Here is a 72,089-nt window from a genome sequence, read left to right on the forward strand (position 1 = left end):
TTTAATTATTTTATTTGGTAACCTTGTTCCTGAAGTTGATTGCTGAAACCCTAATTCTCATGAAACCTCTCTTCACGAAACCTTGCTTCTTTCTTTTTTTTGAGTGTTTCTTCATCTGGTGGTCGCCGGCCTCTGGCCGAAACTTTGAGCTTTTGACGGAACTTTGTTTCTTGGCTGGCGGTCTCCTATTTTTTTTTTTTGTTTTTTTTTTTTTTTAGTTTCATAATAAAATTAGTGCCGATTTAGCCACCAGCCCTTCAAGGAAGTTGCAGTAGTTCCAAATATCTAAAGCTTAAGGATTCCGTCAAATCTAGATAAAGAAGTTGTTTGATTCCCATGGATCCGTAAAATAAAGTTCAAGAGGTGTACTGCTGCTTCTCTTTTCTTTTGTTCTGCTTTTTTCTGTGTTTTTCTCTCGTTTGTTTTCCTCTCGTTTCTTTTGGCGAGTTCTTTTCTTCATAAGTGTGAAACATATAAGTTGGTCATGGCGTGTGTTAACTTCATCCTGGGTGACAAAGATGACAATGTAAAAGAACATCTGCATCTCAGCTCGATAGATATATTGTCAATGAACGACGGATGAAAAATATATACTCAGGTGGTGTGCAAGACTTTCCAACCAAAGTTAGTTTTGACTATGTTTGACCAATTCTTCAATGATATTAAAGAAGCGTTGAATTCATTTAACGAATTCAGCTACAAATTTGTGAAACAGTCTGCGATTCAAGTTCTTTATAGCATTGCTAGGGAAGTTGTTTCTATGTCTGTCTGTAAGGAATGGTATACCGTTCCATCTATCCTATTTGTAATCGCTTCAGTTTATGATTAAATGAATGAACTTCTTTATTTTCAAAAAACCTTTTGGTTTCCGGTGGATTGGAGCGAAAACCAGTATTTATTGGTTTTCGGCGAAAATCAGACTTATTTTGGCGAAAATTGTGATTTTGGCGGAAGGTTTTGCTTGGTTGTGGTTGTTGGAAGGTTTGTGGAAAATGACTTCCGCAAAATTTTGACGAAAGTCATTTTCCACCAAAACAACCCTATTTTTCTAAGTCAATAAAAATGATTTCCATTGATTCGATTTTCTAGACACATCCAAACACTAGAAACTCGAAAAATGATTTTCAAATATCATTTTTCGGGTTTCCAAACACACCCTAAATGTGTTCCTATACGCAACAATCATTATTCCATGTACCATGGTCCACACAATTAATTTACTTTAGTATATTAAATCAATGGTCCATAGAAATTTTTATATCTATATCTATATTAGTTTTATTACATGTACTCCAAAATTCTACTCCTTCACTTTTATTCCATAATGTGGCAAATAAAGATTTGATATTTTCATAATATGAGTCCCATGAAAAATGTCTACATCAAAAATTTGTGAGAGAGATCAGAGAAAAATTTGGGAGTAGAAGAGTCTATGTAGTATTTTCGTGTGTGTGCGTGCGTTCGTGCGTGTCCATTAGCACACAAAATCAGCACAAACTTTTGGTATAAAATACCAAGAAAACAAATACTGTCTAATAAAGTTCAATACCCTCTTTATATAAACAAATTAAAACTTCAGCCTTCCAAACCACATTCCAACCAAACATCGTATTATTGTTTCGATCTATGTTTCTCTCTCTGATCCCTGGCTTCCATCGCTACTCATTTCTCAATCTTCTTCCTCTTATTGCTTCCATCCCCATTCCATCTCCGTGCAAGAGACATCCAGTTTTTCAACAAAATGTCCAACAACAACAACAACGTTATTAACAAAATCTAGACAATTTTCATGAAATTCAAGTTCTGAAATTTCATTCTAGTTTAACTAGAATGTTTCACTGGAATTTGGTTAGTAATTCGATTCTAATTCTTTCGTAATAATTCGTTTAGTAAACTAACATTTCATTATTATTTTAATAATAATTCTTATTATTGTTTTATTACTTTATCTTGTTTTTTTTTTCTTTTGTTTTGTTGTACAGAGATCCGCAAATCAGCAAATCAAAATGACAATGTCATGATATTGATCCTGATGATGGATGAACAACTGAACAAGATATGACTTTTGAATTTAGATTGCTATGTTGATTGCGTTTGAATTGTTATATTGGTATCTAATATTTAGATATGGGTTATGTGATGTTTCATGTTTACAATCTTTGAACATTGGATTTAAACTATGTGATGCTTCATGTTTCATGTTTGTAATGTTTCAACATGAGATTTGAATTATGTGATGCTTGGTAATTAGTAGTATGTTTGAACTTGGAATTGCTATTTTGTTATATAATGTTAAGATTTTGGATATAGATTATGTGAATATGTATTGTTTAATAGTATATTCGGAAAATTAAGAAATGTTGAAATTTGAGAATCTTATACGGACCGGAATACTGAACCGAACTCTAATGTTAAACTGAATGGTTTAATTTTTTTAAAACCGAAAAATCGAAATCAAAACTGAAAAAAATCGAACCGCCCACCCCTAGAATAAGATTTTCATTTACTTATATGTGAAAATGTAATACTTTTACATTTTGATTTAAAAATATTACATTTTTATCAAAAGTATTAGAGTTTTTACCCATTTTGGTCCCTTGAATATGACTCATTCTCAATTTTGCATTTCGACTTTCAATTGCACCCAATGTGGTCCCTTGACTTTTAAAAATTACTCCAAATTGGTCCTACGTTAGGTTTTGCGTCAACTGACGGATAAATGTGGGGGTATTTCAGTCAATTCACCCCAATATTAATGTTATTGTGAAATTTTCCCAATTTCATCGCCACCGAAGGAATCCAACCGCCGCCGACGGTCAGCTCACTGGAAAAACTGAAGATCTCCGACATGCACCACAGCCTCACCAACCACATCCACCGCCGCAACTACCGTGACCTCTACCTCCGTCACTGCCATCATAAAAAAGACATCATAACAGGCAAAATTGATGAAATTATAAAGAAGCTTAGAAAGAAAAAGGCAAAATTGATGAAATTATAAAGAAGCTCAAAAAGAAAAAAGGCAAAATTGATGAAATTATAAAGAATCTCAGAAAGAAAAAAAGGCAAAATTGATGAAATTATAAAGAAGCTTAGAAAGAAAAAGGTAAAATTGATGAAATTATAAAGAAGCTCAGAAAGAAAAGACATCAAACAGGCAAAATTGATGGAATTATAAAGAAGCTCAGAAAGAATGGCGAGCAACCACCGTCATCCCCGCTGCTGCCTCGCCGGCGATTGGTATGGATTGATTCCTCCGCCGTGACTGCCGCTGCTTCGAACCCTATCAGGAATCTCAGACCCAGTCGCGACTGCCGTCTCTCGCTATCTCCTTAGCGCGATGACCGCCGTCAGCCCGGGCGAAGAACCCAACCAGGCGATCCGGATTGGATTTCTAGACGTTGAATGCGATATTGGGGTCGACATCGTCGTCGTAGACGAGGACGGCGCGGGTCGAGATCAATTTCTGCGAGTAGAACCGGAGGTTGAGGCTCGTAGATGGCCGCCGAATCACTGAGATTGAGGCGATCCGGATAGATGTGAGGTTTTGCGAGAGCTCGGCTAGGGTTTGGCATGAAGTGGAGGGGTTGCTCCAGAGAATAATCACGGCAGAGACGGAGTCTGTGACTGTGGAGTATGTTGCACCGATGGAATGGAGTAGTGGAATCCGATGCTCAGAGTAGCCGTTGATCAGAAAAGTCGCCCACAAAGCCCTAGAATAGTCATTTAGTGTGAATTGACTAAAATACCCCCACATTTAACAGTCAGTTGACGCAAAATCTAACGGAGGACCAATTTGGGATAATTTTTAAAAGTCAAGGGACCACATTGAGTGCAATTGAAAGTCGAAATGCAAAATTGAGAATGAGTCATAGTCAAGGGACCAAAATGGGTAAAAACTCAAAGTATTATATTTTCTCTAATAAGTAACAAACACTTACCACCTTACTTTAATACTTTTGATGGGAAATATAAGTATGGCATTTGCATGTTGATCTGATCCGGCCCGTCTCACGGATAACGAGGTGAAACGGTTTCACACAAGTGTGACCCTTGTTAAAACTAAGAGATTGAAAAACTTAGCAAGTGACAAATAGTCACCACTCGTAATAGGTGAAACGGTTTCACACAAGTGTTACCCTTATTAAAATTATAAGAGATTGAAAAACTTAACAAGTGACAAATAGTCACCACCTGAAAACAAAATAGGTGAGAAAAAAAAAAACAAAACAAAAAAACAAAAACAAAAACAAAAACAAAACAAACAAACAAACAAAACAAAACAAAAAAAAAAAGGTGGAGAAAATAGAGAGAATATATTATAATTTATAATAAAACATTACAATAAATTACGAGAGTATCTATTTGTGTGTCTGTATATTGAAAATCCTAATATTTATAGTAACATTGAGAAATTAAGCCTACTAAGAATATGACTAGTGTTTCCAATTATTCAAACACATCATCCCACCTCATACAACATTTATACCCAAAGAAACCTTATCACATAGTTCACAAAAGAAGCACACGCGACTTCCAAACTATTGAAACATGAATAAATGCTATTCTGCTGGCCATTGACCAGAAAAATGTTACTATTGGTACATAAAAAGTAAATTATATCTTTTTATGCTTCAGTTATTGAACTACCAGGGAATCACTAAGCAAAATAATGAAAAACTGACAGTGAGAAGCTTTAATATGGCTGTCTCACTTGATGCAACTTCAACAACGTTTAATCTATATTTAACACTAATTACCAGTTTCTGCAAATCCTTGCCGCCACCGTTGAAATGGAAGAATTTATACGGCTCCCATAAAATAGAAACTCTGAAAACAAGATGCTTTTCAGCGAAAAAAAAAAAAAAAAAAAAAAAAAACCTTGATTTGCAAGGAAAACTGATAAGCTACAAAACAGTGAAGGAAATGCTCGTCTATGTCTAAAATCAGCGATATATAAACTAGTCGATATATAATTTAGTATATAATATGGCCGAGTCATTGCTAGTCGGGCGGCTGGGGGCGCCTAGCACCGCCTAGGCGGCCGTGTTAGGCGCCGACTCGACCTAGTTGGCCAGCCAACTAAAAGGTGCCTAGGGGTGAAATCCCCTCGGCCTAGGAGGGCTTAGGCCACCGCCTAGGTCGATTTTTACAACACTGGCCCTCTTTTCTAAATAATACTGTATTCTTCACCAAGGTTCCAAAAAAAAAAAAAAAAGTCCATGTAGAGAGTAAACAAACAGAGGGAGTTATGCCATATCAAGATGGATAATTGGATATATACCAGTGCATTCCACAAAATTCACTGAGGATCAGATGATTGAATTCCATGGCGCTTGAAAAACTCTCTAAATCCATATGCACTGAGATCATAGTTGAACTGGAAAATTGAAAAGGGGAAATTAGACAACAAGAAAATAAGTGTTATCAGAACAATAGCATTAGTAACCCAAAATATAGAATCACATAAAACCTTAACCCACTAAACTCTTCTAAAGTCATGCATTTGATTGTCACATACTGACCACAAAACGAAATGAGTAATAACACATTAGGAAGAAGGAAATATGCTGCACACTAATGAAACATAATAAAGTTATGAGAACAGACAAATGCAGAACTACTACAATCATGGAACAGATATCTAAATAATTTGGAAAAACATCCAACTTCCTATGCAAGTACGCTACAGGGAAGGTTTGAAAAATCCTACAAGTGCAAGAAGAATCCTCTCTAGAGCTCACTTATTGGGTAAATAATAAAGAATATTTGGTTCTGCATATATTATGTTTAGGCTTTTTCGTTTTTGGTGCATAATAGGACTGATGAAGCTAGAATACATGTAGCAATACCAACTACATAGGGAATAAACTTAGTTGATCTCAGTAGTATCCTGCAATTTGGGTTGGGGGAATTTTAGTCAGTTCACTAACAGGCATTCATGTTTTGTTAGCAGCAAAGTAGTTTGGCACACAAAGCATAATACTGCAAAGCATCTAGTTATACTAAACCCTAAACGAACATTAAAACTTACCGGTAAAACTTTTACAGAGTATCTTGTTATATTTGGATCTGCAGCCTTACCCTGATTAAGTGCCTGGCACGCACACGCACACACGCACACACACACACACACAAAAAAAAAAAAAAAAGTATTATCAACTAGATGGCTTGGTATCTTATAAATCAAATGAAAGGCATAGAATCTAAGATACAAAACGAAGTAAGAAGTGTTAAACCTAACAGACATGTAATGGATAGATGTTCACATCAGTAAAATGCATCCATGCCTCTTCACAACAACAGAGATAAATGGAACTATTATACAGAGCACTGATTGTCAGATAATGGAGAACAACTTGTAGCAATAATTAACATTAGGTAGCAAGTAATGAGTATGATGACAGATTGCCAGCAGTAAAAAACTCATGAAAATATAGCATCCAAACCTTCCACCTGGCATATACACGTATACACTATATAACCAAGTAAGAAAATAAAAACTAGAAGGGCCACTATTACATTTTAATCCTCATTTTTCAAGTGCATATTATTCATAAAGGAAGAGATCTTAAAAGAGTGAAACCTCATAGATGCCTCTGTGCAACAAAGTCTGTTCTTTTTAGGTAAAGGAATCATGAAAATGTAGCATTGACTAAAAACAAATGATCTATTCAATTTAAGTCTGATATTTTTGTAACAAAAATGGCAATAGTGGTACCTAGGCATTGCTAACTATTACCACTCTATTAAAACCTAAAAAAAATAACTTAATCAATTACTGCACCTTAGCCAATGCTATTATTCACAGATGCAAGTATGCAACCATCTTCAAGGTCAAGTTCTTTTGCTTATTGTTGAAAGATATAAACCCTAGACCCATTCCTAATAGGAATGGGATTGACTCAATGTTTATATAAATATAAGACCTCCATAGAGTTCAATTCACTGAAATAAAATAAATCCTTATCCTTTCACATGGTATCAAAGCCTACGAAATACCTAGACTTCACTTATTTTTCCAATAGGAAATAATCCAGATCCGCCACTCTACTTAGGCGTGAACAATGGCCTCGATTGCCATTCTTGGAATCCAACATCTCTGGTGATCTTCTATCTCTACCAAAACCATCCCTCTTGAAATCACAGCAACTATACGCCAAGCACCCAACGCTGGCCACCGCTGTACGCGCTCTCATGCACTACCAACAGCCAATGGTGACATGAACTTTTTTGGCCTAGTCTCTAGGTCTCCGTTAACATCATCGTTGGTCCCATTGAACTCGTCTCGACTAGACGAGTCTTGCAGTACATTTTCCTCTCTTCGTCACTGACGGACATTATCACTGTAAGCAATTTTGTATTCTTTGCTGATCATTCTCATGGGATCGTCTACTATTACTTTCACCTCTTTTCCGACCATCCCTACAGATAAATTAATTAGGAGCAATATGCATGTTGTGTAGCATAAACTAAACCTTGGTTTAAAGGTCAAGGTATGTCTAGCCACTTAGAAATAAGCTCGAGGATATCAAAGATAACAAGGGGAATTGGTGAAATTAGATGCACTGTTGTGCAATATGTTACGGCAATCAATTGATTCCAAACTCCACATCATCTATAAGGCTTACGAGACATGTTATGACGTGGCACAAGGCAAAGTCCCTTTATATGAATGATATTCAATGCCTCTACTCCCTTATCTCCAATATGCTTAAATTTTGGTATCCAATAGATATGGATATACCAGAGTTCCCTGGCCAAGTAGAAGCATTGCAACACAAATATAATAATCTATTGCCATATAAAATAAAATATTTATATATTAAAAAAAAAAAAAAAAAAACTATAGATGACTGTGTGAAGGAGTGTGACAAGTTTTTTATGGTGTGAATCTTAGCTACCTAGATTTGGTTCATGTTTGGGATCAAATTTTGGCAAGTCCTAGTATCCACCCTTTGACGGAAGCTATTGCGAGATTGCTTTGAATCAACTATGCTTCATTAATTAAACCTACAAGAGATTCTTATGCCAAAAACAAAGCACCATTTGGTAGTGGTACTCGTTATGGCAACAGACCTCGGAGTGATTATTAGCACAAGTTAGGACATACCAAGGATCATTGCTACAAGTTGCATGGCAAACCTCCTCACTCTGTCAATGTGGCGGCTACTACCTACTGGTTTCAGGACTCGAGATTCTAGTTCTACCATGTTAGTGATGACCCCAACTGAATACGAAGGGTATCTTCAATTTAAGGCCTCCAAACCTTCCACTTCTATAGCAAATACTAGTACTTCATCTCTAGCTTGTGTCTCTCATACTAGTACCTCAGGTACTTGGATTCTTGACTAAGGTACCTCAAATCATATTTCTAGTAATTCGTATCTCATGTCTAATATATCAAAGTCCAAGTTGTTGCCATGCCTAGCACATAGTCATCAGACACCAACTACTAGTGTTGGTCAAGCTTTACCTGTGTCTTCTTTACCAGTAGAATCATGTTTTATATGTTCCTAATAATCCTTTAACCTTGTCTCTGTGAGCAAAATTACTCATTCCCTTTACTGTTCCATACTTCCATAACCTTACCTTTTGTGCAAACTCAGTTGTGTGCAGGATTGTAGCATAGGGAAGAGGATTGGCACCAAGCATGAGTCACGGGGCCTCTATTAGCTTCATGGCAATGTTCTAGTTCAGTTTGTGTTAGCTTAGTCTCCCATGCATCTTCATCATCGTCTAGGCCATCCTAGTCTCTCTAAACTTCAACAAATGGCTCCAGGTCTTTCTATTTTGTCTTTAGATTGCAAGTCATGTCACTATGGAAAGCAATCTAGTAGGTCCTTTCCACGTAGGGTCAATAGTTGAGCTATATCCCTTTTTTATTTAGTTCATAATGATGTTTGGGGTTCATGTTAAGCCACTTCTACTTTGGGTTTTCATTACTTTGTTACCTTTAGCGGTGATTGGAGCAATTCTGAGTGTATAAGTGACTTTAGTAAATTAGCAAATATCTTGACCTCGCCTTGAAAGTCTCCTTAATAGGAGACGCCCGAGCTCACCTCACCCATTTCAGGCGAGGTGAGCTTGTTAGGTGCCCAGTCTCCACCGACCAGATGCCTAGGCGACGCCTTAACAACACTGATACGCTCCAGCTTAAGAGAGAGTGTTGAATAATAGAAACCCAAGAGTCCAAGACCTATTCCTATACAAATGAGATTGGCTCAATGCCTGTATAAATATAGAACCTTTGTATAGTTCAATTCAATACATAAATATAATAGATCTTTATTCTTTCACACCTATTATCAGCTTATGTTAACAATACATATTGAATGTTTAACCTAAGGGTCAATTTGCTTTGTTAGGAAGATTCTATGCAATTACTACACTTTCGTCAAAGCTTGTGACTCTTTCATTTGCAATTGTCACTTTCATTTGACCATATCATGTCTGTTGCTTATTATTGCATGATCCTTGTGTAACTCTAAAGGTTTCCAAAGCAGGTATACAACTTGGAATTCATTAGTACAAGTTTTTTCTGTATCTTAGATTTCTACTACGCAACCATCCAATCCACATATGTCAACAAGCTAGAAATGTTTGATGAATCCACAAACCGCAATCACTACTAATGTCATCTTATATATACATATATAGCAAGGAAAATAAAGTAATTTTCATCAAATTGTGACGAAGTATCCAACAAAGAATGTCAAGTCAAACGTACTTGTTCTGGGCTATGAAATATCTCTACAAAAGGATATTCCTTCCTTTGCCGTGTTATGCAAAACCCAGGATACTTTGGGCACTCAACCTAAATTCCAACAAAAGACCAAAATGTTAAGAAATTCAACAAAGTTAAGGCATGCTAGAAAACTTGAGTACTAATGCTAATGTTTTAAATATTAGACATGAGAAGTCAGAGATTAGAGGAGTAGTGGCAGGCTGAATAAAAAATGAAAAATATGAAATTAAATGTTGGAAAGAAAATTTTTAGATGAACAAGAATCATATATACAGTTGTTGCCTGTTGGACGTCATCATTGTAAAAAAAACAAAAACATTTCTACTTAAAGGTCTGCAGGAAGATCAAGTGAATTAAGGGGGCGATAGGTCACACCCATGTGGGAGGAGAGAAGGAGAGAGAGAGCAAATAGTTGCAGTGCTATGGATATGAATGTCTCTAGCCTCCCATTGCTTATTGTTAGAGAAAATCAAGAGGAAATTAGAGGATGTTTTTCCTGGCCTTGGGTTTTAATTTTTGAATCTTGTTGTTGCATTTCCTAGCTAGTGCGTATAAATTGGACCTTGTACAGCTTCATTCAATATATAGAAAAACATGAGTTCATCTGTTTTACACTTATAAAAGGTAAAAACCCACTTACACGTAAAAAATTTACATTCGGATAAAACTCAGCTGCAGCTTCCTCCAATACTTTGTCAAGATGTCTTGTATAGTTACCCCTATGAAAAAAAAAAAATGTATATATAAACACACACATTATTTAAAATTTCGAAAAAAAAAATATAAGATTTGGATTTAGCAATAACAATGATAAATTAGAGAAAAGAAAGGGATGGGAAGAATCAACTTGGAATTACTTGACAGTGAATGCAACAACCACAGGATGTCCTCGATGAAGAAGCTGGACAAACTCCCGCTCTGAGGTAAAGTGAATAACCTTTGATGGTCCAAGATCCTTCGGGTAGCCAGTGTAGTACCTTTAATTTAATAAATACATTTAAGTTACTTAGGACTAATTAATTGGACTGCGACGTCATAATGAAATATGAATACACAGTCAGTATAAACTTTCCAATTCATATTAATTCCAGTGAAGTTGACAAATTATAAGCAAATTAACTCCCTAGGCCATGCTTATCACATTAAAACTGCTACCAATAGAAAGTTAATACAACCAAGTTTTTTATACTAGACTAGAAAAGAATGAAAATCCAATGCACACAAGATAGAACATGCTGAGTCAGAAGATAAAATGAAAAAAAATCTGCATTTTGCAAATACAGAATGAATGCTATACTTCTTGTTTATATGCCCATAAGCTAATATTTTAGACTAAAATGTTTCTAGGGCAACTTCACATGAAGCTTCACTAGGAATATATTCTCTCTCTCTCTCTCTCTCTCTCTCTCTCTCTCTCTCTCTCTCTCTCTCTATATATATATATATATATATATATATATATATATATATATATTGTGTGTGTGTGTGTGTGTGTGTTGTATGTGTGGGTATACATGTATGCACATCAAGATTGAAGAAAAAAAAAACAGCAGGTAATGTAATTCGAATCTGAGAGGCATACTCACTTGCAAGTAGCACGAAGATTTATCATCAATTTACTGAAAAGGGTTTGCTCCTCCATTACACTGAAAGTAAAAGGCAAACAGAAATAGAGAAGAAACATATGAAAAGAAAGCACATAATTACTTGAATCATAAAATGACAAAAAACAGGCTGCAGCAGTTGGTTTCGCATTGCATGGTTGACCACATATAACAACTAATGCCACGCACAATCAGAAATACAATCTTTTAAGTCTATTCTTTTCTGCTTGAAGATATAGAAAGATACACTTACTCTAGAGATTATTCATGAAACACAATTCACTTGCAAAGAAGTAAAAAACAATTAACTATGTAAGTGTGAGCACAGTGCTAATTGATGTACATCCTAACACCTTACTTTGCAAGAGATGAATGAGGTGGTCAGCGACATAGGAACACACACTCTATACTCGGTTAAAAGATTACTTCCATAGTTACACTGTATTTTTTACATAATACAGCCAGTTTCTGCACCCACGTAGATGCTCAAACTGAATCCTTTTAAATTTAAAAATTTTCACCACTATTAAGCTACATTAAAGTTCTTAATTTTGATATTTAGATAGTAAAAATTGCAACATGAAAACACCTTAGATCTCCAAGCAAAAGAATAATAGAGATAAATCAAAAGGCTTCATTTAAGTATGAAAGAATCATATCAGAAAGGAATTGAAATTTTGACCTCTAAGTCAATTCATGCATTTGGTATGCCCATTTCAGGCCCTTCCTTTTTCTTTTATTTATTTATTTATTTATTTATTTATTCTATACTAAATGGAATGAATATTTACTTGATAGAATAACAAATTCAGACTATATTTCGTCAAATTAACTTGAACATATTTAATAAAAAAATATCAGTTCATTTCCAAGTTTCTTGCCTTTCCACCTTACCATACATTAATACATACCTAGGATCATTATTTTTCTTGAAAAGAAAATAATCTCAACACCATTATTAACTTTAAGCATCCCAACAAATAATGTCAGACAATCAGTACAGATTGCGGAACTCCCTTAACCCTCCAACACTCCAATTTCCTTTTTCCTTTGTTTTTCCTTCAATGAACGTGCAGCTCTATATAATTGCCACTTCCTCCCCTACTCTATCTCTCTTTACCCGTTAGTTTGTGAATCCAAGTCTTTAATCGAACAGTTGGTGGGCACAAAATAACTGCAGATTATACAATATCCAAAATGTGTGGGCACAAGAAACTGGATTACTTACCTGAGAGTAACAGAACGCGGCAGATTTTGCTTCACAATAACGCAGCCAAACCGGGAAGCGAGGCGAAAACGAGAAAGGAAAATTAGAGAAAAAGCTTATTCTAGTTCTAAGCACAATATGGGCTCTCGGAAACGCAGGGGTTTTGACAGAAATGGAATATTTCAGGCATGTCGACAAAAATGGCCGTTTGTTAATAGAAAAATAGTTGAAATTGAATTGAATTTGAATTATGGGCAAAGGAAAATATTTTGGAATACAAAAATATTTGCAAAATTATTTGTATTATAATAATTTATAATATTGTTAATTCAATAATAAGTAAATGTTCTAATAATGAAATAATTTATAATATTTTTAATTCAATAAAAAAAATGGTAGTAATGTGAATTGAATTCATAACGATTGAATTATAAAATTAAAAAAAAAATGATTTAACATATCATAAAGAAAAAAATACAAAAGCCCTACTATGGGATTTAAAAAAAAAAAAAAAATTGACAATTTCCTCAACGATGACGATGTCTCATATAGTCCATTTCATTTTGAAACCTACTCTTTTGTTGTTGTCCTTTATGACTTTTGCGGCACACATTTGAGGGTGGTAGAATAATTACCCTACTGTTTCGATGATATTTTTGAGTTGTCACTAGATAAAGATCACTAGCATGACACATTCTATAATAGTTTAAAGTAAACACTACAAGCACAAAGGGGTCTGGAACATTTCTCTAAAAATGACATGTTTCTAAGATATGCGCACAAGGCAAGCTGTCTACCGCCCATTCACCGCATGTGCGTGTCTTCTGATTCAAATTAAGTTCATGAAATATTACATTGGGCCAAGAAATGCACGGTCTATCAAGAGCAACCTCGTAAAGCCCAATCTGGTGATTATATGGTTTAACGGTAGTAATGTACTTGAATTGTTCCCTTGCTGACATCTCTTTAGACATATTCTTCAGCCAACGCAAGCCGGCTTGTAGCATTAAATCCCCGACAACATGCTTGTTTAAAAACATAACAACTAACTTAGCTTGTTGAACGTTAACCGAGCTATAGCAGTTACAGACAACATTCGACATGGGTGGAGATGTCACTAACGAGGTGGAAATGTCACTAACTTCATTCTTCCCTGTTTCTCTTTTTTTTTTTTTTTTATACAACTAAAAAAAATAAAAAAAATAAAAAAAAGAAGCCAGGCTAGCTACTTTAAAACTACTGAAAGAACAGCTTGAATTTGTAATATATATAAAAGAGAGCTCATATGTGGTCATGTCATTAGGTGTGGCGATGTGGTCGTATCTGTATCATTGAATTAGTTTAATCTAACGGCAGTGACTAATTATAAGGATTTTAGTGCGTTTTGGTAAGTGGGGGTGTTATGGTAATTACAGTGGCCATTTATAGCAGCCGGGTTCCAAAAATACACCAACAGTGTTGACAACATGCACCAATAGTGTAATAAAACACACCACAGTGAAACACACCAATAGTGTATTCCCGAACACTGTATGGTGTATTTATTCATATCTAATTGCGCGTTTTTGGTGATGCAAACCTAATTCATGTATGTTTTTTGGTGTGCATTTCATAACATGGATGATGTATATTTATATAACGTACAATTGGTGCGGTCGCATTGACCACACAGGAAGGCGTTGCCGCACCTGAACTTGGCACCAATGGGAATCTACAAATACACCAGGGTAAGGCTAATAATGCACCAATTACACAAATAAAACACACAACAATGTGATTTTTCCTATTCTGGTGCCCTATGACGAGTTTACCCTTGCAGTTCGCTGGGTAGGAGAACGTGAGCGAAAATACTGAAAGAATCTTGATTAATGTGATTCATTAGATCTATCTAATCTAATGACATGTAATTGACCATATGACCGCACCTAACAATATGACTGCACTTGATCTCCCCCCTCTCTCTTTCTGTGTGTGTGAAACCATTCCAGCCAGGCTAGAAAAAAACAGCCAGCCAGGTTCTCCTAAATATGTTTTTACTAAAACTAAAATTCCTAAACATCATCTTTTTTTTTTTTTTTTAATACTAAAACTATAATACCATATATATCATAAACGTTACGTTTTTTTACTAAAACTATAATACATTAATACCATTACTGTTTTTACTTATTTCACAATAATAATGCATGCATTTAGTCTAAAACTACATTATTATTACCGTTTCATTTTTAATTCAACAAATATGTAGTTTTACACTACTAACTTTTTTATAAATAGTGTTCCGCACATGATTAATATATAAAATTACTAAAAACTTAGTTCAGCATGCAATACAAAACTATATAATATAAATTAACTAAAGGGAAAATGGCACTTCTTCCCCCTAAGTTATATACTTATAGCACTTTCTCCCCTTGAATTATTCAAGTGACTGTTTTTTTCCCTGAAATGTTAAATGGACATATTTACCCTTAAAATAAATATTTAAAATAAATATTTCATTTATTTTCCTTCTCCAACAAATTATGACAATAATTTGGTTCAAACCAAACAAACACTATAGCAACCAAACTGAAATATTCCAATTACAATTTAGAATCGAAACTCGATATTTAGAGTTTATTAAAATCGCGAACCGGAACGGACGATTCATGTACCGAACTGAAAAAATAAAATATATTTATTGTTGAATTTAGACTATTTAAAATAAAAAATAAAATTTTAAAATAAAGACGGTTCAAAATTGCGAACCGGATCCAGAACCGCCGATTCACGGTTCAACATCCAATTTTTTTATTCATAATTTTAATAAATTGAAATCCAAATATTAGGTTCTAGATCTGAATCATAACCGAAAACTTTTAATTCAATTGCTATAGTGTCTGGTTCAGTTTGATCTGAACCGTGGTCATCCCTACATATACGCGATAATTTGTTGGAGAAGTAAAATAAATAAAATGTTTACTTTAAGGGTAGAAATGTCAATTTAATATATCAGGGAGGAAAAATCACCACTTTTAGAATAATTGAGGGGGCTAATGTGCTTACCTAAATAATTAAGGAGAAAAAATGGCTATAAATATATAACTTAGGGGGAAAAAGTGTCATTTTCCCTTAACTAAAATATAAATACCTCGCCAAAGTTTGCCTAAAAATGCAATGTTGGAAAAGTATTGTGTGCTACCACCATCGAAATGCCGTTACAAAAATTAACATGTCTCCGCCGCGCCGTACGTAAAATGTATTACCGCTAAAAAAATGTTTGGTCGCCGGAAAATTTGTCACTCGCCTAAAAATGATACTACGTGAGTTATTTGCTTCTTGAGGGGTTGTGAGAAAACTAAGGAAGAGAGTGCAAATTTGAGAAAATAAAATTAAAGGAAAAGAGTTTAAGGAGTAAAAATGGTGAAGAAGAAGAAGAAGAAGAGATGTATATATATAAGCTGTACGAGAAGGGAAGGAATTTGCAGTTGTGTACTAGCTCTATATGTATATATTGGTAAATGGTAATAAAGCTTTGTACTGTATATGTAATGCAACTTTGTACTGTATATGCAATGCGCTTTGTACTGTATATGTATAGCTTTAGCTTTTGTAATTATTCAGCTGAGAAAACGGTAAATGTATTATTACTTTCTTTATTTTTATCCAATTTTTTTAAAATCCATATTTTTGTCCATTGCATCAAGTTTCTCGGCAACCAAAGGATCAGCCCCAATTTCCCCGGCCACCTCTGTGCCTGAAGACTACGTCACGTGTAAAATTTTCCCAAATAATATATATATTAAGGCCTTAATTGAGGGGTGCAAGTGAGCTAGATTTATTGAGTGGTCTGGTTGGACTGAATAACTAGAAGTTATTATTCAATTGTCTAATATAAACCTGGATTGATTGGATATAGAATATAATATTCAGCACATTCAGCGACAAAAAACCGGAATCTCAACAAAGTCTTCTTTGAATAATTTGACTTGTCTCAATGTTATAACGTATATATCCAAACATTGTCCGGATCTTTCTTATGCTGGCCCCATCTTAGGTCAATGTCATTCTCTACTTAGTTCTTTTGAGAATGTTATTTGTAGTTTTTACCTCGTTCAGCAAACCGATTGGCCCACACTCTAGGCAGAGACTTCGACTCTCAGTCTATACGTCTCACTGGGAGATAAATCCGACCCCCTAAATTGCCTCGCTCAGTTTTTATAGTAATCTTATGATTTTTCTGTTTTCATTAAAAAGAAAAAACACAAGCACAACATAACATGCTAAACAATTAAATAAATGGAAGTCGATTTAACCAATTCATCTTTTTAAATTATATACAGGGTTGTAAAAATCAATCTAGGCGCCCGCCTAGGTCCCGTCTAGGCGCTAGGCGCCTCTAGACCGTGGCGATTTTCCCCCTAGGCGCCCGCCTAGCGCTTAACTTGGCCGATTTGGCCGCCTAGCTTCTAAGTTAGTCGAGTTAACTCGTCCATTTCGGTCGAGTTAACCTGATCGGCTCGGTCTATTTTTTTTTATTATATATATGTGTGTTTGCGTGTGTGTGTATGCGCGCATATATATATAATATGACATATATACACTCGTAAACTAGTTTGATACTTTCAATCTTTGGATGATTGAAGTATTTGAGTATTTCATATTTGAGTATTTTTAATTTTTAATATTGTTTTAATATTTTTTTTTTTTGAAAACCATTGTTTTGATGTTATGACATATGAATTATCATTAATTCATTTATTTGGATGTGTTATTTGATTAAATGTTGAAAACAACCTCATAAAAATTAACAAACTGCAAGTCTACCACTGTTTTTTTGGCGCCTGTCTAGCGCTGCCTAGACCGCCTAGGCGCTAGGCACTGTCCAGGCGCCCGACTAGCGCCTAGCGCCGACTGCAACCATGATTATATATATAGAAAATTAATTTAATGGCGGAATAAATTATGTATCACTTAAAGGATAATTAGAGCTGAGAATATACTACATCAACCTAAGAAAAGTCGAAGCAATTTTTTTGGTCCAACTACTCCACATGAAAATATGCAATAAGTCAAGTCATGGCTGGCTTGGCTGCTACAATAACTATGAGAATTTTCCATACATGCATGCATGCACTTTGGAAATTAAAAGAGGATGAAAAGAAATTCTTATATGATCTTATCCACAAAAAATCGATCTGAACAAAACTAGCAATAAAATGTAAACGAAATATATTATTATATTCTTTTTGTTTAATTTTAAACTTATTTTAACCTTCTTATTTACTCCTCACTAATTTATTTATCAATTTGACTAAACTTCAAAGTAAAATTTGAAAATGTTAAGTTTAACCTAATTTTCGAAAGAGTTAATTCCCAAAATTAAATGATCCTCCGACTATGATATTTTCTCAAATTGGTTCCTCGATTTTTAATTGCACTCAAAGTGGTCCTTCAACTATTGAATTTTAAGCTAAAATGGTCCTCTGTTAGTTTTGGTGTTAAGTGAGTGTTAAAATGAGGGATAAAACTGGTAATTTAGGATTTTCACTATTAAAAGTCAAAGGATCTGAGAAAAGACCATAGTCGTAGGACTATTTTAGAAATTTTCTCTTTATAGTTCAAACATGATTTGTACTCATTTTGATTAAAAGGGGTTGATCTTGTACTTATTTCATTTTCTAAATAAACAATCTTTTTACTTTAATTGTTAGCTAGAAAATTATTATTTTTAAAAAGAACTTAGAATAATAATTTTGATTATTAGCATAGTACTTATATATAGTTGTGCAAACTAACATTAACTTTGGATTAACTCTTTATTATTCAGGAATGCTTGACATATATTATATATTTGGATTTTGATTTTCTATGATCATAAATAGGCATACATATAATGACAAAACTATTGTGAAAAATTACAACTAAATGGACAACAGACATAAACCATAGCTTATTAAAAAAAAAAAGAAAAAAAAAGAGACAACAGTTAAATACAAACAGATAAGAAAGATAAAAAAAAAAAAAGAAAAAAAAAAGAAAGATCATTGTCTATTACAAAATACAATATTGGTTTATAGGAGTAGAACCAAAAATGTTGGTCAGTGGAGGCGAAAAATAAAATAAAAAACTTCAAAACGTGATAAAAGAATATTTATAATAAAATATGAAATGGTTGTAATAAATTGTATATCATCCCTATTAATATTATATTCATAAATACTTTTTAATTTAATTAGATCAACTCTAAGTATTTTATATTAATTTAAATACGATAATACACAATTGAAACTTTTAGATTATATTAACTAGATAGTTCATAAAAATGAAAATTTCTTTTAAAATATTAACTAGATAGTTCAAATTGGTCCTTTGACTTTTAATTGCACCTAGTCATTTGACTATAGTGAAAACTTTAATTAAATTATCAATTTTAGCCCTCATTTTAACACCCACTTAACAACAAAATTAACGGAGGACCACTTTGGGTGCAATTAAAAGTCAAGGAACCAATTTGAGAAAAGACCATAGTCGGAGGACCATTTTAGGAATTAACTCTTTTCAAAATTAAAAGTCAAATATTAACAAATGAGACTTTAATATAATAAGCATTATTTGTACCAAGGGTCTTGTGGTCCATTGGTACTAAGTTGCTCCCCTATGTGGGAGGTGATGAGTTTGAGTCTCTGTGAAAAATGATTTTTTTTTAAAGCTACTTTGAGCAGTTTTATGAACTTTTGCATTTTGAAACAATAATCTGTTACAAAAAAACTAATTAATCTACCACTTATATTGAATATTTTTGCATTTTGAAACAATAATCTGTTACAAAAAAACTAATTAATCTACCACTTATATTGAATATTTAACAAAGTCAAACAACTAATAATAGTCAAATAAATTAAAGTTGACTGATAAGATAACTATGTTACCAAACATGGCCCATTATATTAAATTATTTTCATTATCGTACATTATTTAATTTCAATGTAAAAGAGACGTATTGTCTATTATTCTAGACTAGAAATGCATGTAATTCCATAAATTGCATTTCAATGTAAAAGCTAAGGCACGTATTGTCTATTATATTCTAGACTAGAAATGCATGTAAAACCATAAATTGCGCTTGGAATAATGCTGTGTAAAAGTCAGATTAGAAATTACGAAGCAAATGTTGTGGGTAAGGATCGGACAACACGCAAGGGCAAGTAGCTAGGCATCACGTTCCGCTACGAAACTATGATAGATACGATAAATACTTTCTTGAATTTTCCACACATACATTTCTGATTTCCTCGCCTATAAATTGCCTCATTCTTCTTTCTCCTTTGCTGCATATATGCATATATACATTTGTTAATATATATATTTCCGAAAGAAAAATGGGGATTGAACGTGTGATCCTTTTGAGTTTGGTTGCCATGAGTCTAGTAGTTATGGCATCTGCTATTAGCGGAACTGCCACCTTTTACACACCGCCCTACGTTCGTAAGTTTCCCGCCCTATGGGCTATGCCCTTCATATACTTATATTTCTAGACAAAGATATGGCATAGCCATATTCTACATACATATGCTTTTTATTAAGAACCAATACTAATTTTACTCTTATATTATACTTTATTGGTCAATTTTCTTCAATTCTGTCATTTCATTCGTTATAAAAATACTCTGTATTATATATATATATATATATATAATTGAACTTATAATTTTGTGGTTATCAATATAATAATCTGATCAATTTTATTGCTCAAATTAATTTTTTGCGTATCTCTTTATTATTTTTAAATTTAATATTTTTTTGTATTTAGTAGTATTTTTTGTTGGAAAAAATAGCTTAAAATGACATGTTAAGTAGCTATTTTGTGGTACAATTATCAGTGGGGTCCACTTCCGATTTGGGTCGGGTTAAAGTGGATTCGGATTCTTCGTAGTGAGACGAAGAGATCGATATATTGTACGCTCAAAACAGATAATGGGTGAATGAGATATTGATCATCAAAGTAGACCTATTTGAGTTGGAAAATGAAGGGAAAAAGTGAGCTTTTTGTCCCACATTGCTTTGGAATGAAGATTTCCCCCCCCTTATATACAAGAGCTCTTTTGAAGCTTGTAGAATTGTATAGCATAGAGGCTCTCTCGCGCGGGGGGGAGGGGGGGGGGGGGTGCAAATCAAATTCCAACTAGCAGAGCTTGGAAGAGGCTTGATTCAAGCCCGAACTCGTGTGCGCCGGCACCTGGGGCACGAATGTCGTCCGGAAATTGACTGGCCTTGCGGGCATAAGTTATGCCAAACTTCGGTATCATTTTCCACTTGGTTCGGCCAGAACCGAACCGAGAGCTACGCTAACGGTCAGGAACCCGAAAGTTCTGACTGTTCGTTTTTTCAGCTTCAAAACCTCTCTGCTTCTACTCTTTCTTGACCTACTGTGTTCATAACCACGTCTTGCTCGCCGGATTCTTTGTTTGAATGCTCAAACACTGAGTCATAGCAAGTTTTATCCTAGGAAGCCTAGGCCACAACGCTCCTAGCATCTTTGGGAGGTGGCAAATAAGGTTTTAAGGAAAGAGTGCTCACTCGACTCTTGCAAAAACCCAACACCAAACACTAGCCACTTTTCTTCATCTTTTCTTCCCTTCTTTCCAGAAAATAATAGTCAATTTTATTTGATTATTATTTGTTTTCCTACCAACGGTACCAACATTTTTAATATATAAATTTTATATACTAATACTAATCTTAACATTATGATAAAGTGAATTAAAAATCAATGTTGCAGAAGGCACTATGACCTAATCGAGCGCCCGGGGGCGCCTAGATGCTGCCTAGGCGTGCTAGTAATCTGTGTATATCATCTCCACTTTTCTCACTTAGGGATGATGAGAGTTTTTAGATTGTTATAATTCTCTAAACTAGTCAATTGCATATGTTAGATTGTTAGTTGAGTACATGTACATTGCCAGAGTAATATAGAAAATGAGTGACCAAGCAATTAAAAAAATCATTCGACCGAGTTGAGCGCAAACTTGGCCGAGTTGGACACCGACTATACCAAGTTAGGCGCCCAACTCAGCGCCTAGTCAACCGATCGACTAAAAACTGCCTAGCATGGAAATCGTCTCAGTCTAAGAACGCCTAGCGCGGGCCTCTTCAGTGCCTAGACGGTCCCCTAAGCCGATTTTATAACATTGTTAAAAATAACTCCAATCAAACATATAATTAAAAGGGTATGGAGGGAGTAACTGACCAAAAAAAAAAAAAAGGGAGGCGATGGCTAAATTAATATTTGTGTTTGGTATAAAGCTTTTGTTGGAGCATCATATCATTGATATGATATGATCTTCCTAAATCCTAACCTCGTCTTAGCTTAGAATTGAAATCCTGTTGCTTCTTCATTATCGATCAGCTTCGGCATGCTATGGGTTCCAAGAGCAAGGCACACTGATAGCGGCGGCTAGCGATCCCATATACGCCAACGGTGGCGCGTGCGGGAGAATGTACAGAGTGAGATGCACGGGTCCCACCAACGCCGGCGTTCCGCAGCCTTGCAGGGGCGAAGTCACCGTCAAAATCGTCGACCGTTGCCCATCTCCCGGTTGCCAAGCCACCATTGATCTCTCCCAAGAAGCCTTCGCAATTATCGCTGACCCTAATGCCGGAAAAGTCAATATTGATTATGTCCAGTGAGTGCAACATTCCATCCTTAGCTTATTAACTTTCCAATTAAATTAAAATTATATTATAATTATGAATTTTCTTAATTTCTTTCTGATGTATGTACGTGATTTTAGGGTCTGATCGAAGAGAAGAGCTTATAATTAGATGGAGGGTGCTGTTTTATGAGCATACAAAAGATGTAGAATATTAAGAGCAAATAAAACCTTTGTTGTTATGAAGAGGATCGATGAACTACTGGACTGGTCATCTTCGTAATAATTACTTTCTGATATATTGTTGTTTATATCATGTGTTCGTGTGCCAAAAATAATGATAATAATAATAAAGTTGTTTAAATAATGGCCAATGCTTGAGACTATATTTTGCACTATTTTACGATCCAAGGGCATTTTGCATACACGCATTTCTTTGTATGTAATGTGACATTATTCCAAAAGAACAAAGAAAAAAAAAAATCTTCTGTTGGTATTTTTTTCCCTATTTCCATTTTGAGTACATTATATTCAATATTTCAAAATAATACTCCATTCGTCCATAATTGCTTGCCACATTCGCTTTTTGCATGATTGTTAACGCAACAAAATTGATGGGGTAAATACGGCGTTTACTGCGAATATAATACGTACAATGTACTTGATCAGATCGGGCTTCAGCCCTTATGTGGAGAGAATAACTTCATTTAGCTTAGGAACCGTACCTCTGGCCTCGCGTCTACAACCAAGCTTAATATCTTAAATTAAATCAACAAGCAGACCACATAAGGATCGAAACCCGGTTTAATCAAGTACACCGTACGTATTCATAGTAAATGCCGTATTTACCACATCAAATACAAATGTTACTAACTATCCAATTTTGCCCCTCAAAAGTAAATGTAATTTGTACAAGGTACAATTGTATATACTTATCTCATTAATTGTCTAGAAATTTGAAAAATTCAAAAGGATAAATTAAAAAATGAGCAAAATGATATTTAAGTTAAATTTTTTAAAAAATGACATTATTTTTGGGACAAACTAAAAATGAAAGTAACAAAAAACAACGTATAAATATATTCATGTATACAATGCAATCTCAGAGTACTCCATTAATTAATTTTAAAAGATCATTTCTCATACAAAATACCGAAAGTTTATTTACAGGCATGCTATATATGCAGAGCCCTGTTGATGATACATACGATACAAATGAGGTTTTAGTATGAACGAGGTTTTAGCCTGCTAACCCCATTCCCCTCCAGGTTACCATAGCGACGCTTCTTATCCACAACAACGCATTCGTCGAACACGCGGCGGCTATTGGCGGTGATGACCGCCGCGTGGGGCTTCCCCTCCGGCGAGTTCACGTACACCTTCATCAACGAAACGTGGCACTCGATCCCCATGAGCATGAGGTCGCCGCAGCAGATGTCGGACGGCGGCCGCCCCTTCAGCACCATGGCGCTCACGATCTCCGTCGCGCAGTCCAACGCCATGTGCTCGGTGCAGTTGTCCAAGAACTCCGTCACGTTCTTGGGCAAATAGTCGATGTACCATTGCTGTTGGGATCTTGATTGGGCGCCCCCCGGGAGGAGCATTACTGTCATAACAAAAGCCGCCGCTAGCGTGATAAAGGAGACGCCGTTGCTTAACCTGAAGCCACCCATTTTCGATCTTCTGCTCTTCTATTCAGACTCATTTGCTTTTTGACATTTAATTTATACAGCGGTCTGTGTTCTTGTTCAATGCATAACGTTTGTGTTGTTAGATAGCATATTAAATTCATCATAACTTACATTCACGTCATCATATCATTATTGCAGCCTCGATCAACAATTATGCGTTCATATATGATGTTTCTAATAATTATTGCCAATTCTTATACCATGCATAATTATGCATTGATATATGATGTTTCTAATAATTATTGACCATTGTTATATCAAGAATTAGGGTCTATCTGATATTGTGGACTTTAATCCAAAACCAACTACCTTTAAATTATGTGTCTGCAAACTCTAAAAAAAAAATTACAAAAATAAATAATCTAGCTAAATGTTGTTTGCGTTACATCTGCCATCATTACTACAAAAATAGATTTTACATTGACTTTTTTTTTTTTTTTTCTAACATATGTCAATTATCAGAGTGACATAAAAAGTACCGACATAGTATATTAAAGGAAAAATGGCACTTTTTCCCACTTTGTTATATACTTATAGCACTTTTTCTCCCTAAATTATTTAAGTGGTATGTTGGTTGAAAAACAAACGTATATACGTTATATATGTTGGTTGAAAAACAAACGTATATACACTGCTGGAAAATGCTTAAATTCTGACCACTTTTCCGACCACCCACAAAAAGGGTCGGAAAAGGTGGTATTTTTTTAATTTTCCGTCAAAGGATTGGGCTGGATGAAAATATTTTCGCCATTCGAATTTTTTAAATTGATATTCGTTGTTTCGACCACATTCAGTAGTCGGAAATACCTTTACAGTACACACACACACACACACACACACATATATATATATATATATATATATATATATATATATATATATATATATATATATATATATATATATATATATATATATATATATATATATGCTAGCTAATTTATTCTCCGCTCTCTTTCTTTCTTTCTTTTTAAAAGATACCGCTCTTTTTTTTTTTTTTTTTTTTTTTTTTTGAAGACACCGCTCTCTTCTTCTTATTCCACTCAAGTCTCTCACAGCAAATCTATTGTATTCATAGAAGCCGTCGCTTTAGCTGCTTCTTCCCGCCTCCCCCACCAATAGCAGATCTTCGTCTCCTTAGCAGCGCACACCTGGGTCTTTGCCGTCAAAGTCACTCGTCGCCATCACTGTCGCTCGTCGCCATCACCATTTCTGCTGCGCTACAGGTTAGTTCTATAGTTCTATATTTCGATTACTCTAATCTTAAACCCTAATCCCTAAATTCCTAATTCCATTATCCCTAAATCATAATTTAAGCCCTAAATTCGTAAGATAAAATCAGTGAATAATGAATATCTGGCTCTTCATCACTAGATTCAATAGGATCAGTTGAGACATCCATATCATCACACTATATATGAAGTGAAATGACTTTTGGTTGTGCACTTAAATGCTTAGATATGTAATGTATTGGAACTTGCATATTAAGGTTTGGAGGTTTCGTTCTAGATCAAATAAGATGATTACAAGTTTGTTAGGGCTCATAATTGTTTTACATTTATTTGATGTTGATTGTGGTTCACAATTGCTTTAATAAAAGCTTAAAGTGTAACCTAGTTAATCACTTAATCCTTAATCAAGCTTCTTGCTTTATCAGCTTGCCCTCCATAGTCCATATAGATAGTTGAGAATTAAATGTTATTCATTTTAGACTAAACAAGTCTTAAATGATGTTTTCATTATAATGATGGTGAAGAGCAGAAGAGATTCACTTGTCATTATCTTGTTAGATGGTTGCTGTCTGTGTAGTGTTTTATTGTTGTATTCCTTTTTATATTGTTGATTTTTTTTATACTGGTTTGCTTTGATTTCTAGTGTCTTGTAAGGCTTTCTTTCTCGGGCCACCATGGAATTCTAGAATGCTTGTTGAAGTACCAATGAAAGGCAAGCTTTTCTAATTTGACATCTGGTCAACGAGCTCCGGTTGCGAGTGCCGAGTAGCAGCATTTGGTCGACGAGCGACGAGTAGCATCTTCTAGTCATTTTAATCTGTTTGGCTATGAGCAAGAATCAGGTATGTTTTTTTCCAGCGTTTTAAGAAGAAGCAAGACAATTCATGAAAAGTTGGTTATTCTTTTATTCAATCTCTTCGTTCTCTAATTAGTTTAACAAAATAGGTGTTCACAACTTTTGAATTTGTAGATTACTCAAATGGGCATGCATCGACAGTTAGTTAGCTCTGCTATTGTTTCAAATTTGAAAACTAATGTCAGAAAAGGAGCATGGGACAAAGTAGAGGTACGTACAATTTTTGCTTCTAAACGATTTTTTAAAAAATATCTGAATTTATCCTTATACTTTGTAAATTACTTTTGGGGTTCCTTTCTTTGACTAAACTATTAATCTTTTGAAACATGAGAAAACATGGTAAGGTTCTGAAGTTTTCTCATCCCCAAGTATAGACAGATGTTGGGGTATTTTGATTTTTCATTCATTAGCAGATGTTAAGGTATTTATGTTGTTGGTTTAATAGCTGTAAATTAAGAATGAATGAACTGTATGTTGTTTGCTTGAATATTCTGATCTGCAACACCTATAAAAGTAGAAGTAGAATTTTTTCCACTTTACAGTTTATAATGGTTATACACCAATCTTTGTGGTCTCATTATGCTTTTTTTTTTTTTTTTTTTTTTTTTTTTTCAGGAAACTGTGTCTCACTTGAAGCAAAAACAATTAGAAATGGCTGAAATAGCAGTGTGGTTGGAGGCCACTGGTGGCGTGAGGAAAGGGAAGTAATGCAATAGCAGCACAAGGATATGGAAGAGCAATACCGTAGTATTTGTAAGACCGTCCAGAAAATGGAAGCATCATTTGCGCACTTTAGTGCACATCTTAGTATGCAGATGTGCCTTCAACAGCATGGTATTTTCGTTACTACACTGGTGCAGCAGACAAAATCCATGGCACCACTCTCAAGATGTCGAGTGAGCTCCAAGCATACACATTGTGTGAACCAATAGGTGTGATAGGACTCATAATTCCTTGGAATTATCCGGGACAAATATTTGGGTTTAAGGTTGCCGCCGCATTAGCAGCTAGTTGTACTGTGATTGTCAAGCCTGCTAAACAGACAACCCTTTCTGCTCTCTATTATGCTCATTTGGCTAAGCTCGTAAGCTTCATCTTATTTCCTTTTTTCTTTTTTCTTTTTTTGTTACCCTTCTTATATAATTAAATACTATGTTTTTCTCAATCTACAAACAGGCAGAAGTCCCTGATGGAGTGCTGAATGTGATTACAGGATTTGAATCTACTGTTGGTGCCGCTATTAGCTCTCACATGGGCATTGATAAGGTAATCTCCCTTAATACACATTCCCAATGAAAGAGAAATGTCTTAAACAGTCAAGCTAAGGAAGGTAAACATTCAAATGGAAAAGAAAAAACCATAGCTAGCCTTCTTTATTAACTAAAACTTTTGTCTCATGATTTCCTCTCAGGTTAGTTTTACAGGTTGACAGAAGTAGGGCATAAGATAATGCAGGCTGCAGCAACTAGCAATCTAAAACCCGTATCACTAGAGTTGGGAGGCAAGTCTCCTTTCATAGTCTTTGATGATGTAGATGTTGACAAGGTTTCGGATCTTGGTTTAGCTGGAGTCACATATAATAAGGTAATCTCCATCCCAAGTTTCCTTTCCTCAACTCTTAGCATGTAGATATACTGATTGATATTGGGGTTTTAATTTGGCATTTTGGCAGGGTGAAATATTTGCAGCTACCTCACGAGTGTTTGTCCAGGAAGAAATTTATGACAAGTTTGTTAAGAAAGTAGTCGCAAAGGCGAAAGCAAAGGTGGTTGGTGACCCTTTTGATCCAAATGTTCGACAGGGACCCCAAGTATGATCTAGTTTGCTTGAAACAAGCCATATACACCATTAAGTTTACCAATACCAATATGCTTTAACATACATATCTATTTGATGCATTTAGGCTAGCAAAAACCAGTATGAGAAGATACTTTCATATATAGAGCATGGGAAGAGGGAGGGTGCTACATTGCTAACTGGTGGTAAGCCATTGGACAGAAAAGGCTATTTCATCTAGCCAACTATATTTACAGATGTCTGGTAAAAACCTTTTACACTATAATTCAATCATAAAAAGATGGATGCAGTTAAAATCTTCAATATGCAGAGAATCCAAAACATTTTATATATGCTTTTGTTGCCTCATGCAGGATGACATGCTAATTGCAAAAGATGAAATTTTTGGACCTGTTATGCTTATACTGAAATTCAAGTAAGCTCAATCAATCTCATACTATTAAGTATTAACAATTCCAGATGGGGCAACCCAAACCAATTTGGGAGTCACTTATTAGTCTTTTTTATTTGAATTTGTCAATTTAGAAAATCTAGACTGGTCTAGTTTAACTCCCCGTTGTTTAGAGTTAGTAGGCAAGATTTATCTCTTCCACACTCTAGGTTGTGGCTACAGATTTCATTGTAACCTAAAAAATGTGTTACATTTTTACTGAGATGATGCAGGACAGTGGAGGCGGTGATAAAGAGGGCAAATGACACAAAGTATGCCAATAACAACAATATATATTATATATATGTGTGTAGTTGGATGTATGGTATGCCATATGGTAATCCTATTACCCAAGGGAAATTATGTGTATAATTACCACATGCCAATTGCCCAATTGTTGATATTTGGATGTACAGTAATTTAAACTTGTCATTTGTCCCTTGTCAGGAAATGATCGAACTGGCGAGGGAGATTGATTCGGGTAAGTGTTTGTGTACTTAGCCATTTGTATTGTAATAGTTGGTTCACTTCATACTGATGTCAATGTGCTAAACATGCATTTTAATTTCAAATGAACTTGTAAGTAAATTCAAATAGACATCAAATGCAATACAAAAGAATAATTGTCATGTTTCTTTTAAGTTCTATTCCTCTTCTTTTGTACAAATGAACATGTGGTGCAATCACATTGAATATGAAGTTCATTTGTAATGAACGCCTTTGCTGATATTATCCACCATATCATATGTGTGTGCAATGGAATTTAAGCCCTTGAGTGCATGATAAATTTTACCAAGTTAAAGGGCACTGTGTAATCAAGTGTTTACAGTTTAGCCTAGGTAAATGGTCTAACTTACACATCAAGGTTCTTTGATTTTTGAATATTCATATATGGAATAGAAACAGCAGAAAAGGGGATTGAGGCTGCGGAGAATGGATGAATCATATGCTTGGATCTCTCTAATTAACTATGGAGTAATTTGTTTGGTCTTGTTTGTTTTCCATGTATGAGCTGACAATTAATGATGCCTTGAATATATTGATCTATTTTTTTGTTTGACTACATTGTTTTGCTCTATTCAGAGGTTCCCTTTTTCAAGATTGTATACATTGAACATACTGATTTTAGACTGAATGACTAAAGATTATTATGGCCTTGCTCCTGGGAAATTTGTGCTTCTTAGGTGCCAATGTTTAAGTTAAAGTAGTTTAATTTTTCAGTACACTTAAATGCATCTGCATCTGTAGAACCACAAGTAAGTTGTAGGATACAAGGGGAAGGGAATCTTGAATTCTAAGTTGTAAGTTTTTTTAGCCCTATGACACTATGTCTCAAAGAAAGCACTTTTGCAGGTTCTCTTGGAGTTCAAGGAATATGCTACTGAAGTAGACGTTGATTTTGTCAGGAGGGCTGTTCGTGCTATTAAAGTAAATTATGTTGTCCAATAAGCTATTATAGTTATCAAAGACATCTTCAGGAGATATCCTAACACGTATGTTTAAATTCCTACTTGCTATATTATATCATAATGAGTTAATTATTAAGGCTAGATTTTATCTTCAGCTACGAGTCTATCATTGCGAACAGGTTTATTTCATATAAGTATAGAATTTAATATTGACTAATGTTTATTTCCCTAAATTGTTAATTGTATTGTAGAATTTATTGAAATTTGAATTTCAATTGTAATAGGTCAAATTCATTTGATATTTGTAGAATTTTAAATTTTATTTTTTTTGGTTAGTAAATCTTACCGACCACCGTAGTGGTCGGTAATACAAATTTTAATTTTTTCTTGGTAAATCTTACCGACCACCGATGGATGGTAATTCTGACCAATTACCGATCACCAATGGTAGGAAATATGCTCTCCTTATCCGACAACTATTAGTTCCGACGACTTCAAAAAAAAGTCGGTATTTCCGACCACCTTGACTAGTTGTCGGTAATAGCTAGGACTTTTTTCCCGAATCCATAAAGTGGTCGCTAAGTTGGTCGGAAACTGCATTTCCGACCGGAAATACCCCTTTTCCGACCACTTTTTGGTGGTCAGAAAAGTGCAGATTTCCAGCAGTGATACTACACAATATACGTTGGTTATGATTTTCGAGTATATATATATATATATATATATATATATATATATATATATATATATATATATATATATATATATATATATATATATATATATATATGTATGTATATATATATAAAGAATATATGTCAGCTCAGTTATTATACATAATAACTAGTATTTTCACCCGTGCGATGCACGTAATGGATTTGTTATAATATATTAAAAATATTTGAATCAACGTACAATTATTTAAATTATAACATCAAATACTCGGTATTATATAGTGCAATTGAAGATGTGATTTGGATCGTCTATGTTTGTTGATGTTACCATTGCTTGACTTCGAGCAAGTAATTGCTCAAATTAATAGTTAATGTGTAGATGTACGCATGCGGTGCTGTAACTTTAGAGTTTTTATATATCATTGTTTAAGATTTTTATAAATTGGACAAATGTGCTTGTTCTCTAGCAACTTAATTATAGTAATCAATTGTTATCATAATTCATTTGTATAAAGGATATATTTGTGTCTAGATATATAGCAATTTTGTCATTTTGGAAAAAAAAAAACATAATATCATCGATTGTATTTACACATTATTGAAAACCTCTTTGTAGACGACATTGGTAGTCGCAATACAATCTTGTCCATCCTTGTCTAAAGCTAACACCTTCAGGTCATCAAGATGGGTGACTCGGGAGAAGCCACGTACAATTGTCCGTGATTAAAGACCAATTTTTTAGCAATAACCAAACGTGAGTCAGTGTTTGACCTTGGTTTTTGTTGATAGTCATGGCATATGCAACCATCAACGAGAATTGTTTATGTTGGAACTTGAAGGACAATCTTGTATCAAAAGGAGTGAGAGACATTCGGGGGATAAGAACTTTGGTTCCTTCATGTGTCACATTAACTATTCTTGCTTCGACAATATGATCTACCAATCTTGTGATGATGAGTCGTGTCGCGTTACAAAGACCAAGAGAGTGGTCTATGTTCCTCAATAACATAACAGTTGCACCGACCTTTAATGTCAATGAATGATTATGATGACCCGACAATCTCAAACTATTTAAGAAATCAGGAGTGTACTATGTACTTCTGATAGATTTTTACTGTCTGATTCTACTTTACACAAAGAGTCACAACCTAAATATATTCGTCCTTCTAGAGTATTCATGTCACACATGTACTGATTAATTTTATCAATGACATCTAAAGTCGGCAAGACACTGTTGGAAATTTGTCATTTTCCGACCACAAAAAAGTGGTCGGAAATGGCCTTAATTAGGTCGGAAACGCCTGTTCTGACCTCTTTTCCGACCAATTCGGGTATCCGGAAAAATCCCTCTAGCTATTTCCGATCACCAGAGAGAGTGGTCGGAAAGAGTAACCATTTTTCGAAGGTGGTCGAAAAAAATGGCCAAGAGAATAGTTAGGCGGGTCCAATTTTCCGACCACCGGTGGTCGAAAAGTTCGACCACTTTGGTGGTCGGAAAACTGGACGCAGTCATTAAAAAAAATCATTTCACTACAGAGGAATCCTTTGTAATGAAATGAATATATATATATATATATATATATATATATATATATATATATATATATATATATATATATATATATATATGTTTATTTATTTATTGTTGCAAGTTAGTCAGATATTTATTGAAAAAACTATACACATTTCATTCGATTATAACCTTTCAATTTCACTAAATGAGAAAATAAGCTGTTGAAATTCTAATCCAACCCACCTGAATATATTCAAGTTTCTTGGTGAAGATTGAACTACTCAAACCCTGAGGCACAGAGTTGTTTATTTCAACAACATCCAAGCATAGTGGGTACTCAGAAGTGAGACATTAATTGAACAATGTTTGTCCATGCGACACAACACAAAACACTTTCTAATCAATGAAAACCATAAATTTGCATTAAAAAGTTGCTACCTTGAATTTCATAACATAAAGAATTGGGCCAAACAACTCTTCCTTCACCACATTAGCACTTGGAGATATTTCTACTATTGTTGGCTTCACAAAGTTCCCCCCCAGATGGTATAACTGAACCTCCTGTAAGGATCTTGCCTCCCAGAGAATTAAATCTATTAGTAAAGTTTTATAGAAAAAACAAGAGTCAAAGAAACAAATCATATAAGAAACCAATTGTTGCTATATGCCTGGTTGTCTTGAGATGTGATTTGGTTTTCTTCAGAACGACAAAAATAACGGTGGATAACCTTGAAGATAGGGCTGTGTGTGTAAACCACCATTTAAGTTTTCAACATAAGATTATATTGATGCTATTATAAAGCTCTGCTTAATGCTTATGAAATTTCAGTGTTTAAGTTTGTCAAACTGAGACTGTTAGGATATGAGTAATGTGCTAATTATAGATCACAGGATAATAGTGCTTATTGAAGCTACACTGTGCGCTGTGAGGATCCAATCAGAATTAGGATAAAGAAATCGTCACAAAACATTTATTTATTTAAAAGAGTATAATTAAATATAAAATAAAGAAATTAGCCCTAAAAGAATAACAACCAGAAAGTTTAAAATCATCAAGCTCAATGGAAAGTTCGTAATTTAATACTATGTAATAAAAAATGTGAAAATTACAGTACATACCTCCGATATAATTTTCTGAATTCCCTTCTCAAAGTTCTCCCTTGAAGCACGTGTATGCAATGGTCCAAGCAAGGTACCCTTCTCTAAAGGATCCCCTATCTTAATTTGCTTGTATACATCAAGAAGTCGTTCAACTACTTTGTGATATATACTTTCATGAAGAAGCTTTTTTGTAAGGAATCACAAAGAAGAGTATTAGCCAATTTTTTAAAATGAAATAATTACACAATAAAGTGTAATAGGAATTATTAAAAAAAAAATCATTTTTACCAGCCTACGGCATGTTGTACAGCACTGACCAGCTGTTCCAACCGTAGCAAACAAAACAGCACGAACCACAAGTTCAATTTCGGAATCATCCATTACAATTATAGCATTATTACCACTTAACTCAAGTAGGCATTTACCAAACCTCTGATTTACTATTTGTTGTACTGAAAGACCCACCTGCAGTAGGCACAAACACAAGTAGGTCAAATACAAAGGTGGCAAATGGCAGTCAGAATAATAGCGATCAATATTATCTGTCGGTAAATGATTGCCAGAAACAAGTGAGACAAGTTACCTTTGAGCTACCAGTGAATGACACTAGAGGGATTCGTGTATCTTTTGCTATGGCTTGACCAATTTCAGCACCCCCACAAAAAGCAGTGAAACTTGCACCAGGCAAATTGTTTTTCTCTAACACCCCATCAATAATTTTTGTCATTGCTATTGTAACCAATGGTGTAGTTGGCGCACCTTTCCTGTGATCATAAACTAGACAAACAAATTAAAAAATAGAATCCAATTTAAATATGAAAGAGGATTTCAAACATGGACTTGAATCAAGAAGTAGGATTGTCACTCTCTAAGACATCCAAACTTTTGAAGGGATTAAGTCAACATATTAAGAAAACTATGCACTATGTACATTTAGAAGAAAACACTTAAGCATAGAAGAAATCCAGTGAGAAACCGCTGACCAATAAAAATCAAATATTTTATTTTCAAATAGTTGCTATCATAATCTAAGACGACTTTGGTTAGGAAATTACCAGACAACACAGTTGCCACATACTAATGCAATGCATGCATTCCATCCTGTACAATCATGTTCGAAAAAGTTACTCATTAATGTCAAAGTGATCATCTAATAGTGTGTTTGGTAAAAACTTCACCAATATAATGCCATACCAAAATATTAAATCACCAGAAACATTCTCAGAAACTCTTGTGAATTCACAAATGACAAAGCAACACTCTATAACTGATAAACTATATTGCAAACCATCAAGAAATCGCAATTCTCCTTAAAAGCTGTAATAACACCAACTACCTCTAGAGGATTCCACACCTGTCCATGAAGAATAGACAAGGAACATCAAGTGTAGTATAGAAAAAAAAAAACATAATACCAAAATTATGGTCTGTTATCTACTTCACCTCCAACATCACATGATTAGGGCCTGTTGAAAAAAAGAAAAAAAAAAACACAACTAATTAAATTGAACTTCTGAAAAAACATTGCAAAGAAGCCCAAAAATCCAGAAGAAGCAACATATCAATATCCAGATCATAAATTTTCTGATTGTATCTGATTCACTTCTACCTTATCTTAAAACCAAGTAGAGCTAATTAATCTAGAGAAGAGACAACAAGGAAAAGAAAGATATCCTCACAAATATAACTCCTAGAGCATTTACAAAGAAATCAGATATAAGCAGGTGAAGAAGAGTGGACTCACGTTATAATGGTATGACTGATCCATTTAGTTGTCAACTCAAACCAACAGCGAAGTCACACATGTCAATAATTTCCTGATTAAATTGTTTTCAAAGTTATATCACTAATTCATTCTGGCATGAATGCTAAAAGAAAATATATAACTAATCAGTAATTAGTATCATCACTTGCATTTAAGTTGCCAATTTAATATGTGATAGCCATTCGAAAAAATGTGATAATAAAAAAGGAAGATCCAAGATGATTATGCACTAGCACATAGGCCCAAGTAGTAAGTAATTTAGAAATGACAACCATCAATTATTCTTAGGGAAAATGGAATTAACTTGTACATTATTGTTGGCAGGAGAACAAGTCAAAGAACAGTTTCATTTCTTGCAGAAGAATAAAACTCTTTTGTTACACCAGACTTAATTAGTAAAGTATACATACTTGAACCTCCCCAATTCCTTCGAGTAGTATTTTCCCCATTTCAAGTGAAACAAGTCGGCCAAAGTAGTGAAGTTTTGCTCTAAGTGCATCACCAATCTGCCTAACAATATCACCTCTTTTTGGTGCTGGAATATGAGACAAAATAGAAACAATCAAGACATTTAGTTTACACTAAAGGAGTCAAGAAGAGATCGAGTACAAAATCAAGATGTTTTTCACATTGTAGGCACACAATTATGTGAATGACAATACTTTAGGCAGGTGATGCATGCCGGCTATAAGCTTGAATCTCAGGTTCTACTTCTTCCGGCGAGTATATTCTGAGCGAAAACAAAGCGAATCCGTCCAGATCTGAGCCGTCAAGTTTGATTTTAGGGATTAGGAGAAGAAATAAATAACAAAAAACTCGAAGGAAGACTTACCAGCGGTGGTGGAGGCTAGCAGTGGTGGTGGTGAAGGCTAGCAGGGTGAGTGGCTAGTCGAGACGGAATGGCGGTGGTGTCTACTGTAGGTCGCGGCGGTTCGCGGCGTCGGCGTCGGCGTCGAAGGAGAGGCGGCGTCGGCGGAGAAGGAGAGGGCAGCGTCAGCGGGGGAAGCAGCGTCGATTGAGAGATGGATGGAGATCGAGTGAGATGAATAGTTCGAACTTCGAAGTAGCAGTAGGGGAGGAAATTAAATGGATGGTGGAGCTGAGCTTATATTTATTTATTTATTTATTTTTTTACCACTTATGGTTGTCGGGAGAAAATATTAATTTTAAAATTTTCAAGTTCGAAATAATTTTCCGACTACATTTAAATAGTGGTCGGTATTTACTGACCACTAAGAGAAAGTGGTCGAAAATTTAGACCATTTTTCGACTAGTGCAAGTTTTGGACGAAAAAACAAAAAAAAAAAATACTTTTTGTGACCATTTTTTGGGTGGTCGGAATGAGGTCGGAAAAATGATAATTTCCAGCAGTGAGAGGATCGCTCGACCTTCTAGCTGCGACTCATCAAACATGCCATATCTCAAGCTTAGGAATATGCTTTTCACTATAGTTGCTATGAAATTGTGCCCACACACTGGAGTATTGTTAACCCAGAACACTATAAAAATTTTGACTCAATCTCTCTCTACCCTAATCCCTTTACATTTATGTTCAACTTAATATTTCACATGCTTACGCTTTAATTTAAAGCTACACAAATATCTTTAAGGCAAGCTTAAAAACTTTCTTTGCGTAACACACTATTGTTTTCAGAAGTTTTGAATCATAAAAAAGTTTATTCACCCCTCCCCTCCCTCCCTCTCTCTTTTAGATTTCTATCTTCGCTCAGGAACAACAAATTATAGTTTGCCTTCAACAAAATTTTGCACATTTGCACATTTGCACACACTACTGGAAATTATGAAATTTCTGACCACCTGAAAGTGATCTTAAATCAAGTTGAAAGCCTTGTTCTGACCACTTTTGGTATCCGGAAAAACCTTTGTTGCTATTTCCGACCACTTTTTAGACTTTTTAGTATCAACTTGATTTAAAATCACTTTCAGGTGGTCGGAAATTTCATAATTTCCAGTAGTGACATATCTTATTTTACCACACTCATTTAGGATACATTATTTAGACTAATAGATATTTATAAGTTAGATATTTAATATGATTTTAAGAGAAGAAATCAAGCAAATAATTTTAAATTCTATTATTGTAATTGTCAAGTACCTTGTGGTTTGATGATATTACTATTACTTTTCATAGTAAAAGTCTAAAAAAAAAGGTATATTGAAACACTTTGACTGATTATTGTATTATGCTTTTATTGTTGATATCTTAAAAGTAATGAAAAGTTTCCTACAATTTTAGTTGATATGTGATTTTATTTTTAATTTTTTTTTCTAGATTCTGGATTCTTCATTCATTAATTAGATTTTATTTTTAAGAAATGGGCCAAATAAGTCTTGAACTTTATATATATATATATATATATATGTATATATATATATATATATATATATATATAATTTGACTCTTAAACTTTTAAAAATTGTAATTTAACACATCAGTATGTCATTTTCGTTCATTAATGTCCAAGAACCAATCATTCACTTGTAATGGCCGATTATTAATGTTCTGGTGAGTGAAATTGGTGACCGTCGTTTGCTTCCTTTGAGGATGAAGGTGACAAACAAGTTGCCTTCTTCTTCATTGAATGAGGCGACCACCAGTCATCTTCTTCAATGGTGAAGGTGACTAGTCGACTATTTTGCTCGTCGGATCCCTAATAATTGGTTACATGGCCGGTTTTTAGATTTCTGTGGCCCCATTCTGGTAAATAAATAAGGCCCTACCAAAATCACAATTTTAAAAATCAATACCGTATTTTTTTTTCTAATGATAAGGTGGTAAAATGTTGTTGTGTGCAAAGAAAAAAAAAACAAAAAACATATTATGGAATAAATTACAATAATAATAATAATAATAATAATAATAATAATAATAATAATAATAATAATAATAATAATAATAATAATAATGTACACAACTCGCAATGCAAAAGGATTTAAAAAAAAGTGAGATGTTTAAAGTTGGAGCAACACTCAAGTTTTAAACCTCTAACCTCCAAATCTTTCGAAGAATCTCTCTAAGGAAACAAGTTTAAGTCAGACTTGTAAAGGCAATTTTCATTAAGTGAAGCAATAAAGATGTTGTCTATAACTCACAGATGGGCAATCATTCGAGACAAAAGGTGTCCTAGGAATGATATTCACAAAAGCCAAGGAGCATTAAAAGAATTGTACCATCTTGTCAGAGAAAGGGACAAAAGCCACAATGATTTTGACACCAACGGCTACACAGTACAACCACATTAAATGCTCTATGCCCACTGGTTAATAGGTTCAAAATCTTCACCTCCCTCCAACGGATGAATTTTTCCCTCACTTATAAATACCTCTCTTCATCATTGAAGAAGGTGCTGGCTGTTCAACTGTTGCTATCCTAAGAAAAGCTCTTCAAACATTCTCATCTCAAAAGCTTTTCATAACCAGCGTGTTGGGTTTGTGAAGTTTTCAAAGAGGTTCATTCATCATTTACACTTCACAAACTTGAAGAAGTCTTGCATCTTTTCTCACGTGAAGATTCATCCAGACAACAAGACAAGACTTCAACCTGCTAGAGAAACTCAACATATTCTTTCCAACACTCAACTCTAAGGAAGAAGTTGATAGAGACGGAGTAAACTCGAGTAGTTGAAAAACCTACCAAGTAGCTGTCCGGCTTAGTGATCAAGGAAGCTAGCTTGAATTAGTTTGTACTGATAGTGCAAACCCTTTCACAAGTTGTGAAAGAAGAGTGGAGTAGGCTTCGTTAACAACCGAACCATTATAAAAATCTCTCTCTCCATATCTCTTTAATTACTGTTCTTTATCTTTCGTGCATTGCATATCCCATTGACCAAACATTAAGAGTTCATAGCGAAACTGTGCAAAGAAAACTTAAAAACGAAACATTTTATTTCGCTGTGCATCACTCCGAAAGGAGTCACTTTGAAAATTCGATTAGAGTCTATTCACCCCCCTCCCTTCTAGACTCTCTTTCGACCCTACCAGGACCAACAATTTTTTTTTTTAATTAAAATTTTATTTAATTATTTTATTTAAAATTATATTTAAAAATTATTTTAAAATTGGTAACCGTCATTTCAGGTAAACAGGTCATTTTGGACCTAATTGCATAATTTTGTGTTGTTCAGGGACTCAATTGCATTGTTTTTTAGTTCGATGGCCTAATTGCACTCTGGTGTGCAGTTCAGTGGCCTATTTGACCTTATTCCTTTTTATTTTTATTTCTAGACTAGCTAGATAAAAATTAAATATTGAACCCTCTAAAATTTGGGGGTCCTGTGCTATAGTCCAACTTGCACAGTCTAAAATTCGACCTTAATTGATTATTACAAGTGAATAATCGGTTCATGGGCGTCGATACACAAAAATGATATGATGTATTCAAATTTAATCTAGATAGTTCCAATTGCCAACCACCAATAGATAGAACTTGGAAACTTTCCTTTTATTCATAAATATTAATTTAATTAAATCCTAAATGAAGTGATTAGCCCCTAACTATGCTTTCCAATTAACACACTTCTTAAGCAACTTCTTGGAATTGGTGAGAATAACACCTTTCTTATCTTTGAGCTCCGGCACGTTAATCAACACGTAGAGGAGAGCGGTGTTACACTTCTTCCCCATTCTTGTGATCTTTCTGCAACAGCTCTTCGAAACTTTCCGGTGGTCAGTGTACAAAGCGCCGGCAACTTCCCGGGCGCATGGTCCGGTGAGCTTTTCGGCGCACTTCTCCACCAAACTCCTCGTCGTTTCCGGCAGCCCTTTCAGATATTGGTCGGCATCGCCGGGGAGTGGGGGGGCCGATGATAGACCCACTGCGATCGCACCACAGATTATGAACAAGGTAAGGATTGTAGAAGATGATGAGTAGGGAACTGCCATGGTTGGATGAATAGAATGAATATGAGGGTTTTGTAATAAATAATATATAGGGTGTTAGTTAAATGCATTTGGTCATAAAAAAAGATGGGAGTTTAAAGGTTTTTAATTATTATCGGTTTCTTTATAATTAGCATATTAGATTGAAAAACGATAAGCATATTTTTAAATATCTACGGGTGAGAGGTGATAGCGGTGAGTAATGGCAGGATGGGGCCTCCACCTTCTTCTAAACTTTTAAAAAAGGGAAAATGACACTTTTTCCCCCTGAGTTATATACTTATAGCACTTTTCCCCCCTGAATTATTTAAGTGGCTCTTTTTCCCCTTAAAATGTTAAATGGACATATTCACCCTTAAAATAAATATTTAAAATAAGTATTTCATTTATTTTTCTTCTCCAACAAATTATTACTATAATTTGGTTCAAACCAAACAGATATTATAACAACCAAACCAAAATATTCCAATTACAATTTAGAATCAAAACGCGATATTTAGAGTTTATTAAAATCACAAATCGAAATGGTCGGTTCATGTTCCGAACTGAAAAAATAAAATACATTTATTGTTGAATTTAGACTATTTTAAAATAAAAAATAAAATAAAATTTAAAATAAAGACGGTTCAAAATCACAAACCGGATCCGAAACCGCCGGTTCACGGTTCATGATCCATTTTTTTGGTTCATAAATTTAATAAATTGAAATCTAAATATTGGATTCTAGATCTGAATCATAACCGGAAACTTTTAATTCGATTGCTATAGTGTCCGGTTCAGTTCGAACCGAACCGTGGTCATTGCTACATATACACAATAATTTGTTGGAGAAGTAAAATAAATAAAATATTTACTTTAAGGGTAGAAATGTCAATTTAATATATCAGGGGGAAAAACCACCACTTTTAAAATAATTGAGGGGGCTAATGTGCTTACATAAATAATTGAGGGGGAAAAAGTGCTATAAGTATATAACTTAGGGGGAAAAAGTGTCATTTTCCCTTTAAAAAATTTGTAATTTGTTTTTTCTTTTAAGTTTTAAATTAAAAATAATAATTAAAATATTATATATATATATATATATATATATATATATATATATATATATATATATATATATATATATATATATATATATATATATAATTTGACATGATGACATCATATTTAAGAGAAATTTGAAAATAACATTCAAAATATGTTATTTGAACAATTTTTAAATTTTTAATGATAATAAATACAATCACCTAAAAACAGATTGATTTGCATTAATTTTTTATTTGGTCCAGTTAATTGAAATTGATTTTTAATTTGTTGCTAAGCTATTTGGTCAAATTTAATTATGTTTGATTACATTATATATTACTCCCTTCGTCCCATTTTATATGTCTGGTCCAATTAACGAGTCCTAACTGAAATTAATTTTAATTTAATTTCTTATTATATTAAGTATAGTATTAGTATATACAAAACTTATATATTTAGAAACTATACTAAAAGTACTATTAAACACAAAAAATTAAATTTAAAAATAAGTAAAAATCACAAAAAAAATAAACAAGAAAAAAGAGTTGGTTCGACCAATAAATAGTAAGTAGGACAGATAAAATGAGACAGAGGTTAGAGGGAGTACTATTTTTGTAAGTTTTTTATATTAATCAAAAAAATAAGACGATAATATTGTTGGACCATTATATAATTCTAATGTATTTATCATTAAATAATATTGCAGATGATAATATGTCTTGTCTTGTCTGTCCGTTAAAAAGCTTGTCCTAGACCCTTTAGATAGATGTATAATGCTAGAAAATAGATCTTAGCGTTATCACTCTTATACTTCAGGTCCAAAGATTCCCACAACGAGTCACACAAACCGTTTAAAACATAGTTTAGGCATAGGAAAACTAAATATTTTCAAACTCGCACTACGCTAATGATTTGAGCGTTAGACTCATGTTCCTCTCCACTAAGAACCATGACATGCCGAGAATCATTAGGTTGTACAACATTTTAAGTTGCAACCCTTTGAAATTCAACTCTTTGAATTTCCATGGTCTTTCGACCAATCCACAAGGTACCGTTCCGTGTACCATCATCATAGGGATATAACTTTTGATGCCACCACCGATCTCCGAACCAAAGTTCACCGGGGTTTCGGAATGTGCAACAACGTTGCCGCTCCGACCATACGAATGTGCACCCACGAGCAACATTCACGGTTCCACCACTCGTGGAATTCATTGATTTTAATCACAAAAATTAATCGATTTTAAGATTGTTGGATATTGGTGAATACGATGCCCAAAAATATATATAAAATATATATTTATTCAGAAAAATGGAATTTTAATTCATAGAAAAATTAATTCCAACAAATTTTGGTACGAAACCAAAATTATATATATATATATATATATATATATATATATATATATATATATATATATATATATATATATATATATATATATATATATATATATATATATATATATATATATATATATATATATATATATATATATATATATATATATATATATATATATATATATATATATATATATATATATATATATATATATATGGTAGGGAATATCCCGACCGACATAGCTTTACCTCGACCGGTGTGCCTTCGTCCTTTTCTTCTTGTCTTTGCAGGTAACAGGTCGGGCTTCTTGTGAAGAACCCGATCGGGGTCCGACCGGGAGTTGCCCGGGCGGCAGTGTCGACCACCGAGCGGTAGCCCTTTGGCGAGAGAGCTGACAAAGGACACGTGGCGGTTCCTTGCGACGACAGACAGGGCACCCGGGAGGATGACACGTGGTGGCTATGTGGAGAGCATGTCGAACGACCGGATTTGTGTCTCCGGCGCAGCAGCTATAAATACCCACAGTAGCTACAGTGTGAGGGACTTTTGGACGATCGATAGGTTGTTGTTAGAGAATCTCGACCGCAGTCAGTCAGTACTCAGAGCAACCAAGTAGATTGTACTTAGGGCCTTCACCGCGATCAATAAAGATATTTACTTGCTTTAATTGGTCTCGAGTGTGCTTAATTATTGCTTACGTAGTAATTAACAGTATCATTTTGGCGCCGTCTGTGGGGACCCGTGCAAGAAAGCAAACGTCTTGACGAGCACCCGATCCTTCATCAACAATGTATCCGTGGGCACAAAACCTTTTTGCTGACGACCAGGCGGATGCATCGAGTTCATCCGACCACCAGGCAACGCAACAACAAGGTCAGACCATGGACCTCAACCTCAATCTCTCACCACCACATCCATCCAACACATACCCGGCCGCCCAACTGCCGGTGAACTACATTCAACCGGGGTACCCAACACCCGGTCAGCCATATCCACAACAGCCGATGATGTATCCCGGTCAGTATCCATACCCGGTCCCACCTCCGCCGTACGGGTATTGGCCTGGCCAACCGATGTATTACACGCCCCCGGTTGGCTATCCACCATACACGCCTGTGTACACGGCTCCAGCCGCAGCCCCTCCACTTTACCCCGCCGCACAGGTAGAGCCGCAGCATCAGCCCGCTTCCTGGGATCGACGCTCGGCTCGTTCGCGGTTGGGGTCGGGGGGTGCTGATGCGATGGAGGCACCACGGCAGGCCCAACAAGCAGCCGAGGTTCCCACCCAAGTGGAGGACCCCGAAGAAGTTGCCCGAGCGGCAGCTTTCGATCGTCTTCGACCGGAGATGCGGCAACGTTTGGGGCCCCAAGACCCGAACCGCCAGCAGTAAGACGTACAGATGCAGGAAGCCAGCCAGGAGGCTTCATCCGGGCATAGCGGGTCGAGATCTCACCGACGACGACGCGCTCGGGACGCAGCCCAAGCTGCCCAAGCCGCCGAGCTCAACGAGACCCGAGGATTGCTCTACAACCTCCAGGCGGAGTTTGCGCAATTCAGATACGCACACCCTGCAGCACCCCCGGTCGACCAATCGACCTTACAACAGACGCCTTTTACAGCGGCAGTGATGGCTCAGCCTTACCCGCTTGATTTAAAGGTCTCCGAAGAGAAAAGTTACGATGGCCGTACGGACCCCGAAGTCCATGTTAATGACTTCTACAGCAATATGATGCTGAAGGGCGTATCAGACGCCGTAATGTGTAGGGCTTTCTATTCCACGCTTACCGGTCGAGCGGCGGAATGGTTCCGAACCTTGCAGCCGGGCTCGATCGACAAGTTTGATACCTTGGCGATCAAGTTCGTGAGGAAGTTCATCACTTCCAAAGTGGTGAGGAAGCCCTATATGTATCTGGAGAAGGCCAAGCAGCTTGAAGGGGAGAGCTTGACCGACTTCCTCGTCAAATGGAAGGCGGCGGTCGGGGAGGTTGAGCCCATGGATGATGCGACCGCCACCCACATGCTCCACATCTCCCTCCGGGCGGGTTATTTGTACCAGGATTTCATTCTACACCCCCCGGCCACATATGAGGAGGCCCTTCGAAGGGTCACAGATTATGCCAACGCCGGCGAGGCGAATGCCGTATAGCGCTCGCAGGAGGTCGGGTCTTCATCCCGTAAACCGGCCGGCCGGGCGGAACACCGATCGGGTGATGATCATCCCCGATCCCGCACCAGGCCTGGTGAGTTTACGGCCCTGAACCGATCCGCAGCGGAGGCCATGCAGTACGCTCAGTCCTGCAATCTCATCAAACTCCCCCATCCTGATCGAGACGGCCCCGACAAGAGTAAGCATTGCGCTTACCATCGATGTGCCGGGCATGACACTGAAGAGTGTACCCACTTGCGCCAACTGTTGGAGGATTTTCTCAATCTTGGGAAGTTGGACAAGTGCGTGGGGAAGAGAGAGGACCCCAAGAGGAACACCGATCGGAGAGATCACCGGCGTTCCCATCACCGTTCTGATCGCTCTGATCGTGATGGACGCTCCGATCGGTCAGGTCAGGACCGAAGAGATGATCGTCGCGATGACCGACGGGACTCTGACCCTCCGTCTAGCAGCCGACCATCAGGAAAGTCGACCATCCACGTCATTTTTGGTGGATTGGAAGACGCTTCTCGACCGAGGAGTAATTGCCCGGTCGCCATAGTGGATTCCCGGGAGACCGGGAAGAGGCAAAAGATGGAGCCCATAACCTTCACCCTCGAAGATCAACCCAACGGGGTTATGGTGGACACGATTGATGTGAAAGGGACGGATGTCCAGAGGGTTATGGTGGACACTGGCAGCAGTGTGAACGTCCTTTATTTGGACGTGTTCGAGAAACTTGGACTTGACAGGAAGGAGCTGACTCCGGTTGGTGTACCACTGTCGGGTTTTACCGGGGCTCTTGTGTACCCCGAGGGAAAAATAACGCTCCCGGTTGAGATCGGCACATCCCCAAAGTCGATCAAGACGGAGCTTGAGTTCGTTGTGGTCAACCTCCATTGCGTCCACAACATTATCTTAGGCCGACCCGCCATTATGAAGATCGGTGGGATAATTTCTATGCCCCACCTGTGCATGAAATTCCCCACCCCGAATGGGGTCGGCGTAGTCCGCGGCGACGTCCAATCCGCCCGGAAGTGTTACACCCGAGCGGTCAACAGACGCGACTCCGGTCAGTCTTCCCGGGTGAATACCATAGCCAAGGAGGAGGCTAAGGATCGGAAGGAGCAACCTGAGCCTTTCGAGGAGATAGAGGAAGTTCCCCTGTCCGAGGACCGACCGGACAGGAAGATTAAGATTGGCCGGGCCCTCACCCCCGAGCTCCGAGCGGACATCTTGGCCATACTCCGGGAGTATGCCGATATCTTTGCATGGGGGCCCGAAGATATGCCCGGGGTCGATCTATCGGTAATCTGTCACAAGTTAGCCGTCGATCCCGCAGCAAAACCGGTCGTACAGAAGACCCGGCACCTTTCTTCCGATCGCCGCGAGTTTGTTAGAGAAGAAGTCAAGAAGATGGCAGCGATCGAGCACATCCGACCGGAGATCTATCCCGAATGGGTGGCCAACATCGTTCTCGTTTCGAAGCCCCCAGCTTGGAGGATGTGCATAGACTTCACCGACCTCAACAAGGCCTGTCCGCTCGATCCGTATCCTTTACCGAGTATCCATCAGATGGTCGACGAGACGGCCGGGGCCGAGTTGATGAGTTTCATGGATGCATTCAAGGGATATCATCAAATAATGATGCTCCATGAAGATGAGAGCAAGACAGCCTTCGTAACTCCGGACGGGCTGTATTGCTACCGAGTGATGTCGTTCGGCCTTCGCAACGCGGGAGCGACCTATCAGAGGATGGTCAATATGCTCTTCGCTGATCTGCTAGGTCGAACGATGGAAGCTTACATTGATGACATGTTGGTCAAGAGTCGGGACCGATCCGACCACACTCGGGACCTCAGGGAGTGCTTCCAGATCATGAGGAAGTACCAGTTACGGCTGAACCCGACCAAGTGCACATTTGCGGTTCAGACCGGCAAGTTCCTCGGCTACATGATGACCAAGAGAGGAATCGAGCCCAACCCGGCCAAAGTAAAAGCGATTCTGGACATGCAACCACCTTCTACCGTTCGGGAGGTCCAGCAATTGACCGGTCGGTTGGCAGCTCTCAGCCGGTTCCTCTCAAAGTTAGCCGAGCGCGCTTTGCCTTTCTTCAAGGTATTGCGAAAAGTTAATGGATTCGTCTGGGTCAAAAAGTGCCAAGCGGCTTTTGATGAGCTGAAGGAGTATCTCATGTCACCAATCGTGCTCTCAAAGCCCGAGCTCGGAGAAGAGCTAGACGTGTACCTCGCCATCTCCGATCGTGCAGTAAGCGCAGTATTGTGCCGAACCGATTCGGAAGGGGTCCAGCGACCGGTGTATTATGTAAGCCACGCGCTACATTGTCTCGAGCTCCGATACTCCCGGTTAGAGAAGGTCGTCTACGCCTTGTACATTGCCGCGAAGAAGTTGGCTCCCTACTTCCAGGGTCGAGCAATTCGCGTGTTGACCGATCAGCCAATCCGGCCAGTCCTCCGAACTGCTTCATCATCCGGTCGCCTAGTCAAGTGGGCGTTAATGCTGACCCAGTACGCGATCGAATACCGACCGAGACCAGCCATCAAAGGTCAAGCCCTTGCTGATTTCTTGGTCGAGTGCACCACCCGGGATACCCGACCCCCTGAGGTTGCGGATCCCGAGGCAGAGTGGTGGTCGTTGGCTACTGATGGGTCGAGTAGCAAGAAAGGGGCAGGAGGAGGAGTGGTGGTCACGAGCCCAGAAGGATTCAAAGTTTATTTTGCTCTTATGTATCAGTTCCATCCGACCAACAATGAAGCCGAGTATGAAGCCTTCATCAATGGCTTACAGTGCGCTCGGGACCTGGGGGCTGAATACATTCGAGCTCAAACAGATTCTGCGCTCGTGGTCGGGCAGGTTCTCGGAGATTATGAAGTCAACGGAGAGCGTCTACAGCTATACCGAAACCTAGCCATGGAGAAGCTTGCTCAGTTCCGGGGGTATACCGTCCGGCATATACCCCGATTGGATAATGCCGACGCGCACATCTTGTCTAAGTTGGCTCAAGACGCCCCGGAACACATGTCAAAGATAGCTCGGATTCTGGTGATCCCAAGACACAGCATCCATCGCTTGCCGGTCAATCCAATCCGACCGGTAGAAGACAATTGGATCACCGATCTGAAGGAATTCCTCGAGCACGGTCGGCTTCCGGACGACCCTCAACGTGCTCGAAAGGCCAAGCTTAGAGCCCCGAGGTTCCAAGTCTTGGACGGTCGTCTCTACAGGCGATCGTACGGAGGCCCTCTTATGCGTTGCTTGACCGCATTTGAGGCCGATCTGGTCATGAAGGAATTGCATTCGGGTATTTGTTCTTCACACCAAGGAGGCCGCTCACTAGCCCGTCGTATCATGCTGATCGGGTACTATTGGCCGTCCCTCCAGCTAGACTGTGAGAAGCTAGCTCGGGAATGTGAGACGTGCCAACTGTTCGCCCGGATGCCTGGACGACCGGCAACTTTCTATCAGCTGGTCACGACTGCAATTCCCTTTGCTAGGTGGGGGGTAGACATCTTGGGCCCCTTCCCACAGCTCTCCGGTCGAAGAAAGTTCGTGATTGTCGCCATCGATTACTTCTCCAAGTGGATTGAAGCCGAGCCGTTAACCACGATCACATCTCAGCAGTGTGCTCGGTTCCTTTGGCGCAATGTAATTTCCCGCTTTGGCATGCATGTGCATCTCATCAGTGACAATGGCCGTCAATTCGTAAGCCAGTACTTCCAAAACTTCTTGGCCACGATCGGGACGACCCACGTCCGGTCGTCGGTGGCTTACCCGCAGGGAAATGGGCAGGTTGAAAATGCTAACCGGATGATTTTGGAAGGTCTGAAAAAGAAGCTACACTCGGCTGGTCGTAGTTGGGCCGATGAATTGCCATATGTATTATGGACTTATCGGACGACCCCGAGAGAGGCTACTTTGGAGACCCCTTTCGCCTTGGTTTATGGAGCAGAAGCCCGACTCCCGATCGAGGCTTGGATCCCGACCGATCGAGAAAGAACTTACAACGTGGAGGAAAACGAACATGCGATGGTCGTGGATCTCGATGGGGTCGAAGAGAAAAGAGAGCTAGCCGCTCGGCGTATGGCCGAGTATCATAAGCGAATCAAGAGTTCAAAGGACGTCCGGGTCAACCCTCGTTATTTTCAGGTGGGAGATTACGTTCTACGACGAAGGGAGGCCAGTCAACCTTTGGAAGGAGGGAAGCTAGCTCAAAATTGGGAAGGGCCGTACATCATCAGCGCTATCGTACGGCCGGGGACATATCGACTGGAGACAACAACCGGTCGGGTAATCGAGGGGACTTGGAATTCCGAGCACCTCGTTATGTTTAGGCACTAGCCTATTTTTTGTAACCTTTGGACGAAGTGGGGACTCGACCTGCGAGTTAGTCCCGGTCGTCATTTGTGAATAAATTTATTGTTGTAAATATTTATTTAACCGCCTGCGAGCGGGAATGTTTAATGTATATACGATCGGTGATTGCTCGACCGTTTGCATACGGTGGCCCGGTCGGTTATTTCCTTTACCTTCATTGCGCGCAGATCAATCCATCATCAAGTTACATCGACCGGTCAAATGCGCTCCTCTTCGGCGGACATGTGGGTCACGCCACTGATCGGGAAAGCCAGGAGCTCTCAGCATAATTCCCCGATTCGTCCAACTTCTTTCCACTATCGCACTCACTCGTGCCCCGAGAGCACAATAGTGTGGGGGCTGGGATGAAGGAAGTGTCTTAGGCCCGTCGTTCGGGACAATCCCGACCCTGGAGGCTTACTTATTCTCAAAATTTTGACAAGGCCTAGAGATCGGGTAAAGCCGTTCGGGTAGGCCAGTTTGATGTCTAAATTTTGGATATACGACCGGACCGTAAGGCCATAAGGTCGGGTGTCGAACGAGTCGAGTAGTGCGTGACCGGGCCAAAAGGCCATGAGGTCGAGCATTAAGGGTCGGCACATGCATGATTAAAAATAGAAGTGTGAGGAAAGGAGACGAATGACACAAGTTGGACAAAAAGCAAATTTTATTGATTAAAAAGAGAGTGCCCGGTACAATCTCGGGACCGAGCTCCCGATCAGCGTCCCTTTACAAAAAGAAGAAGTCCTGTTTCTACTTCTTCGCTTCCCGGGTTCCGCCCTTCTCGGAAGGTTCTCTCCCGCTTGAGGTGGCCGCTGTGGAGCCGCTGGGCTCGGCCGCTTTGTCTTTTGGGGCGAAGGGAGAGGGACCGGGGTCGGCCAGGTCCGGAGGAAGCGCAGAAAGGACCAACTGGAGGTCGTCCCCTTCAAGGGCCTGCTCCATCCGATTCCGGGCCCGCTCGAGCATCTTCCGCTGCCCGGCTTTAAAGGCCCACCGACCGAACGATAGGATCAGGTCTTCCCCGACCTTCGTTCCCCGGGCTGCCGTAAGAAATGCTGAGCCCGTCTCGTTGTCCTTAAAGACGAACTGGACCAGCTCGTTCGGGTTATCGAGTCGGGCTTTCAGCTCTTTGGCATCCCCGATCGCCCGTTGGGCGACCTTCTCCGCCAGGACCCGATCTTCCTCGCTCTTCTTCAGGTCCTTTTGGACCTTCTCCAGCTCGGCCTGGATGTCCCGGACCTCTTGAAGGCGTCGAGCGGCGGCCTTCTTATGGCGGTCAGCTTCTTCGGCCAGCATGGCCCGACCTTGCAGAAGCTGGGCCGCTCGGGAAATCTGCAATGCAAGAGACGCTCAAAGTCAGCCCGTTTAGAGACACTTGCATAAAAAATAAAATCAGTTGGAAAACGCTTACCTCGGCCAAGTCGTGGCCGATCCTCTCGGCCACTTGAGTCGGGGTCATCTTCCCCAGATCCTCTCTGACTGGCCCGGCGTTGCCGATACGGGCCAGTATGGACGGCTCGTCCTTGTTTCGCCCGGTCGAGGGGCTCGGGCTGCGTTGCTCTCGGCGGCGCTTGATACCGCCCACCTCGGTCACGCCCTGCTCGGGCACTTTCTCCTTGCCCCGGGCGACTTCCACCCGGGTAACCAGGACGTCGGTTGGCTCGACGACGAAGCCCTCGGCCGTCGTGATGGTCGAGGCACTTATGGGTCGGGCCGTAGGGACCTCCTTCTGCCCAGTTGGTTTCGCCTTCGGCTTCTTCTTGCCGCCAAGGGAGATCTTGGCGGGCGGGGGAAGAGGAGCGTCGTCATCTCCGAACTCCGCCATTGCTGCAAACAAAGGAGAAAGTTAGTTAGGTTGGGAAGATAAAGCAGTGCTCTGGGAGTTATGATCGGGAGGAGTTAGTTGGTGTTAGACCTTTCTTCTTCCGTTTGGACGGCTTGGCGACCGTCACGCCCATCGGCACGGGTAGATATTTCTCCGGCAGGTCGTACACGGGGGGCGGGAGCCTAGCCGCCTCGAGGCTCTGGGCTGTCCGGAAAATCGTATACTCGTGCACTTCGCTCGAGATCCGAGCGACGGTGTCCTTGAGCAATTGCGTCTCGACCGGCATAACTTGTTTCCGGTAATGAGTGCTCCAGGCACGGTCGACCGGGAGGATCCAAGGATCGTACTTGATGGAGAAGATCCTGTTCTTCCATCCTTTGTTGTTCCCGGGCAACCCTTTGATCGCGCACATGTCTGCTCGGGACTGCAGCATCAGAAAGCCGCCTCCATAGCTGCCCGGGAGAACCTTTACTTGATAGATGAAGTTGAATAACTCTATCGTGCAAGCTGCCTCGTGCCGAGCGCAGATTTGAGGGAAGCAAGCGATGATCCTGTGCGAGTTGGGGCAGATCTGGGCCGGAACGACCCGGTAGTACCCCAAGAAGGCTGTCAGGAGAGGGGGGAAGGGAATAGCAATCGGGGCCATCAGGGAGTCGTAGTGCATCCCGATCCATTTGCCCCGATGCCGGTCGATGACATTCCCAAGCCTCCGGTTCGTGTCGAACTCTACCCGACCCCTGAGCCTCTCGGCGATCCTGGCCGCTTCACCTTTGGTCAACCGGCTCATTTGCTGTTCGACATTCTCGCTATTCAAGAATTCGAACTCCTCAGCTGCCGGTGCGGTCGGTCCGGTTGTATCTTCCCCGGCCGGCTCGGGAGTGTTTTCCCGGTCGTCTCCTAGATGAATGGCTTCCGGGTGACCCCCAATCACCCGGGTTGGCGTTTCCCTAACGCCCTCGGTCGGAGAATCTTGTCTGCCTGTCGAGGTTCCTTCTTCTTCTTTGCTGGAACTCCCCGACCCGCTTGAGCTGGAGCTCGATGACTCGGAGGAGCTTGATGCTTCTCTTCGCTCGGGGGCTTATACCGGTCGATGAACGACCTCGGGAGAGTAGGACATGATGTCCACTTCTTCGTCGCTGAGATGCTCGACTTCTTCATCGTAATCCGCGATCGAGGCGTTTTGGCTGTCAGAGTCCGTCATTTCGATCTACCTAAAGGTCGGTCGGGTTAGTAAGAGGACTCGAGATGTCCGGGACAGTTAGTTGCAACCTATCAGTTCTACGTATGAATGTAATTGCTAAGTGAGAGAGGGGCTGAGAACTTACCGTTTGAAGGTGCTTTGCGAAGAGAGTCTTGAAGTCTTTTGCTCGACTGCCTCGCTAAAGTGCTCTGCTCGGGACTCTCTGAGGGTACCGATCGAAGCAATAGATTGGAGAAAGTTCAAATGAGGGCCTCAAGGGCCTATTTATAGGAGGACATTTAGGCGGTAAACGAGTCCACTTGCGTGACACGACCCGCGCTGATTCCGAGGCGACTGTTGCAGTCGCAGAGGCAGGCAGTGGCCGACACGTGGCGAGGGAAGGAATGACAGCTGGCTGGTCGGTTTGATGGCTGACGGTTGGGCTTCTTCATCCCGTCCCGTTTTTTTCCGGACGGTCAAAAAGGCCCGGGCTGGGGGGCTCTTGGTAGGGAATATCCCGACCGACATAGCTTTACCTCGACCGGTGTGCCTTCGTCCTTTTCTTCTTGTCTTTGCAGGTAACAGGTCGGGCTTCTTGTGAAGAACCCGGTCGGGGTCCGACCGGGAGTTGCCCGGGTGGCAGTGTCGACCACCGAGCGGTAGCCCTTTGGCGAGAGAGCTGACAAAGGACACGTGGCGGTTCCTTGCGACGACAGACAGGGCACCCGGGAGGATGACACATGGTGGCTACGTGGAGAGCATGCCGAACGACCGGATTTGTGTCTCCGGCGCAGCAGCTATAAATACCCACAGTAGCTACAGTGTGAGGGACTTTTGGACGATCGATAGGTTGTTGTTAGAGAATCTCGACCGCAGTCAGTCGGTACTCAGAGCAACCAAGTAGATTGTACTTAGGGTCTTCACCGCGATCAATAAAGATATTTACTTGCTTTAATTGGTGTCGAGTGTGCTTAATTATTGCTTACGTAGTAATTAACAGTATCAATATATATATATATATATATATATATATATATATATATATATATATATATAGCGTATATATATTAACCAAATAGGGATTTATTTATCAAAAATAATCCCACCACAACTAGTACGAAACTAGTACAAGGGATTTAATCTTTACGAGACCACCACTTGGTACGAAACCAACGTATATATATTAACCAAAAAAAAAAAAAAAACAAGTTGATCACTCCGATGTTTTACGGAAGTGTTGGTAGAATCTCTTTGTAAGAAATAACTTTTGAGAGAATATGAGAGAAAAATATAATTTTGCAAGTTCAAAATCCGATGAAAACATTCTACCCAACACATATGTTTTGAGTTAATACCCAAAATCGTCCTCGACTATAGTGATTTTTCTCAATTTCGTCCTAAACAACTTTGGTTACCTAATATCGTCCCAGACTTTTGTGTTTCGCTCAATTTAGTCCCAGAATTTTGTGTTTTTGCTCAATTTAGTCCCTCATTTGTTATTCTGTCCATTTGGTGTTAAATAAATAGACAATTCAGTAATTTTAATATTGGCATCTCTTTACTCATAGACATGTCACATGTGAACTGCGAAATCCCTTTTTTTTTTTTTTTTTTTTTTTACGAATTACTCCCAGAATTATTCCTAAAACTGCGAATATAAAATTTGATTTGCAGGTCCGGGAGTAATTCTGGGTGTAATTCGTACAAGAAAGAGGAATTTCGCACTTCACAAGTTGAAAGTAAAGAGAGATCAATATTGATATTACTGAATTGTCCCTTAATTTAACACCAATTTGACGGAATAACAAATGGAGGACTAAATTGAGCGAAACACAAAAGTCTGGGACGATATTAGGTCATCAAAGTCGTTTAGGACGAAATTGAGAAAAACCACTATAGTCGAGGACGATTTTGGGTATTAACTCCATATGTTTTTATAGGGGAAAGAGGAGTTAGTAGCCCACTAAATGGCACATTAAATCGACATAAATCCAATTTAATAATTGGATTATAACAAACAAAATTTTATGATTTGTGCATCTAATCAACACTTATAAAATGTCAGGGTGCGCCATGAAGAATCGCTATTGGTTCATAGTGCGGAATGGCACTTGAACCAAAAAAAAAAAAAAAAAAAAGGAAAGTTGGAGCAACAAATAAGATTCAAACCTACAACATCTATGAGATGAAACATCTATTGAAACATATTTCACCACTCCTCCATGGAGTCTTTTAAAATTAATTACAATTTTTTTTTATTATGTCTTAACTAACTAGGTAAAAATTAAATATTGGGGCCTTTACATTTTTATTTTGTTGCAATTACAATTTTATTTTGTTGCACAGCTTGCACAACCCAAAATCCGGCCCTGCCAGGAAGAACCAAAGATCACCGCCGATCGTTGCCAACAACCGAGTTCGCTGCTTCGTCGGAATCCTTGTTGTTTCAGCGAGTTCGCTGTTTCGTCGGAATCCTTGTTGCCAATAAACTCGCCACTTTGTTCATAACTGAGGGACTAAACTCGGATATGGCCATAACTTAGGAACTGGGTCGGAACTTGGTTATAACTGAGGAACTAAAGATGCAATTTTCCCTATATTAATTTATATTGGATTAGTGAAAATTGTTGGATATTACCATTATAATTATTGAAATTATACCAACAGTTACAAAATTAACATACAATTAATTTGTACCGCCAATTAATAACCTGTTTCAAAATACCTAAATGACCAAAAAGTCTGTCCAAATAAAAAAATGTAACCTTCTGAACCTTTTGAATTGGGACACAAAAAAAAAAAAAAAAAAAAAACGCACCGAAAGGTGCAGCTTAAATCCACTGCACCGAATGGTGCTAATTCTCAAATCTTTATAAGCTTTCCCTAATGGCATGCTTGGTTCATGAAATAGGTCATGAATGCAAAAACATTTCTTGGAATAGACTTATTTGATCGTTTGGTTGGATCATTTTTGTCATAGGAATAACATATTTAGGAATGAGCTATTACCTTCGCAAGGGGAATAGCCATTCCTAGGGGGGTCTTGGTATTAGCTATTCCCATGCCCTTGAGAATAGCTTTTATATCACAAATACTAAAAATACCCTTTGCACATTATATAATATTTATATTTATTTAATAAATATAATGTATTATATAAATGTATATATTTAATTAATTATAATTTTTATCTATCAATAAATAAATTATATATATATATATATATATATATATATATATATATATATATATATATATATATACACACACACACACACACAAACACACACATTTTGCAGCGTTTGCAATTGGCATTTTGGAAAAAAAAGAAAAGTATTTATATAGAAAAAGAAAAGTGTATATATATATATATATATATATATATATATATATATATATATATATATATATATATATATATATATATATATATATATATATATATATATATATATATATATGTAAAATAAAAAAAAATTAACTATATACGGAGTATGACTCTTTAATTATGAAGCCTTGGCTCCTAAATTAAGTAGTTGCCCATCTGCATGCCTAAAGGATGGACATTGCAAGCTTACCTAGCGGATGAGCATTGCAATTGAAATTATGGAGCCTTGAGGGTCCTTTTATGGGAGCCTTAAGGCTCCATTCCTTACTTCTCCAACCGATATGGGATAAGTGGGAAAATAAAAATAAATATAAATATTTATTTGTATAATAATAATAATAATATATTTATTATTATTATTATTATTATTATTATTATTATTATTATTATTATTATTATTATTATTATTATTATTATTATTCTCTCTCTCACACACACATGCATATAGCATATACAGGGGCGGAGTCAGGGTGGGGGCAGCTGCCCACATTCACCCCACCCCCACCCCTAGTCCTTGTGTATATATATATATATATATATATATATATATATATATATATATATATATATATATATATATATATTTACACAAGAATAAATGTAAACATCAGGTTTCGAACCTAGGCTCTGAAAATTAACAAATCTAGCACGCGACATACAAACTGTGGAACACGACTTCATTCGGCCATGCACACAACATACCGGCTAATGGCACACACTACATCTGTCCTCACAGTCCTCTATAATATACCTGTCCTCATTTGAATACACATCTATATATATATATATATATATATATATATATATATATATATATATATATATAAAACATTTAGTATATCATAATCATATTCATTATTATTATTATTATTATTATTATTATTATTATTATTATTATTATTATATGTATACCCTTAGGTCATTTTACATGTTAATCTAAAAAGTTAATTTTTTCAAATATCTTTTTACCAACTGTTGATATAATTCGCTGGTCAAATCAGCTAATATAATCTGCTAACGCTAACCGCTAACTACTGATTGTCAAACAAGGACATTACGAGATAGTTCTCACTTCAATTTGTTGTGTGATTTGAATACTCTCTTTGTCAACAAATTCCTCAAGTAGTTAATATGATTGGCTTTATTAATTGTGTTTTTCTTAATTTTTTCATGGTATTAATAAAATACTTGATAAATAAATATATAACATTATTTTGTATTATAACTTTGATATTTAATTAAAAAAATAGTGCACAAAAAAGATAATAGACAATGTAGTGAATATAATCAATTGATGAATTTGAATGTAAAGAATTTTTACATTGGAGAAAAATAAATACAATATAATATAATAAAATTATTTCTCTTAATTAATTTATTGATAATGAATATTTTTTTTTAATAAAGACATTGTAGGGACAATGTAGCGAATATAATCAATTGATGAATTTGAATGTAAAGAATTTTTATATTGGAGAAAAATAAAGACAATATAACTAATGAAATTATTTCTCTTATTTAATTTATTGATAATGAATAATTTTTTTGAATAAAAACATTGTAGATACATAATTCTATATTAAAGATCGAAATGCATATGTATTATTTTTTGTTGTAACTACTAAATTATTATTTAATTTAATAAAAGTAAAATAGAGTACTAAATATGCCAACTTTGATTGGGATGGGGTTCGAACTTCGAACTTAAGACCTTTCTTATTGAAATCAATGAATAAGTTAACGATGAACTAACAGAAATTAACGGAAAAGATAATATTTAACGGAAAAGTTAACGTATAATTATATTCATTAAGGATAAATTAGTAAATCTTAAGAAAAAATTAAAATCTGATCAATCTGAGTCATTCATTTGATTAAAAAACTTGACCGCCATTTTTTCTACCCATTATAGGCCTAACTCTCTTGGGCTCTTATTAGTATAGTAGATAGTAGATATGATTATCCATTTAACTTTTCCGTTAATTCACTGTTAGTCTAATTCTAATATTAAAGTCTAATATAGAATTATAACTACACCATTAATCTAATTCTAATATTAAAGTCTTAATAGAACTTAACCACAAATACTAATGTCGGAATCTCCTCAAACAATATTAGTATATATTTAATATTTTATGCCATAATTTTTATTTGTTCTCCCTTATGTCCCGTATTTGGTTTCAACCATACCTATACAATTATTTTATTGACAATTATAATCAATCTTGACTATATTATCTTGCATTTGTAAACTTAGAATTACCTATTTAACCCGCACGAACTTAGCTCAATGGTTTAGTGGGTAGTATTTCGGAGAAGAGACCAAGGTTTGAACCTCGGCAGCGGCAGTGCGGGAATTATGTCCAAAGTGGGCAGATTCCTTGTGCGTATCAGCATTTGGCCATGTCTGCTGAACCATTGAGTCACCGTGATTTACAACTTCCCACAATGCTCTGTCGGGTCGGAGTGTGGGGGGGGGGGGGGGGGGGGGGGGGGCTTGGGGTTGGGGACTCAACCTTTGGCCCTGCCTGCTGAACCATTGAGTCACCGTGATTTACAACTTCCCACAATGTTCTGTCGGGTCGGAGTGTGGGGGGCCCTTGGGGTTGGGGACTCAACCTTTGGGAGAAGAATTACCTATTTAAATACGCAAATTCAACCTTCAATGATCTATGCATGAACAATTTCAATATAATTCTGACTTAATATACTTTAAAGTACATATTTAAAAAAAAAGCATTGGGCATTATCCCAATCGCGCAATGCGCGTAAAAAACTAGTTATTTTGTATAAAAGTATTTATGTCTTTAAAACCTATTCCATTTCTATTATTTTAACCAACCAAACACTGGAATACAATTACTAAAGTCTATTCCTTTAGCTAACCAAACAACAGAATACAATTCCTATTCTATTCATTACCTATTCCATTCCCTGTGGAATAGCATTCATATTTCCTCCAAATTCATTCCGTGAACCATAAAGGTTTACTTAAGCAGTTAAACTTAATTAACATCATTAATAGTGCTTGATTGGCATGAATAGTGCTTTCAAATAGGATTTCTCAATTACCTATTATTCATTTTGAACGTACAATATATCAATTTTTTCGTCGTATCACGAAGAAAAGTGCAAATCCATTTTAACTTGATCCAAATTAAAAATAAACTCCACATATATTTGTACCACAAAATAGCCACTTTAATTACTATTTTATGCTAAATTTATAACATTTACCACAGATGCAACCGCTATTAATATAAAACTAGGAGTTGCACCCTTGCGGTGCACGACAATATGTATACATATTATAATATATAGTATAATTGTAAAAAATAAGTGGATAGTGAACTATTTAAAATTTATTAAATATTATTGAATATTTCTTTGTATATGACACGTATTTTTAAATTTTACATTTTTAACACAAATAAAAATTTTTAATCTCTTAAGAACTACAACAGATTGTTCATGCGGCACCATAAATATGAAATACCCACACTCACACGTGAAACGCCTGCAGTTTCTCTCTCTCTCTTATAAAAATTTTGTTGTGGGAAGAAAAAACTTTGTAAAAGCTAAGCCACACGTACTGATATTGCGAACAGTAGAAGTTGTTGTTTTAGTTCCGGAAAGATGAATTGCGGCGGAGTGACGGCGGTTGAGCTGGCAGAGCAGCAGAAGTTGAACAAAGCGATAGCGGAGTTGTTCGACGAGTCTTCCAGGATGTGGGAGGAGCAATGGGGAGACCATATCCACCACGGCTTCTACGACCCGCAGTACGCGTCCGTTCCCCTCTCCGACCACCGCGCCGCTCAGATCCGTATGATCGAAGAGGTCCTCCGTTTCGCCTCCGTTTCAGGTATACCCATACTCCGTTTTTCGCCAGCCGGTGTGTTTATATATATATATATATATATATATGTTTAGACTTACAACCGTTAATCCTCTGGCCTTAGTTTCTGCCGACGAAATTAAAGTCCTTTATTTAAAAAGTCAATTACGACCCTAAATATTTTAAAATTACAATTATATTAAATTCATCGATCAACATTGTATTTTGGAGCGCAATAAGGATCTGTTTGGAAAATCAGAAAATAATTTTTAAAAATCATTTTTTGGGTTTATGGTGTTTGGGTAGGCTGAAAATGAAGTGGTCAAAAGAAAACGCTAGCTAGTCAACAAAAAATGGAGGCTGATTTTCGGAAAATAACATCCCCTTTTTGTTTTTGGGAAGTCATTTTCCATCTTCTAAAATCTAAACACGCTGCTAGCCTTCAGTGCTTCTCTCCCAGACTTCACCCACAGCCGGAAAATGTTATGGGCTTCTTCACTGGTTTCCCCAGCCGGAAACCAGAAATGGTTTTCGATGCGAAACTAGATGCACTGGTTTCCCCAGCCAGAAATCAGAGTGATTTTCGGCTGGAAAAACCAGTGAAATTCTTGAGTGTTTATGGATTGTTTATTGATGATTTTGCTTGGTTCATACCATTCTGTTCATTTTATGAAAAATGAACCAAACACCAATAGACAGTTTTTCATTGTGCAGCTAAACACAGAAAAGAAAAATGACTTCTGGAAAATGACTCATTTTTCAGAAGTCATTTTCCTGCTTTCCAATCGGACCCTAAAGTTCAAAAACCAATTAGTTACATGCTATATATCACAAGTCACTAGGATTTCGCAACCCTTGGCTTGGGCGCAAATTCCGGCAAGATCAACAAACAAATTAAACATAATAACACTGTTGGGAATTATAAAATTTTCGATCATCTGAAAGTGATCTTATATCAAGTCGAAAGCAAAAAGTGGTCGGAAATAGCAACAAAGGTTTTTCCGAATTTCAAAAGTGATCGGAACAAGACTTTCGACTTGATTTAAGATCATTTTCAGGTGGTCGGAAATTTCATAATTTCCAACAGTGTAATGAGTATCAAAACTCGATCATATATAATTGGGTGCAAAAGTCTGATCCCCAACCAATTAAACACACCCTTAACGTTTCAGGTGATCCAGAGAAGAAACCAAAGAAGATAGTAGATGTTGGATGAGGTATTGGAGGCAGTTGTAATTACTTAGCCAGGAAATATTCTGCCAAATGTGAGGGCATCACTCTAAGCCCTAACCAAGTAAAGAGGGCTCAAGCTCTAGCTGCTGCCCAGGGATTGGGGGAAAAGGTCATCGCTCTTTAATCTTTTTTCATTACTACTTTTCGAATCCATATATATATATTTTATTATAATAACTAACTGGATGGATTAACTAACGAGAAAGCATATATATATATATATATATATATATATATATATATATATATATATATATATATATATATATATATATATATATATATATATATATATATATATATATATGCAAAGTAGCAGGTTTGTTTTCAAGTTGCAGATGCGGTGAATCAGCCCTTTCCAGATGGAGAATTCGATTTGGTGTGGTGCATGGAAACCGCGGAACATATTCCAAACAAAGCAAAGGTGATAATCTATCGTGTTTCCTTCTGGATATGATCTATAGCTAGCTAGTAATTATATTTGGACCAATTCGTTTAATTAATTAATATAATAATAATAATTTGGTTGGTGATGATCGAAATTAAACTAAGTATAGTTTGTTTCGGAGCTGGAACGAGTGGCAGCCCCAGGTGGCACAATCATCGTAGTTACATGTTGCCAAAGGGAAGATGGTTCTTCCCCTACACAACAAGATAAAGAGCTGTTGAACAACATACTCAATGCTGCTTGTCTTTCACCATGGTCTTCTGCTTCTAATTATGTAAACCTACTTCAATCCAACTCTCTTCAGGTAACACCACAAATTATAACTCCTAACTACTATACTTACTACCACTCTTACTAATTATTAGCTTTTATATTTATATATAGCCGGCATGAATTTAGTTCAGTAGACAGTATTTGGGGGAAGAGATCATCCTTAGTTCGAACTTTAACGCTAGTGTGGGGATTATGCATGCCCAAAATGAGTGTGCACCAACATTTGACAATGTCTGCTGCAATTGTTTAATCCTGCACCACGGCGCACATAGCACTGTGCGCCCTCCGCCTCTTAAAACGACGTAGTTTTGATAAGTTATGTAGGGAGTTGACGCGATTATGTACATTATAGCATACAATTATGTACATTTTTTTATACAGTTATGTACATCCGAAACAGGAAATTTATGTGTATTATGTTAAGAGTTTAGGTGCATTCAAAAAAAAAAATGTTAAGAGTTTATGTGTATTATATTAAGAGTTTGTGTATTATGTATTATGTTAGATTATGTGTATTATCTTTTCAAAAAAAAAAAAAAAGTATGTGTATTTTGTTATACAATTATGTACATTTTTTAACATGAGATTTTTTTTAAAGAAAATTAATAGCCCACACAGGATAACGAAATTAAAAAAAAAAAAATCCGAAACGACGTCTTTTTGCACTAGGGCGCACAATGCAATGCGTGCCCTGGTGCACGATATAAATTGCCTGTCTGCCGAGTCATTGAGTAACCGTGATTTATATTCTCCCAAATGCTATGTCGGAGCGGGATGTGAGGGGCCTTGAGGTTGGAGATTAAGGCCCTGTTTGGTAAAATGGCTGTTAGCTGATTGTGTTAATTAGAGAGTATAAATAGTTGATAACATTAGCTGATTGTAGAAAAATGTTTGGTAAATTAGTTGTTAGCTGATAGCTGTTTGATATAATTTCTTTTCTAAAAAGGTAATTGCAAAAGTTACTTTGAGTAACTTTTTGAATTTTAGCCTTTTGGAATTGCAAAAAACTAATTAACCAAACATTTATATTGATATTTTAACAAAATCAAATAATTAATAGTGATCAAATAAAGTAAAATTAGCCTATAGACCAATTTTTTACTAAACAAGGCCTAAACCTTTTTGAGAGAAGCTTATATATTTATATATATATATATATAATTCTTGTATCAGGACATCAAGGTCGCGGATTGGTCTGAAAACGTTGCCCCGTTCTGCCTAGCACCGGCACTGCTGCAGATGATTATTGAAGGATTCAAGAAAGGTGTGATCAAATATGCCATCATTACCTGCCGGAAATCTGATCAACTTTAATTTGAGCCTCAACTTTGGGTTTATAATAAGGTTGTCGATCATTAAATTAAATATAATGTTATCAACTTGATTAGCTTTTAAGTTTTCTGCCGGGATTAATTAATTATTCCCTATTCCTTAAAAGATCTGATCTACAGGTCAATCAATAATCATCCTCCTTCCTAAACGTGGATCAGGATTCACACTGCACTATGGATCTTGATTCAAGTATTTGTATTTTGTGTTATGACTTGTTGTGTCTTGCATTATGAAAGTTTGTATCTTAAAAGTATGATTTTTGTACTTAGAACAAACTAGAAATATATGTATCTTGTATTATGAAATTTGTATCTATGAACACAACTTATGTACCTAAATCATATTTGAAAAATAAGTAAATATATAACATGTGTATATGTCTTGTGTTATGAAATTCCGTACCTTATGATTATGAATTATGTACCTCACCTTTTCACTCCAATTGGGTCTATAATGTTATGCTATGTGTCTTATTGTGTTGTGATTTTTTGTATTTTATGTTATAAAATTTTGTACCTTACAAGTATGGATTATATATGTACCTTATTGTTTCAATCAATAGTCCATAATGATATGTGGACCCTAGTCCATGATAAATTACCGATGGTAGTGGCTATAGACAGAGAAAGTTTGAAAATGACAAGTGGACTGATAAAATTATTATTGAGACTTACTTTGAAATTTGTTATAGGATCATTTTAATCAGTTGTTATACAGTGGACCATGGTCCACAGTGTTAGGTGGATCATGGTCGTCGAATGGAACTGTACGTAGTAGAGTTAAAATAATGCTCAGTGTTGCTATAATAAAACTGGTGTGTGTGAAAAATGAAATTAAAAAACATAGCTCATTCAACAACGTATATTGTCAAATGAAACTGTACTATAATTAAAATGATACTTTAGTATTGTTATAATGAAACTAGTATGTATGAAAAATGAAACTAAAATTCAGAGTTATACAATAACATATTGTCAAATGAACCTAGAGTTTAATTAAAATAATACTTTAATTTACTATAATTAAACTATGCATGTAGAAAATGAAATTACAAAATAGAGCCCATGCAATAATGTATACTGTCAAATGAAACTGTAATAAAATGAAAATGATAGTTTGGTATTTGATATAATGAAACTAGTGTGTGTTAAAAATGAAATTGAAAAGCAAAGCAATATTATCAAATAAAACTAAAGTTTAATTAAAATGATACTTAATTTATGGACCACACTACTACATGCACCATGGTCCACAGTAAAATTTGGTCATTTTAATTAATTGGGCCATGGTAATGTGTTGGATTAAAATAAATGAGTTGCTTTGATTAGCCCAAATAAGCTTGACTTTGGGTTGTTGAACTAATCAAGGCCAATTGTAATCTTATAGCCCAATTGAGTGATGAACAGATATAATTTGACCATGTTATATTATATTTTAATTTAAATAATTTTAATTAAATAAAACATATGATAAAATTATGAACATGGACACAATTGTGGCATGTTACATTTTGAATAATTCTTAACATCTCCAAAATATTTAATTATTTATTTTGAATAAATTTCAAAGAGTTTGAGATATAATGAGAGTGTTTTATATATATATATATATATTACAAGTATGAAATTATATTCTATACTTGTTAAGTATTGACGATTAATTATTAGTTAAAACACTTGAAAATGCTTTATATAATGTGAAATTTCTATTCTCTAAGAATCACTTGACAAGAGTTGATTTAGTTTATTTACAAAACTTGTACTTCAAGGATATACTCTTTATGAATCACAATTAAATGGATGTAAATGTGAATAAATATCTTAAGTATGTATTGACCAATGAACTTGTGGTCTTGTGGGAGTATGGAATTAGAGACATCGAAGTTCAGTCTGATGCTAAGCAGGTGACGAACTGGATATCAAATTGCGCTGAGTTAAGAGGACCAATGAGCGACTATGTTGAAGATATAAACATGTGGATGAACAAAAACTGGAAAGCCTCCATCCAGAATATCTACCGCGAGCAGAATGTTTGTGCCGATGCCCTTGCCAATATGAGTGCGAATCTAAATGTGCACTGGCGCAAACTTGAGCAGTGCCCTCCCATCTTGGAAGATCTTGTTGATCATGACCGTTTCCGAGCGAGCTGGCCTAGAAAAAGTAGCAATTAGCTCTCTCTTTTTTCGGGATACCCCCTCCTTGTCCATCAAAAAAAAAAAAAAAAATAGCTTTCTCACATGAGAGATCATTGGTTTGTATTTGATTGAAGTTATTTTTAATTCAATCTGTCATAATATTAAGTTTAGTATTAGTATATAAAATTTATATATTTAGAAACTATATCAAAATACTATTAAAGACAAAAAATTATAGAGTTAATTCCAGCAATGATCCTCCGACTATTGTGATTTTTTAAAATTGGTCATCGTCTTTTAATTTAGACAAATTAGACCCTTGACTATTATATTTGTTCCAGTATTAATCATTCTGTTATCTATCCATCTATTAACCGTGAGTGTAGGGGTCAAAATTGTCTTTTCATTAGCTTGGTCTCTTATTCCTCCATTGTTGCGTCAAAGACGTGCTTACAATGGGGAATCAAATCTCTGGCGAATTCCGCCGGCCGCCAAACAATGAATGCAGATCCATCTTCATTCCACGAAATCAAATCGTCCACGGATGCCCAACAAACAACAAACGTATTTGCAAATCCAAAAACTCCCATTTTCTCCGACGTCTTCTTCGTAATCAAAGCAACAAACTTGAAAGGTATGATTTTTTTTCTCTCTCTGTTCATTTCAATGGCGGACGTTTCGAGACCCCTCCTCTTTCCTCTTTCATCTCCTCCTATTGCTTCTCGTTGCCACATCCTTCTCACAGCATGAGAGCTACCATTGCCTCTCTCTCTCTCAATACGCCAACTTCCCTTCCCTTCCACACCTACAATGCCTTCCGTCATTGTTGTTGAAGCCATGGCCTCTGAAGCCTCAAAAGACCTGAAAAAGACGAAGGGAAAGAAGACTCCAAAACCAGCCGCTGAAACCCTAGACTCTGAAAAGAAGAAGTCAAAGCATAGTAAGGTTGATTCGGAGTCTGATCCCGAGGGGAGCTTAGTGGAGAAGAAGGAGAAGAAGCGGAATGCTGTCGAGATTGATAGCGGCGATGAGCAGGGGAGCGAGACCAGTTCCGAGTTGGTGGAGCCGGTGAACTTCAAGGCGGAAAAGAAAAAGAATGCCAAGTTGATGGAGGCGGTTGGTAGTGACGAGGAGGAGGATCCGAACGCGATTACCAATTTCCGAATTTCAAAGCCTCTCAGAGAGGCTTTGAAAGCTAAGGAATTGAGTCGTTGTTTAAGATTCAAGCTATGACCTTTGATACCATTTTGGATGGTACTGATTTGGTCGGTAGGAACTGTTTAGTTTCTGGTTATTCATTTGTTTTTGCTCACAAATTCAAGTCTTTGGAGTTTCTTGATAATGTTTCCAATAGATTATTTAGTTGTTTAATTCAACGGGTTAACATAATTGGAGTAAATTTTGTTACCTATATTTTTGGAAATTACAGGGTAAAACACTGGCCTTTGTTTCGAGTCTCCACAGTCTGTAAGCACGTCTTTGACGCATCAATGGAGGAAGAAGAGACCAAGCTAATGAAAAGACGATTTTGATCCCTTAACTCACGGCTAACAAACGAATAGTAGATAACATAAGGATTAATGTTGGAACAAATCTGATAGTCAAGAGTCTATTTCGTCCAAATTAAAAGACGAAGATCAATTTTGAAAAATCGCAATAGTCAGAGGACTATTGCTGGAATTAACTCAAAAATTATACTTAAAATATGTAAAAATAATTTAAAAAAAAAATAAACAAATAAGAAAGAGTTGATTTGACTAATGAATAGTAAACATAACTATAAAATGTGACAAATAGAATACTACAATATGAGAAAAGTGATAACTTATTTGAGTAAATACTTAAAGACATCCTCAGACTATTATGGTACTGTTACTTTTAATCCTCAACTATTAAATCCATCACCATTAGTCCCCTTACTTTTGATTTCATTCCATCAACAGTCCTTCCGTTAGATTTTGACCGTATTGTTTGACCCCGTTTTCTCAAGTATAGAATTGTCCTTTCACAATTGTTGAGACTCCTTCCAAAACACTGCATTTGCTTCTTTGGAACACAGTATCCCAATGATCACAGAGTGTCCGCCAGCACCCAAGAAAACTTGGCCCAAGATTTCACCAGAAAAGAGAACTCGAACAACCGCCAAGCTAGCTGCTCAATCTATTAGACGAGGTTGAATCGTTGTTTCCTCCAACAGGCACGAAGATTAAGAAATTCAAGGGAGAAGAAGATGGTTCAGAATTATGAATAAAAATTCTTTATCAATATATTTCTATATTGTAAGACATTAAAATCTCTATATAAATGGAATTATTATTCTTTATATACCAATAATGTTAGTAAATATATTCTACTACCATGAACAAAAACATATTGATCCAGTTTGGTAACATAGTTATTAGTTTATCAGCCAATTTTGATTTGATGGAGAATATACCTCGACCATACCGTAGTTAGTAATAGACCGGGGTCGAGCCCACTACTGGTGCAGAGCCCAAACCGATCGAAACTGACCCGAGTGCCTGTCCTCCCGACCTTGAGTTGGTGATTGAGAAGGTTTGGGCGATAGACTGGGGTTCGAGGTCGGGACCGGACCCCGACCTTAGGCACTTGAAGTACTGGGTAAGCTTATTAATAGTTGGATCTTAAGGCTGCAGGAATCTAAACACACGTGGTTGGCTCCGCAACGACTGCTGATCTGGCCTTTGCATGTGTTCCATGTGCTTTACATGCCGAGGGACTAGCACCTACCCTTGACACCCTTATAAATACCGCATTAATTGCATATAAGAAGGGAGTTTGGCAACTTCTACACACGAACTGTTAATTCGGGAACCTCTGTCCTACTGTCAAGTCCCCGAGCCTAAATATTTAAACCAACAAGCCGACTAGAGAAATGAACCGAACCAGAACCGACCTCTATAATTACGAATTGTAGTAATCCCCGCATTTACTACATCATGGCTTTTTTGACCACCTATTAGCTTTTTAACTTAGTTAAACAATTAATATGAGTATTTGGTTAATTAGCTTTTTGTAATAGTTTATTGATCCAGCTTTTTGTAATAACTTATTGCTCCAAAATGCTAAAATTCAAAAAATTGCTCAAAGCAACTTTTTCGATTAGTTTTTTGAGTAAGTTATTTTGCATGTAATCAATTATCAGCTAAGTGCTAATTTACCAAACATTTTACTACAATCAGCTAATACTATCAACTAATCAAACACACTAACTCAATCAACTACCAACTATTTACCAAACACTCCCATAAATCTTTTATTTTATTAAGCACCCTTAGGTGCTTAGAGCCATGCAGTGCTCTTCCGGATGCACTTGCAGTGTTCTTCTGGGAGGAGCACATGCAATGCTCTTCCAATAGCTAAGGAGTCTCAACAATTGTGAAAGGACAATTTTACTCTTGAGAATTTCCCACCGATAACCGAAATAAATTAAATATTTGAGTGTGTAACAGTAACTATGAATAATAAATGAAATCAAACACATATATCGCATTTTCATTTTCTTTAGCAAATTACTTGGAGAAACAAAATGTGAAATGATTGCACCAAATTAAAGAAAAAGGAAAAGCAAAAGTAGAGAGATAGATCTATCATATATGCGTTAACGTGGGGCCTAAAATTGAGGAACCCTTTGTAGTAATATTATCCCTTTACACAAAGAAATAATAAAAATAAAAAATCTAAAAATTGGGATGAGCTGTCATCTTAACCACTACGCACCCCACAGCAAGAAAAGAATTTTTCATTTTTTCTTTACTAGGAATTTCTTCAGATCAGACTTACCTCTCTCTTGAAATTTTAAAAATAAAAATAAAAAATTGCAACAATTTTGGAAAATACGAAACCTAAAAAAAAAAAAAAAAAACTCAACGAAATCCCTTTCCAGACCTGCCTTGATTGTAGCCGTAATAGGAGAGATACCATTTAACGAACTTCTTCAGCCCGGTTTGCAAATCGGTTGTGGGCTTATACCCGAGCTCTCTTCGGGCCGAGCTGATATTGGCGTGCGTGAACGGAACGTCGCCGTTTCCGGGCATTTCCAGGACGGTTTTCTTCGCCTTTACCTTCAGATGCTTCTCTAATATCCCTACCATCATGGGCACTGTAACGGGCGAAGTATTGCCCAGATTAAAGATCCGATACGGAGCCGGGCCCCGTTTCTTCCCGCCCGACCCGGTACTCCGGCCCGCAGTATCCAGCGACGCCACGCACCCTTTCACGATATCGTCAATGTAAGTGAAGTCTCGGGCCAAGTCGGCCCGGTTCTTGCCCCGGTAAATGGTGATGGGCTTTCCTTGGAGAATATTCCGGGTGAATGAGAAGTACGCCATGTCGGGCCTTCCCCACGGGCCGTAGACGGTGAAGAATCGGAGGCCCGTGATGGAAAGGCCGTAGATGTGGTTATAGGTGTGGGTAATTTCCTCGCCGGCTTTCTTGGTGGCGGCGTAGAGAGAAGCGGGTTGATCCGTCCGATCCGACTCGGAAAACGGTACCTTCTCGTTTAACCCGTAAACGGAACTCGAGCTCGCCCAGACGACGGCGGGCTGCGGCTCCGCCGCCTTGCAGGCCTCGAGGAGCGTGACGAGGGCGGCGATGTTGCTGTGGACATACGAGTGGGGATTCTCCATCGCATATCTCACCCCCGCCTGCGCCGCCAAATGCATCACGTGCGTGAACGCCACCATTTCAAAAAGCTTGGCCAACAAACGGCCGTCGTCGACGTCGGCCTCCACCACGAAGATCCCCTGCGCGCCGAGCAATTCCCGCCGCGATTTCTTCAGCGACGGGTCGTAGTAGTCGTTGAAGTTGTCCAGCCCCACCACCCCGTCGCCGCGCTTTTTCAGGGCCAGGGACACGTGGCTCCCGACGAATCCGGCGGCGCCGGTTACCAACACCGACATCCCGTTGTGGCGCCGGATCTGAGCGGAGGCGCGTACCTGTCTCTCCCAATGGAGCCCGCCCCACGTGGAGGAGAAATACCGGCTGCCGGAATCCATGAACGACTGAAAACTCAGATACGACGCCGTCAGAGCAATCAAGAACAGCGCCCAAAGAAACATCGTACTCGTCGACGCGCAGCACCGGTGGACCATCCGATTCATTGTGTGCCTCTCCTTGAACTTCCCCGGCGTCGACGGGAACAGCTCCTCCTCCAACGACGGCATTTCTCAATTCTTTCCCAAAGTATCAATCTTTTCCCCCCTCAAATCTACCCCGGAATACCCAAAACAAGAAACAAAACCACCTGAATTTTCGACTATAAAGCTTTCAAATCTAACACTGGGCTATTCGATTGAGGAACAAAAAAGAGGCAATTTTATATATTTTTATTAAAAGGCTAACAGATGCAGAGGCAATTGCGATATTGGATCTGCACCTGCTGAAATCAAGAATGGGGTTGGGATATATATTTATATATTGCAGATATCAGCAAAAGGGTAGTGCCAACTAAACGCGTGAACGCGTTAATGGACAGCTCGACTCGGAGAGGGAGAGAGAGAGAGATTGGAATTGGGTGGGGTGGTGACGGAGGGATGGGGGTGTTGACAACCAATCAGGGCAAAAATAAACTTGATTTACTACTTAATACAGAGAAAAAGGCTTTAAACTGAATTGGAAGAAATGAAGGAAGATACCACGAAGATATAAATATTTGAGTTAATTCCAATTTTAGTCTGAAATTTATAGATAACAGTTCACTTTTAATCATTTTTTATTACAACATTCATATTTGGTTCTATTATTATTATAGTATTACTATTACTATTTTTTGGTCATCTGCCAACAAAACAATTTTAATATCGTTAAATATAAAAGCCATTTCGGTCTTCAATTACAGACTTTTTCAAAAAAATAAACACAAAAATATAACGGAGTCAACACACTTTGTATAAAAATGATCGAAATGTCTTTTTTTAATGATATTTCAACAATTTTATTGTCGGATGATCAAAAATAGTTATGCCACAATAATATTAGGACTAAATGTGAATATTCTGATAAAAAAATATTAAAAGTGAACTACCACCTATAAATCTATAACCAAAAATAAAATTAACTCTTAGTATTATTATCTCTGAGATTTGGATCTATACTCAATAATGTCACTCTTATTTCTTTTTCGATAGAAATAGAAATATATCACCTAAACAGACATGTAAAGATACAATATTATTGAAACAAAATTATATATATATATATATATATATATATATATATATATATATATATATATATAAGTCAAATAGATCATTGAACTTTTACATTTTGTACAAAAAAATATGCAATTAACATTTTGTACAAATTACTTTCAAATTTCTAGTAAAACATAATGTCATAATGTCACTTGATATATAAAATAATTTTTCTATAACAATTTAATAATTATATAATATATATTATTAAAAATAAAGAAAAAATATATAATCTGTTTTTGCTTTACTGTGGTAGTAGGGATGAGAATATAATTGTGTTGTATTCAATAATAATGTCTGAGAGTAGAGGGATCGAATATATAGAGATGCTAGATAGAATCCTAGTCTAACACGAATAATATAGTCCTAGTCTAATATGAATAATATAGTCCTAATACTCCCTCTCAAGCACAAGTTTGGTTAGCCAAAACATTGAGCTTGGAATAGAATAAATTAAAACGTACAGACGAAAGAGACTTAGTAAAAATATCCGCTATCTGATCTTTGGTAGAAATAAAATTGACTTGTAATTCCTTCTTTGCTACTTTATCGCGAACAAAGTGGTAGTCGATCTCAATGTGTTTGGTGCGAGCATGAAACACCGGATTAGCACATAGATAAGTAGCACCCAGATTATCACACCAGAGTTTGGGCGCAGAAGGTGGCGCAAACCCGAGTTCCTTCATCAGAGATACAAGCCAAGTAACCTCTGCAGAAACATCAGCAAGTCCTTTGTATTCTGCCTCAGTTGAGGAACGAGTCCTTTGTGTCTTGTGTTGTGAAATTTTATGCATATGAACACAAATTATGTACCTAAATCATATTTGAAAAATAAGTAAATATATAACAAGTGAATGTGTCTTGTGTTATGAAATTTAGTTGTTATACCGTGGACCATGGTCCGCCGGTTCTTTAAGTAAAGAAATGACCGCCGTTAAATTTTAACAAATCCCATATTTTTTGTGTGTTTATAACAAAATGAAACTACAATGTATTTAAAATGAAATTGAATAGCTTGTCTCGCATATTGTGTTTATATTATCAAATGAAACTGTAATTGAATTGAAATGATACTTTAGTTGTGTTAAAATGAAACCGCAGTATGTATAAAATGAAACTGAATAACATGTCTCACATATTGAGTGTATATTGTCAAATAGAACTGTAGTTGAACTGAAATGATACTTTAGTTTTGCTGAAATGAAACTACAGTATGTATAAAAAGAAACTGAATAACATGTTTCACATATTAAGTTTATATTGTCAAATGAAATTGTAGTTATATCAAAATAATACTTTAGTTGTGTTGTGATGAAACTACAGTATATGTAAAATGAAACTAAATAACAGTTTCACATATTTGAGTGTATATTGTCCAATGAAACCATAGTTGAATTAGAATTATAATTTTTTGGTGTTGTAATAAGTCTGTATAAAATGAAATTCAATAACATGCATATCTCATTGTAATAAGACTATTCTATGTATAATGTCGAATGAAACTGTAGTTGAAAGAAAATGAAACTTTAGTTGTGTTGAAATGAAACTACATTGTATATAAAATGAAATGAAACTACATTGTATATAATTGAAATTGAATATGTTATACAAACATTACTAATTACACGGAACGGGTGCCGTTTCTTTTCATTAAAAGAAACGACACCGTTTTGGACCATAGTCCACAGTAAAATTTGCCATTAAATTTTGCACCTTACGAGTATGAATTATGTACCTCTTCGTTTCGATTTAAGGTCCATAATCCAATGTAAA

At 37.1% G+C, this 72,089-nt stretch overlaps 4 protein-coding genes, 2 long non-coding RNA genes and 2 pseudogenes across 6 annotated transcripts in view; 4 read left to right on the forward strand and 4 right to left on the reverse strand.

Annotated features, from left to right (window-relative positions):
- Nucleotides 1-4,679: 4,679 nt before the first annotated feature.
- Nucleotides 4,680-12,794, reverse strand: LOC109173013. The gene is made up of 8 exons (XM_019322264.1): nt 12,581-12,794; nt 11,335-11,394; nt 10,606-10,725; nt 10,389-10,467; nt 9,731-9,817; nt 6,035-6,097; nt 5,285-5,380; nt 4,680-4,830 (listed from the first exon to the last, which is right to left on the reverse strand). The coding sequence occupies exons 2-7, from the start codon at nt 11,388-11,390 to the stop codon at nt 5,303-5,305; spliced, it is 483 nt and encodes a 160-aa protein (XP_019177809.1). The 5' UTR covers nt 11,391-11,394; nt 12,581-12,794; the 3' UTR covers nt 4,680-4,830; nt 5,285-5,302.
- Nucleotides 12,795-19,863: 7,069 nt separating this feature from the next.
- Nucleotides 19,864-22,561, forward strand: LOC109173093 (EG45-like domain containing protein). The gene is made up of 3 exons (XM_019322351.1): nt 19,864-20,029; nt 21,951-22,227; nt 22,336-22,561. Exons 1-3 carry the CDS (start codon nt 19,924-19,926, stop codon nt 22,340-22,342), a joined length of 390 nt encoding a protein of 129 aa, XP_019177896.1. The 5' UTR covers nt 19,864-19,923; the 3' UTR covers nt 22,343-22,561.
- Nucleotides 22,562-24,972: 2,411 nt separating this feature from the next.
- On the forward strand, nt 24,973-26,150 carry LOC109173010. The gene is made up of 3 exons (XR_002052832.1): nt 24,973-25,111; nt 25,761-25,959; nt 26,088-26,150. It is a non-coding gene; the product is annotated as an uncharacterized LOC109173010 (long non-coding RNA).
- A 474-nt stretch (nt 26,151-26,624) lies between these two features.
- LOC109173049 lies at nt 26,625-28,257 on the forward strand (annotated as a pseudogene).
- A 3,998-nt stretch (nt 28,258-32,255) lies between these two features.
- LOC109173011 (aldehyde dehydrogenase family 7 member A1-like) lies at nt 32,256-34,141 on the reverse strand. The gene is made up of 6 exons (XM_019322261.1): nt 34,092-34,141; nt 33,953-33,998; nt 33,481-33,656; nt 33,186-33,362; nt 32,916-33,080; nt 32,256-32,376 (listed from the first exon to the last, which is right to left on the reverse strand). The coding sequence occupies exons 3-6, from the start codon at nt 33,622-33,624 to the stop codon at nt 32,287-32,289; spliced, it is 576 nt and encodes a 191-aa protein (XP_019177806.1). The 5' UTR covers nt 33,625-33,656; nt 33,953-33,998; nt 34,092-34,141; the 3' UTR covers nt 32,256-32,286.
- A 24,218-nt stretch (nt 34,142-58,359) lies between these two features.
- Nucleotides 58,360-62,231, forward strand: LOC109173029 (annotated as a pseudogene).
- A 2,340-nt stretch (nt 62,232-64,571) lies between these two features.
- The window catches only part of LOC109173158, a 16,542-nt gene continuing 9,024 nt past the window's right edge, over nt 64,572-72,089 (reverse strand). The window contains exon 3 of the long non-coding RNA XR_002052859.1: nt 64,572-64,892. This is a non-coding gene — a long non-coding RNA (uncharacterized LOC109173158). The remainder of the gene's footprint in view (nt 64,893-72,089) is intronic.
- On the reverse strand, nt 67,718-69,513 carry LOC109173157 (UDP-glucuronate 4-epimerase 1). The gene has a single exon (XM_019322431.1). The coding sequence runs from the start codon at nt 69,285-69,287 to the stop codon at nt 67,989-67,991; it is 1,299 nt and encodes a 432-aa protein (XP_019177976.1). The 5' UTR covers nt 69,288-69,513; the 3' UTR covers nt 67,718-67,988.

Source organism: Ipomoea nil, unplaced genomic scaffold (genome assembly GCF_001879475.1).
Source record: "Ipomoea nil cultivar Tokyo-kokei standard unplaced genomic scaffold, Asagao_1.1 scaffold0465, whole genome shotgun sequence".
Taxonomy (NCBI): Eukaryota; Viridiplantae; Streptophyta; class Magnoliopsida; order Solanales; family Convolvulaceae; genus Ipomoea; species Ipomoea nil.

Coding starts and splice junctions, on each gene's coding strand:
- LOC109173013 (XM_019322264.1), bottom strand. CDS start 11,390: ATGGAGGAGCAAACCCTTTTCAGTAAATTGATGATAAATCTTCGTGCT. Junction 9,818..10,388: donor CGAATGTAAATTTTTTACGT/GTAAGTGGGTTT, acceptor GTTGGAATTTAG/GTTGAGTGCCCAAAGTATCC. Junction 6,098..9,730: donor TATTTCATAGCCCAGAACAA/GTACGTTTGACT, acceptor TGTGCGTGCCAG/GCACTTAATCAGGGTAAGGC.
- LOC109173093 (XM_019322351.1), top strand. CDS start 19,924: ATGGGGATTGAACGTGTGATCCTTTTGAGTTTGGTTGCCATGAGTCTA. Junction 20,030..21,950: donor TTACACACCGCCCTACGTTC/GTAAGTTTCCCG, acceptor ATTATCGATCAG/CTTCGGCATGCTATGGGTTC.
- LOC109173011 (XM_019322261.1), bottom strand. CDS start 33,624: ATGACAAAAATTATTGATGGGGTGTTAGAGAAAAACAATTTGCCTGGT. Junction 33,081..33,185: donor GTACAACATGCCGTAGGCTG/GTAAAAATGATT, acceptor CTTACAAAAAAG/CTTCTTCATGAAAGTATATA. Junction 32,377..32,915: donor TTCAGAAAATTATATCGGAG/GTATGTACTGTA, acceptor TTTAATTCTCTG/GGAGGCAAGATCCTTACAGG.
- LOC109173157 (XM_019322431.1), bottom strand. CDS start 69,287: ATGCCGTCGTTGGAGGAGGAGCTGTTCCCGTCGACGCCGGGGAAGTTC.